The 72,089-nt window shown below is 37.8% G+C and overlaps 2 protein-coding genes across 2 annotated transcripts; one reads left to right on the top strand and one right to left on the bottom strand.

Annotated features, from left to right (window-relative positions):
• The first annotated feature begins 31,787 nt into the window (after positions 1-31,787).
• LOC149839802 (dof zinc finger protein DOF3.6-like) lies at positions 31,788-33,038 on the top strand. The gene is made up of 2 exons (XM_090004929.1): positions 31,788-31,915; positions 32,043-33,038. The coding sequence occupies exons 1-2, from the start codon at positions 31,865-31,867 to the stop codon at positions 33,036-33,038; spliced, it is 1,047 nt and encodes a 348-aa protein (XP_089861055.1). The 5' UTR covers positions 31,788-31,864.
• A 20,991-nt stretch (positions 33,039-54,029) lies between these two features.
• Positions 54,030-70,409, bottom strand: LOC149839801 (uncharacterized). Its single transcript, XM_090002828.1, has 3 exons — positions 70,240-70,409; positions 63,070-63,132; positions 54,030-54,412 (listed from the first exon to the last, which is right to left on the bottom strand). The coding sequence occupies exons 1-3, from the start codon at positions 70,366-70,368 to the stop codon at positions 54,350-54,352; spliced, it is 255 nt and encodes an 84-aa protein (XP_089858954.1). The 5' UTR covers positions 70,369-70,409; the 3' UTR covers positions 54,030-54,349.
• Positions 70,410-72,089: the final 1,680 nt, after the last annotated feature.

The raw sequence follows: 72,089 nt of genomic DNA, 5'->3' as shown, positions 1-72,089 counted from the left end.
AGCGAGATCCTGATTCCTAATAAAAGGAATGCTTTTTCTTTCAGGTAAGGAAGTTGATATTATTGAGCTTTTCAGAAATGAGTTGATTCAGAAAGTTGACTAAAAGAGCTGATTGAGAGGAACTTCAATCCATTTTGGAAAAGAAACAACCAAGAAAAGAAGGAATCCACACGAATTAAAGTCTAAAGAATCATGGAAGGCACTACTGTGTAACAACCATGGGTACTACCAGGCAGATGTGGAGCCAGAAATTCAAGTTAGGGTGGGCACAAATACACAGTAAAAATAATTTCTATGACATTAAACTACACTAGCATTTGTAAAAGGCTCCAATACATGCTCTAACAGCCTAGCTGCTATCATAGCATCAAGTGTTTCTGTAGTCGATCATCACTCTTCTAGGGAAAAGGCTCAATAATTGATACTACGCACTTCCATGAAGCCTTCAACTACCAATCTAAAGTCAAAGAACAACCCCTGTCATGTGCTGCTTGTCATAGTGACATTTCCCATTAAAAGAAAAGTAAAGATATCATGTTTGATTTTGATGCAGACCTAGATCCTTCCTATCATATCCCCCTCAAAACAAGGAAATAAGAATTTTTTGTGAGATTGAAAGCTATGGAGGAAGTTAATAACAATAAGAAAAGCAATGTTGAAGGTAACCAAGAGATTATTTAAAAGAGGATATTGCACAAATGTAGTGAAGTAGGTATGTGAAGCTGATGCAGTTTAAGATGCATTAAGAAAAAAGGCCAGCATAGGAAATAAACCATTTCACTGCTAATCCAGAAACATCGTCAGCATCATCATCAAGCTGTTGGAGCACAGTATTGGACAACTTGATCTCCAGGTCATTTTCAACTTTAAAGCTTTTCTTGCTTAGCTCATTAATCAGATAAGATGTTGCCATATATCTATAATCTTTGTCCTTTCCAGTCATCGGCAAATAAACAAGAAAGCCAATTTTTGATACTGATGAGAAATTCAGTCTGCAACTCCGATAAGGAAAATTAACACAAACATTAAGCATCTGATACAACCAATATATAAATCAAAGGTATAATTGCAGAATATGGATTCACCCATTATAAGATAATACGATAAGACGATGTGAAAATAATCCAAGGTGCATATAAAGTTATGGAACACCTTTTAAAAAATGTTTGTAATGACCATGTTCGCCATTTTAGGCTTCTTGCTGATCTGTGAAGGATCACCACAGACTGTTTAATAAATCTTTTTATGGGTGCTAAAAGGGGCAAAATAGTTCCGAGTTTACAACCTTCAAGAGAATTGTGGAAGCATGGAGTCAATCTAGAACTGCAATTCAAACAGCAAACAAATTTAAAGTTAGAAGCAATGACAAGATGCAAAATACCAGTTATGAGCACATTTTAGTACAAAAACATAAGAACCCTGAGACTAATCCCCCAACCCCACCCCAAAACTTCTCTTTCTCTCTTCCTACTTGATTTTCATTGTCTTTCCCGATATGCATGAACTAGAACCAACAACCTTCTTCTCCAAATAGAGATACCACCATCCCTATAGGTGTCTGGCCTTGCTTAAACTTAGTTCCATTGCATCAAGCTATCAATAATGGTCGTTTAATCGCAGTTTGGGCAAAAAAAGATGAGTCTTGGAACTAGAAATTCAATAGCTGACAATGCATCGTAAAGCTAGTTAGGGGCTCATAAACATCATAGACAACCAAGATGCTGACTGGCATCCCACCTCATGGATAAAAAGAAGAGATAGAGCCAAAAAAAAGAAAAAAGAAAAAGGTCATAACTTAACGCAAGCTTCTCCTAGAGATGGATTCAATCGAAATGCTCAAGAATGCCTTACGAACTAAACAAATCATCAGCACCGTAATTTCGAATCAAGGTGATTTCGGTCATGCCAATAGCAAACCCAAATACCACCACACAGATTCTAAACTTATTTTTGTATAATCAACAAGCTCTTCGAAAGATTCGGCAGACAACAAATTCTCGATGAAACACTCAAATCAAGAAAAAGATTTGAGAGAGAGAGCAGGGGACTAGGAGAGAGTGAGCAGGGACTCAGGGCCCCGGGCCATTAATATTGGCCTTCTGCGGTTAAGGTGGGTACGGCTGCGGTACCCACCCTGACCCATACCCCCTTGTGGGGTTTCAGCGGGTCCTCCTAATGTGGCTCCGCCCTTGCTACCAGGTAATCTTGTAAGTCACGAGCACTACCATGTAACGGGTGACGGTCATGGGCGCCAACAGGTAACAGAAAATCCTTTAGTATCTCAAGAATAAAATAGCAATAGATAAATAAATGACTCAAAAACTGATGTATTCTTTTTTATTGCATATCCTTCACAACCTCAGCAAAAGCAGCAGTAGCAATACAATCTTCGACAGATACCCAAAAACAATTCAGAATTAGATTAGATGCCCAATGAAGAATATGTACCCGTGAACACTATGACCAGTTAATTGCATGTGGCAGAATAAGGCAACGAGAGTGATGAATATCAACAGGAAAACAAGAGTAGAATGTAAAAAAAAAAAATTCGAACAAAGCAAAACACTGAAGAAATAGGGGACGATTTTGAGAAGACAAGATTAGATTATGCAATGATTGGGAATCTCAATAACAATAAGCAAAAAGAGAAGAATGAGGAGCAAAGAAGATTGGAGATAGACGAAAAGAATAGGAAGAAGGAAGGATTAGAACAAATAAGAGAAATACCTTAAAGAAGAAGCCAATATATGAAGATCTCAATGGTCATTTAGATCGACGATAACCAGTCCCATAATCTCACCTGCTCTGATATCACGTGAGATTTAGTGATGTGCCATAAATATTCAGCAGAAAAGAGAAAGATGACACAAAGATTGGAGCTGTATGGTTGCACGATTCCCAATGAAGAATGATGCCTATTATTTTTCATTATATATAAAAAATTACATGACAATAATACCCTTGTTAATATAACAATGAGATCCTTTACATATAGGGGTAAATAATGAAAACAGAATATTACAAACATTAATCGGGTATAGACCCAAATCCAAATGAAGTCACATCCCAATAGCCATCACTTTGTCTGAGGCAACTAGATTCTGAGTCGCCACATCATAGTTGATGAACGAGAGCATTTTACGTGTTAACATAGAGGTTGGGTGTTAATGTCCCTGTGATATCTGGATTAGGTGTGGTTAATGTCTTTGATAATATTTTGGAAATTTATTCGTATAGAATGTGTATCCAGCACTTACTTTTTATAAGTTTGTACATGCTTGCATGTATGACTATCAGTGCAATAAATGATCTCCCACTTTGCAATTTTAAACTTCTTTCTTCCATCATGGAACCAGTACTCCTGCAATTGCCGTCACACAATGAATTAGATTAGAAGGTAAACTTTTATGTCGGTCCATCATTCTAGGAGTTATGCATGTATTGAATTGTTAGGTGGCAACAGATCCTGTTCATGACATGAAAGCAAGTGATTCCATTTCACCATGGTACTGTTAGTCCTACAGCCATCTTGGCACAGTGAACCAGATTAGATGGTAAAGCTACGTGGGGATGCAGCTGGTCCCTTTTTATATATTTATTATTTGTTAGATTCATGATAGGGGGACTATCTACAAAAACTAGAACCTCCGCAATGTGGATGCTGACATTTTCAGATACATGCATACAGACGCGCATGCAAGCATGCATAAAGGCACACACATGCATATGCATGGCAAAGCTGCTAATGCTCAATGCCTCTGAAGCTAGTTACTTTCTTTTGATGGACAACTAACATCGAGGAGGATAATGTTGGATTTGAAGTGATTATGTCTTTACTTGTTTCAAACTTTTATTTGCCTCATTTAGACTTTAGGAGTTGTACATGAATATAGAAGACTTGGCATATCATCTTTTTTCATGTCTTGTTAAGGCTTGTCTTCAGTGGGGAAGTTTATTAGTTAATTATGTGTACATGTTGGGTCAAATGAGATAGTTGGATGGTTAGATAACCACTATCATAACCGAGGGTCTCAGGTTCGAATACCATTAGGGTAATGCCCTTGCTTGCCTATGGAAGAAAAAAAACGGAAGTATCTGTACAGGTTTTTGATACATTGACAATGTATTTTTGAGTACGTGCTTAAACATGGTGCCTGTAAATTCCAGTCATAAAGACTGACACTATCTTGAAATTCTCTGAAGTTCACCGCCTCTGTCAATGCCTTTCACAGGCTGCCCTGAGAAAACTGAATGTAGTTTTAGTTGCATGTCTGGTACTATTTACTTACATGCATAAATAAGAACGTTTTGTTTTATTTACCATCATAAATTTTCAAATGTTGGTTAACAGTTTCGTAGTTTCATTACATGGCTCAAGCCATCTCTGACCTTTTTCATTGATCTTGGCTTTAGGTTGAGGTTTTCTGGTAAAGAGAAGGTTCAGACGTGTCTTTCAAAAACCAATGGATCAGTTTGGGATCTTGTTAGGTAGCTGATGTAGACCAAAATGTCTCTTTGTCCTTGCATAGTCTATCAGCAGTGTTCAAATTCTGTTATTATAAGTGTTGAATGTAGGAAGAGATGAGGAGAGAATTCAAATAAAGAAAACATGGGGGGACCACTCTTTTATGGAGTGTGTTTGGACTTTGATGATGTGGAATAGTCTCATATTGATGAATCTCAAAAAGGTTGTGGGCTTTATAACCTACATGGAGATTCTAACACTTGTTTCAAAGAACAAGGGAGTGGGATGACTACCACACGCGTGCCCGCCCACCCGCCGGTTCGGGTAATTTACCCTTTAGGACCATATCCATTCTAAGTCCAATGATCTTTCGGAAGGGGCATCTCATCAAGAGTCATGTCTCTTTGAACGGATCTCTTCCACGTCCTTTCAGTTTCTATAAAACGTGGTTAGAGGGGTTCAACCAGACATCTGCAGTTCCCTCACCTTCTCTCTCTTGCTTTTCTGCAAAAGGAGTTATACAACAATAGTTCCCAGAGGTTGTTTTTCGAAGAGCGATAGACTATCAGAGTGCACCGATACCGATCGCTGAGGCTACTGCATCCTGGGGAAAGGACGCTGAACCCTTTTTGCACCGTATGTGGGGGCGAATCTTCTCTAAGGAAAGTATTTTTATACGCCTTAGCCTTTAACAGAATATTAACATATTGCATTTGATGTTGTTATTCTGTTTCTATGCATTTGTTTATTTTGTTGTCTCTTTCTGGATTGTGGTATAATATGGAACTCGACATGCATATACCTTATTTCGGTTTTAATCAACTGTTAATCATGATTATTATGTTAATCTATAATCTGATTTGCACTAATATATTGATTATGAAACGAAAAATTCTAACAGTAAGTTTATGTATTCTCTTTAAAATCGAATGGAGAACATACTTTAGAGGACCTAAATTCTTATTTTCTTTCATATTATATTGGGTTTCCTTTTATGATGTAAATCAACTTTGTAATTTAAATGTGGTTGTTAGTGAGTTGTCATACTCTGAAAATTTGAGACTTCAAATTCTCCTTTTCTCATTCAAGGCATGCCTAATTAGTCCTTAAGCCTCAGTCCTTGAATTGTGCTTATAGCATGATGAGTTTTTAAAATCATTTGCTGTATATTCTGAAGCATTGGCTTTTGAAACAAACATACTGGATCCTGATTATTTCATAATAGTTGGTGACTAATACAATAGTAGGACTTTAGGTTACTCAGTTACCACTTTGAAAATCAATTATGTGGCTTCTTCTACAAGCAGCTTTGCATGTCCTTTCTTTCTTTTTGGGGTTGTAGAGACTTCTTTTAGCTCATTTTTGCTATTTTGTTGAATAATACAAGTGGTGATTAAAGTCGAAATGCGATAATTTACATAAGACTTTCAAAGAAAATGGAGTATGAGTGCGTTCTAGCAGAACTGTGATATTTAAAAGTTAGCAGATCTGTGATATTTTAACTCACATTTTGTAACTAGGGAAACTGCATTTACTATCCACCTTCTATGCATGAAGCTCAGCAACGGGGTCATAACCTCATGGTCTGTCATGCATTTTTTAAAGTGAATCACTCTTGGTTGAGATGGGTAAAGAGATTGTGACTTGGGACCCTATTGTCATAAGATGGGGATTTTCATGTGAAAAATGTGGGTCCTGCCACATCTTTCCCATGGGAACATCGGTCTCACCGCCCGTGAGAAAGAGGCCTATTTTCATACAAAACAAACACCCCCTAATGGTTCAAACTGCAATTCCAAAAGGTCCTTCACTCAATCTTTTGACCAAGTGTAGCAGGAATCTTAGACTTGCATTTTGTGAGAGACACACAACATTCTTAGTACTTTTTCTGTCAACTGCAAACATAATATTTCCATCATTTTCAATTTATCGAGATAGGTAACTTTTATCATGGAGATGACTAAAGTGACATTCTTGGAAGACAGGAACGTGATTCAAGATAGATTATCATTTCTTCTATTCCTTCATTTTTTGAGGTACAATCTAGTGCACATCATTACCAAGGAGGCTAGCCATCCGACTGCGGCTTTTACTTTTACCGTGGTTAACTTGATTTTGCAAGGTTGGTTTATTGCGTTTCAAAGGATCTGTTTCTCTTAAGATGCCATGAAATGGTCAGCACAAAGTTACTATTTCATTTACAAAGGAACATGCAGGTGCCGAGCCAGGAATGTAAACTAGGGTGGGCACAAATGCACAATAATGTTTGTAGCAAATCTGTGTGTGTGAATCCAAATCTGGTAAAGAAAGAAGCATCATAGTAATAATACGATTCAAATTCAATTTGAGGTTTCACATCTGAATCCAAATATATGCAGAAAATGTACATGGTTAGCTATCTTATGCTAACAGGATCCAGATCCAGTACTATCCTTTTTCCATATGAATCTGAAATCTATTTAAATTCCAATTTGATTTGATCAGATTCAATAAAGGCTACGTCCAAACTGAATCTCACTTTTACATCTGTATGTGTAGATTTGTAGTGTAGGTTCAGGCTGGGTTTGGGCTGATCCGGTGATGATTCCAATTTTCAATAAGTGGATCTAATTTTTCATGTGGATCTTATTCTGAACACATGATAGACTTATGGATCCATATGTGATTACTCTGAACACATGAAATGTGATCCAACCTCCTCTTGACACTGGATTTGCAAAAAAATGGGTCAACTATATTAATTTTTTCATAGAATATGTAAATTGGGTTGGATCAGGCTGAGTTCTGAACATATTTTTCTTCTCATTTCTAACTCAGATCTAAGATATCCCACACTACTCGGTCTGAATATGATCCATTTGATAAACGAACCTGATTTTAATGAACATCTGTTCAAACTTCTTCACACTTTAGGTTTATGAGGCCCTAACAGGCTCTGAATCGAGCTTGGGGACACCTATTTTAGATCAGGGTGGGCTCTGCCCGCCTTGGCCCAAACCTTCTTGTGGGGGATTTTTGGGTCAGGGTAGGCCACCCTGGCCTCTACTTGGCTCTACCCCTGGGTACACGATTTGGGCACTGAATTTCTTTGATACCCAGTTGAAGATAAGTTAGTTTTCTTGCACTTCAAACTTCTTCCTTCATGCTTAGCATGCAGGGCACACTGTAAGAGTAACAATCTCATAGATTAACGCTCTCTTGTAGTAGGGAGCTGGTAAACAAGCCGAAGAGGGCATGTTTGGGCTCGGATCATTTTACCAATGGATTGAGCTTGTGACTTGGCTCGTGCTCATATTTAGCCCAACCATGTTTGGGATCGGCTCGTCCCTAAATGAGATTAGCTTAACACTTTTTTTTTTTAAAGAAAGGCAAGAGAATAAATTATATTAATCAGAGTGAAAAATACATAACATCTTACAAACGGTAATGAGATATCACCAAAATCAAAACACCCCATAATTTAAGCATACCTATTTAGCTAGCCCAACCACTTTACATCAATGTCAAGCCATTTAATCTTGATTATCTCCTAAACACAAGCTGGCTCGTGTAAAAATATTCCATGCTATTTATACATAGAATATATATTTTATATATTACACTTAATATATACATATATTACATTTTTATTTTGATAGGTAAGTTGGGGTTAGGCAGACTCCCACCGGAACGTCCCAACACAAGGTGACGTGCACTAACTATTGGGAAATGATAAGCACACAACCAACAAATAAATGGGAAGAAGCAAAAGAAGAAATCAAATCACACGATGAACAAAGATTTACATGGTTCAACAAAAATTGCCTACATCCACGGCCACACTGAAACCTGATATTCGATTTTGAGATGCCTTACAAAGGACGGATGACCCTCTTTAAATAGAGAAAGTCAAAGAGTGTTACAAAGAATATGCAGTTGTAGTTCGAAAGGACTCTGCAAGACTTGTAATCGGTTTCAAGGAGTCTATGTGACTTTTGTAATCTAATCTTACAAGATGTTTAGGGTAAAATTATAAAACTACCTAGGATTCATATCCAGGTAGGGGACAAACTCCACACTCCTCCAACAATCTCTCACTTGGAGAATGATTTCCTTCCAACAACCCCATCTTGTAACTTCTTCCTCAAGCAGTCTAGAATCTCGATGCAACGCCTCCAATTCCTATCCATGAAGGCTAATAGAAGTTGAGCATACTTTTAGCTTCTCAAATGTAGCTTCCTTAGTTAGCATATCTGTAGAATTTTTGCTGGTATGGATTTTCTCAAAGATAAATTGCTCATTTTCAAGAAAAAAGCAGATGAAATGGTACATATATTTATATGTTTTTTTCTGTTTGCAAGATAAATTGCACTCTAACTATCACTATACAATTTAATTTTCCCTAATGCTTGCCCAATTCAGACAAAAGGTTCCTAAGCCATATCATCTCCTTAGATGCTTACACCACTGCAACATATTCAGCTTCTATAGTGGATAGGGCAACTATCTTCTAAAGCTTTTAAGCCCAACTAGCTGCCGCACTACCCAAGGTGAATACATAATCTTTGTTTCTTTTTCTGCTATCAAGATCACCAGTAAAATTTGAGTCCACGAACTCTTGAAGTCTAATCTCTAACCCTCTATACCAGAGTCTCACATCTATAGTACCTCTAAAATATATGAGAATCCATTTTACAACTTTTCAACTTGTCTTGCCTGGATTATTTATAAATCAGTTGACGACTCCCACCGCATGCACAATATCTGGCCTTATACACACTATAGTGTACATAAGACTTCCAACAGTTGAAGCATATGAAACTTTCTTCATATAAGCCTTCTCGTCTAGAGTCATTGCACACTGGTATTTGCTAAGCTTGAAGTGAGCAAACAATAGACTATTGCTAGGCTTTGCCTTTTTCATGCTGGACCTTTGTAAAAAAAAATAGTATATTGGGCATGTGGCAACTTCAGCTTCTTGTTTACTCTGTCGTTGCTGATTTTAAATAACAACAGTGTCCAGCATTGCATCTACCATAGCCATGCACAAACATAAATTTGTTAATATACTACTGTTTGAGAGCTTGCTTCAAACCATATAGACTCTTCTTGAGTTTACACACTAAGTTTCCATTTTCTGGAGCTGTATAACCATGTGGCTGATGCATATAAATTTTCTTCTCTAAATCTCCATGGAGAAATGCAGTTTTTACATTTAGTTGCTCAAGATATAAATCTTTTGAAGCCACCAAGCTCAAGATAGATTTGATAGTAGTCAGCTTAACAACATGAGAAAATATCTCAATGTAGTCTATACTTGTTTTTTTGTTGAAACCCTTTTACCACCAATCTGACCTTATACCTCTTAGTGCCATCATATTCTTCTTTCAGCCTGTAAACCTACTTGTTGTGAAGAGCTTTCTTTTCTCTAGGCAATTGAACCAAATCTCATGTCTGATTTGACAACAAGGAGTCTATCAACTTATCCATAGCTTTTTGTCAATTTGCGTTGTTATCTACATATAAAGCTTATTCGAAACACTCTGGTTCACCATTGTCACTCAACAATAAATAATGTAGAGATGGAGAATAACGACTAAGAGGTTTAATTGTTCTAGCACATAGGTCTCTTGTTCTGCAGGTGTAACCATGTTCTCTTTACATTTTAAGACATCTCTCTCATTTATCTCTTCTAACTCTACATATTCTTAACTTTCATGTTATTTATTAGATTTATCTTTATACATAATGTTTTCATTGAATATGACATCCTTGCTTGTAATGACTTCAATTTTCTTCATCCCAAAATTGATACCTAAAACCATTTTGTCCATATCCAATGAAAATACACTTCCTAGATGTAACATCCAATTTATTTTTACTTTTAGAATCATTATAAACATAAGACATGCAACCAAAAGTCTTTAGGTGTGATAGTTTTACCTCATTCTCAGTGCATGCTTCCTTTGGCAGCGCTCTATTTAGTGAAACTGGAGACCCTTTATTTATCAAATATGCAACAGTGTTCACCGCATCTGCCCAAAAACTGTTTGGGCAACCCAGCATGCAACCTCATGTTCCTAGCACACTCTATAATAGTGTGGTTCATGCACTTAGATACACCATTTTGTTGTGGTGTCCTTGGAATTCTTTTCTGTCATTTGATTTTATGGGTAGCACAATATTCCTCAAATTCTCTACTACAATACTCTCTATTGTCTGATCTCATACACTTTAATTTTAAACCAGATTCATTCTCAACCAAAGCTTTTCACTTTTTGAAGACATTAAATACTTCAGATTTATTTTTCAAAAAATAAACTCACAACTTTCTCGTAGCATCATCTATTAAGGTTACAAAGTACGATGAACCACCAAGTGAGCATACCTGGGTTGGTCCAAAGACATCAGTGTGGAGCAACTCCAACATCTATGAACGTTGTGGTCGTCTTGCCTTTGAGAAGCTTACTCTCCTCTACTTTTCAAAGATGCAATCTTTACAAAACTCCAAATCCATAGATTTGAGCCCTGGGAGCTTTCCCTTAGAATGCATGATTTTCATTTACTTCTTGCTCATGTGTCTAAGTCTAATGTGCCATAAAACCAAATTGGCTCTCTGCAACTGATATAAAACTCATGGTTCCTTCTGTCACATAAAGTATGTTCTCCTTCTTACCACGAGCTAGTATCATAGCCCCTCTAGTAATCTTCCATGAGTCACTATCAAACACAGTAACATAGCCTACACTAGCAAGTTGTCCCACATATATGAGACTCCTTTTGAGATTAAGCACATGTCTAACACCTGCCAGCTTCAGAATAGAACCATTGAACATGTTTATTTGAACTTTACCTTTACAATATTACTGCAAGGCTCTCCATCTCCAAGATAAATACATCCAAAGTCTCCTTAGACATAATTTTTAAGAATATCTTTCTGTGAAGTGGCATGAAAAGAATTACCCGAGTCTATAACCCAAGATTTAGACAATCCATCTAGAGACAAAATTAAGGCATCAGTGTCAGAATCATCAAAAATATTTATCGAATGGCTCTTCTCATGAGGGGTGCTCTCTATCTGTTTTTTTAGAGCCCAGCTGAAATGCCTGATATGACCCTTTTTACTACACTGCTAGCAACCATCTTCCTTATCTTTGGAAGATCTGAATTTACCCCTTGATTTGAATTGTCAATGGGTCTTTGATGTGTTCTGGGATTGGCCTCTACCCTCCACATGTAGAGTTGTCTTTGATCCTGGTTTTCTACAGATCTCTTCAATGGGAAAAACACCTACTATATCATCATACTTCAAATTTAATGGCTCTGAGGAGTTGATTACAATCATGTCTAGCTTGTTTTAGCTTTTTGGTAGAGAAAACAAGACCAATAATGCACGGATCTCATCATTGAAGTTGATATTGACCAAGTTCAACTGACTGGTGATAGTATTGATCTCATTCAAATGTTAGGCAACACCTCCACTTTCAACCATCTTTAAATTGAACAACTTCTTCCTCAAGAACACCTTGTTGGATGTTGTCAGTTTCTTGTACATCTTAGCCAAAGCACTCATGAAGCCTGCAATGATTATTTTCTTTGAAATATTAAAAGCAACAGATGCCGCCAAGGAGAGACATATCGTTCCAAGGGCTTTTTGATCTAGGATCTTCTGGTCGTTGTTACTCATGTTAGCCAATTTTTTGGATTTTCCTCTGAGCGGTTGATAGAGATCCTTATGATACAGGTAATCTTCAATTTGCATCTTTTAGAGTTTGAAATTCCTCTAGTTGAACTTCTCAATTTTTAGCTTTATGTCTTCCATCACTCCCACTTAAACCACCACCAAGCTCTGATACTAGTTGTTAGAAACGATAGGCACACAACTGACAACTCGATAAACAAATAAACAGGAAGAGGCAAAAAAAGAAATCAAATTACACGAGGAACACAAATTTACATGGTTTGGCAAGAATTGCCTATGTCTATAGCCGCACTAAAACCCAATTATTCGATTTTAAGATGCCTTACAAAGGGCGGATGACCCTCTTTAAATAGAGGAAGCCAAAGTGTGTTACAAAGACTTTGCAAGTTTAGTTCGGATATTACAAGGACTCTGCAAGACTTGTAATATGATTCAAGGAGTCTACATGACTTTTGTAGTCTGATCCTACAAGAAGTCAAAGTGACTTTTGTAGTTGGATGGGTGGAAGTAGATGATTCATATCCCGGTAGGAAACATGCTTCACACTCCTCCAACACTAACAACTCCTACCAAACAATCAGAGCTCCCGTTGGTATATATATATATATTACACTTAATAGTTCATATTTTATGTATTTATTTTCTATACATCTATCTCTTTGTGTATATATATTTTATACATTTTTTTCTTTATATATTATCTATAGTATATATATATATATCACACAAAAAACATGTATATATATTTTATCTATACGAGCTCACTCGAGCCAAATACCTTGTGTTCGGACTCAACTTGTTTAAGCTAAACGAGCTGCTCGTGGCTCGGCCCGCTAGCTATACGAACTGATCACGAATGAGTTTGTGACAAGCCTAACTGATCTAAGTCACATGCTGCTCAGTTCGCTTACCGACACTATTCACATGGATTGTTTAATCAAATACAACAGTTGTAGAGAAAATTTCCTCCTGAGGGTCTTACTTTCAGGAAACTAGCAATCATGTGAAACAAGCTGCACATTATCAACATGTACAAATGATTCAAGAAGTTGAATCAGCTCTGACCTTACGATGATTTTTCATGTTTGATTTAGGAAATCATAGTCCTCTACACAAACATTGAATTATTCATAAGTTTGAATAATGATTACAGGGAATCATTAGAAAAATAGATAGCAAGCTTTATAAGTAGTCATTTTATCAAGTACTTGTGAATTCTCACACACTGATTTTTTTGTAGTTCTTGAAAATAAGAGCAGTGTTGACCAACTATGGAATCACTCAAATGCATCTGCCAATGTTTATCATGATAATGAGTGGTTAAAATGGATTTAACTTGGGTCCCCAACCAAGCATATGATCACATATTTAGAGAGAATGGGTCAAATCCTTTGAATTTTTCATGCAATGGATCAATTAGGATGTTGCCTCAGGGAGTTTCAAGTGGAACCATACCAAAGATGGGCGCTTCATAGTTGCTTTAGGGATGTCAACGAGTCGGATTTAACCCAACATCCAACATGAATTCGAATCCGATTAGTAGGATTTGGTAGATAAACCTTGATCTGTTGGATTCAGGTTTGGTATTGAAATTTTAATTGAAACCCAACCCAAATCCGAATCCAACTAAAATCTGAACCCCATTAAGTGTAAATATTAGGTTTTACGCTAGTCGGATCCAGAATTTGTTTTAACTTTTTTCATCCGACACTGAGTCCAAACCCGATTAGGTCAGATTCGATTCAGATTTTATCTTTTTCCATCCAAATTCGACTCGACCTACAGTTGCTTCATGTTATTATGCCAGCCTAGAGCTTGGGGCCCTCTGATTGCCTAAGGATGCTCTTTAGGGGCGTGGTCCATCTCCGAGAGCCACCTTCTTTTCATGGATCCTTTTGGCAGACAATGTCAATACTCTTGATCAGATCCAAAAAATGGGGGATTCATTTGGTAGATATGTTCATTATGTGCAGAAATGAATCCAAAGATGCTAAACATGTGTTTTGGTTTTTCATTTCAACAACTCTTCAAACTAACATTGTCGGATATTCAGATGAATGATGATCATGCATCCTGTTTCAGACAATTGGTGTCAGGGCCAAGGAGGTTCAGAAGGCGTGTCTAGTATGGAAATGGTGGTTCTTCATGGCTTGGTGGAAGGTTTGGAATAGGGTTGCAAATAGATCAGATATATGGTCGAACATTAAATCTGAGTCTGACACATTTTTTCGAATATGAATCCTTTAAGTAAAATCGGAATGTGGATTCATTTTTGTTAGATTGGATCACTTTTGGATTTGGATCAGTATTTTAAGTTGGATCTGGAGTTGATCTGAATCATGATCCAAATGCATTTTTTACAACTAAATAACTTATTTTCTTCTAGTTTTAGGAATCTAGTATTACCATATGTATTTTGGATCGGGATTCAATCTAACCTCCTTGGATCTGGTTCAGATTCAGATCCAAATTTGGATCTACTATTTCTATTTTAGATTCAGTTTTGGATCTAGCAGGATCTGGCCCAAATCTGACCCTAGTTTGGAACAAACCGAATGCACGACTGTTTAGAGGACCAGAGTCTGGCTGCACTTCCTTCACTTGTCCATCCAAGGTGTGCTCTTTATTGTGGCAACTTCTGTATGGCCAGCGGGGTGGTTGTGAGGGCGATGAGATAAAGTCACTGGATCAGACCTCGCTGATGTATGGGTGTGTCTGTAGCTTTCATAGGTGGGCCACGTAAGGCAAGGTAGTGGTGGGTTCCACTCGGGTTTTTCTCGCGCTTCGGCGAGGGTTCCTCATCATCATAAAAAAAATAAATCTGTATGGCCAGATTCAAACCTACATTGGATGGGGGTACATTTCGGATTGGCCATCACAATGGTAATTCCATTGTTTTAGGTGATATCTCATCACTGTCTCCATCCCCCGTTTTGAATTTGTTCCTCTTAAGCAATGATTTTTTTTTTATTTCTCTCTCAAGAAAAGAAAGAAAGAAAAAAACTCAAGTTAAGTGACTGGGATCATATGCCCATGAGCCAAGATAGCCGATTGGCAGGACCGGTTAGAGTCACAATATTATGATCGGAGGGATCTCCTATCCAAATTTCAATGGGGGCAAACCTTAGCATGACAATAAAAAAGAAAGAAATGGAAATTTCTAGAAGAATACTTAAAGTATTAGCATTAATAAAAAAACACATTTAAGTTTTAGATATTTTAAAAAAAACACACCTAAAAATTTACACCATAATTAAAAACAAAATTTCATTTATGTAACATAGGTTGTCACTAACCCAAATTGAGTTAAGACAATAAATTTATTAATTTTTTCTTAAAATTCTCTTTCCCTTTTTGTTTTTCCTCTTTATTGGCCTTTCCACTTTCATATATTCCCCACTTACACAAGCTCCTTACCAAATTGCCGTGTATCCTCCCTCCATCCCTTTTGTAATTGGCAAATCTTTTCTCCAAAGGCGTGACACTACAAGAAATATGAGTTTTAGAGATGTTAAATTAGCACCACTTCTGCTAGTGTCAATAGTTTCGCCAATAAAAGTGTTGTCAGTTATACATTTACTAGCGTGCTAATGCATAGTGCTAGTAAAAGTGTTTTTACTAGCACTAAAATAGCATCAATATAAAAGCTTTTACTGGTGCTGAAATAACAAAAGAAAAAAAAAGTTTTTTTGGCACTAAAATAATGTCTGAAAAATGTTTTTTTTAGTGTTAAAATAAAACAAAGAATTATCTTTTTTGGTGTTTTTTTAGTTTCAGTGATGTTTTTTTTTTGCTAATTTAACTTCAATGATGTCAGTATTGTATCTATAATAGATAACATCACCAACTATTGAGTTTCTATCTCTTTCTTTTGAATAACTTGAAGTTTCGGCATTGACAATGATACCATTATTTTGAGACTTTTTTGTTTCTTCGTATCATCCAATTTGGATCCAACTTCTATTGTCTATAATGCTTGCACACTTCTTTAGATATGAATAATTTAAAAAAGTATTGCCTAACTAGATATGACGTAAACAATATTAAAGTAGTATATATAGTTATATATATTAAATTAATTAGAAAACTTTAATAATCTAATTATATATAGATAGATATATATTAAATTAATTACAAATAAATGGATTAAAATACAAAGCTCCTAAATTTTAAGTCATATATAAGATGCAAAACCCTTAAAATCTAAATCATGCTAAGAAAAAAAATCAGATTAAGAATGCATTCACTAAATAAATTACAAAATTAAAAATTAAAATGCAAAAGCCCTAAAGTCTAAATCATACTTGAAAAAAAATAGATTAAGAATGCATTCACTAAATAAAATTTTAAATTAGCAATTAAAATACAAAACCCTCAAAATCTCAAACATTCTTAAAAAAAAAAAAATTAAACATGCATTCGCTAAATAAAATTTTAAATTAGCAATTAAAATACAAAACCCATAAAATCTAAAGCATAAATGATAAAAAAATCAAATTTAGTATGCATTCAATCATTAAATTATAAAAATACCAATTAAAATACAAAACCCTTAAAATTTAAATCATACATGAAAAAAATCAGATTTTGCATGCATTCACTCAATAAATAAATTATAATAAGCACACTTTCAATCATTAAATTATAAAAATAATGATTAAAATATAAAATCCTTAAAATTTAAAGCACGTATACATGAGAAAAAAATCAGATTTAGTATGCATTCACTCAATAAATTATAATACAAAATTCTCAAAATATAAAGTATAATGAGAAAAAATTTAAATTTAGCATGCATTCACTTAATAAATTACAAAAAATATATTATAATCCAAAACCACTAAAATCCAAAGCATACATAAAAAAATCAGATTTGGCAAGTATTCACCCAACAAATTATAAAATAAAAATTATAATGCAAAACTTATAAAATCTAAAGCATGTGGGAAAAAAATTAGATTTTACAAAAAAAATAGATTATAATCCAAAACCACTAAAATATAAATCATACATAAAAAAAAAAAATCTGATTTAGCATACCTTGGATGTCGAAGAGGATGACGTCGGTGATGGCAGGCAATCGAATGTGGTGCTAGACAGAGAGATAGAAAGTGGCAAGATCTCCTTGGTGGCGGCCGAAGAGAGAGAGAGAGAGAGAGAGAGAGAGAGAGAGAGAGAGAGAGTTTGCCAATAGTGGTGGTTGAGAGACAGTGAGAGAGAGAGCCGGTGAACGAGTGAAAATGTTTTTTTTTTAAATGCATTTTTTATTGGTATACTTTTTATGTGTGCTAAAAAAAACTTTTTTTCAAATATAATTTTTTGTTGCGCCATAAAAAAAATATTTTTACTGGAGCACTTTTTTTGTGCGCTAAAAAAAGTTTATTATAATGACACATTACATCTAGCGCCAATATAGCCCACTTTTTCCACTTGCGTTAAGTAAAACAACACCAGTGAAAATGCTCGTATACTGGTACATAAGGGAAGACATGCTAGTAAAGGGCTTTTTCTTGTAGTCTGGTCCAATGTTTGGGGGACACCCCAATTTTTAATTAGGGGGCAGCCCCTATGTGGCCTCCCCTGGTTGGGCAGAACATTGGTAGGGATGCAAACGGGATGATATTTTATGATTTTTGGCTGTTTGGACCCGACCCCAATCTGTCTTTCCTATGTATCTTACTGATCTGAATATGATCCATTTACATCCTGGATCTGCTTCATTCTCACCAAACCTACACCTACCGATCTCTCTCTCTCTCTCTCTCTCTCTCTCTCTCTCTCTCTCTCTCTCATAGGCAGATGTTGGTTTTCTCCCTGTTGATTTAAAGGATTGACCCACTTTAAAATCCAAGCAAATGGATTCTTGAACCCCTAGTCAAGATACCTCATGGTCAAAAGAAGGCTGATAACATCCATACACCTCAAAAGCAACTCTAACTTTTTCTATTGTGGTTTGGCATTATTTATTAGGCAGTATTGTTACCTCTATCACTGTTGGTTACTGTCGAATCCAAACCATATCATTTGTTTGTTTGTGTCGAATTAGGTACCACAAAAACAAAGATTTTCAAACCCTGTTGTTGAACGAGTTCTTTCAGAACTTATTTCTGAAGTAACTCAAGAGGATGGGTTTGATTAAAGCATAGTGACAAATATCGCGAGAAATTGCCTGAAAGTTTAAAACGGCAATTTCTCGCAAGATTTTCAAAATATCACGAGATTTATGAAAAAACATAAATTCTGCGATTTAAATGTGATATTTTACATTTTAAACAGCTATTTATTGTAAAAAAAACCCATGTATTTTCATTTTAAAATAATTTTTATTAATATTTTCTTATAAAAATATTTTATATATTTTTTAATTAATTTTTTTATTGCCCAAATTTTGCCAAAAACATGTGAGATTTATGAAAAAATTTCGATTTCTCACGAGTTTTTGAAAAACAAGATTTTGCCAAAAAAAAAATGCATGGCGAAAGGTTTCCCCTGAGCAACAAGAAATACATGAGAAAATGTAACTCCATTGGCTGTTTGGCACGGCAACGGTATACTTGATGTCTTCCAAACCCGATATAGATTCCATCAACATAAAACCTAATTGTCCTTATTTTCAACAGATTACGAATTTCCATCAAAATTCATTAACGTGAGCATAGTGACAAAAGGTTAAAAACTGCACAAGATAGGCAGCTGCAAAAAAAAATATTTTTTTAAAATCTCATGGTTTTTCCAGCAAAATCTCGACAATAAAAATAAAATTTAAATATAAAATTTATTTTTTTATAAATAAATACAAATAAAAATATTAAAGCAACCTAATTTGTTTAGGAAAAATAGCCAATAAAAACATAAATATTGTGTTTAAAACAGGATATTTATGTTTCTGGCAAAATTTTGCCTTTTTTAACTTTTAGTCAATTCTCGCGACATTTTCATAAATCTCGTCGCGAGATTTGCACACTGAATGTGAGGGCAAAATGGTAATTTCAGGTCACGTAGCAGCAAACTTGAAGTAAACTCTGTGTCTTTTAATGAAACATAAAATTATTTATGTGCATTTTTTTAAAATATCCAAAACTTAGGTTTGTTTTTATTGATGCGACGTTTTTGAAAATTACCCAAAAAGAGAAGTGCTCAATCTTAAGCGTATCAAATCTGCAAATGAATCCCTCAAGTTTGACATGTGGGATGGACAGCCGGCTTGGATCCTTGCCCAGAAAGAGATGCCCAAACAGCGGGCCCAGGTCCAAGTTGGCTTCAAATATTGTGTGCACCGACCCGTTGCACTTATTGGAACCACTGATCAGGCATATGGGTCCTATCTTATGAGTTGGGATCGGACACATTTTGATCAGTTGATTTTTAATATGGATTGTTTTTGTATATTTGAGCTTTCTTTCAAAAAAAAAAATTTGAGCTGTAAACCTATTGCTTGCAATACAGGGACTTCAACCATTTTCTTCGTACTATATTATATGATGTAAAATAAATTCAAGTACTTAAATTTTTTTTTTTTGAAAGCCAAGCTAGGGATAACTCCGCCTGTGTTTAACTGTTTAGTTATACACTGCCGGTCCCAAGCCCGGATAAAGGAGGAGGGTTGCGTTAGTCCAGTGACAACCAGCATAAAAACTTAGTCACACCCTATGTATATGAACCACTTGGAGTTTTGGTTCATATCGCCGACCCCAATTGTTTTGGGATGAAGGTGTAGAAGAAGAAGAAGAAGAAGAAAGGCAAGCTAGGGATAGGCAAACCCATACCAGAACAACAGCCGCTCCATGCGGCAAAGTGATTCGATCCTTGGCCTTCAGTTTAACACAGAACCCTGCTTACCACATGGGATACCACCTCGGTGGTAAATTCGACGTATCTTTATGACTGCTTGGGTATATACGAGCTGAATTAAACCAAACCACGACAGACTCATGTTTTCTTTTTTTTCTTTTCTTTCTTTTCTTTTTTTATGACGAGGAACCCTCGCTGAGAATTGGGCTACTTAATGGACCCACCCCAGCAAGGAAAACCTGAATGGAGCTGCGAGCACCCTATCCTACCTGGCCCACCTTCGAAAGCTATGAACATACTTGTGCGCCAGCAGGGTTTGATCCAGGCGCCTTCATCTCAACACCTTCGCAGCAACCACCACGCTGCCAACTCATTTAATTTTTTAGCCCTACTTTTTAGTTACAAAGGGATGAGAGGAAGGAACAGCCTTGAGAAGCTCATGCAAATCAATTGCTGGTCATTCTCAGTGTCAACGGGTCAGGTTTATCAAAACCCGACCTGAACCAAACCCTATAGGGTCCGGATATGGTGACAAATAAGAAGACCCGATTAAAACCCGGGTTTGGACCCAAAGGTCCGATTACTACATGGACCCATGTATAGTTTGTGAAATTTTATACTAAGCTCGGGCCCGACCCGCGAGTTCTGATTAAGACTCGCAAATTTTCAATGTAAAAATGATAAAAAAAATATTATTTTACCTGATATATTCTGGGTCTGGTTCATGTACGTAGTTCTTATCAGTTCCAGGTATGATTTCTCTTATAGTAGACCCGATTAAACTCGGGTCTGGAGCCGATAAGATACCCAAAAAATGTGGTCTAAGATCTGGTTCCACCTGGGTTGGAACCAAACCCGACCCGTTGATACCCCTACTGGTCATAGTGGAATCATTGTCATAGAGAGTTTTGTACATACGGTAGTCCTATTGTGATGAATCATGTTAAATACGTAAGCTTTTTGTCTCTTCTTTCTACCTTTATGGAGCTCATAAGCCTTTTCTTTTCTTGGATTCCTGGTGATGTATTGCATATGGTTCTCAAAAGTATACGTTATCCATTTGCTTAAGGCTCTGGTATGACTACATTTACGTGCATTGGTTGCCACAATAATTTTCTGGATATTCCTGGATTTTTTGGGTGGAGATTAAGAACATGCATTTGGTTTTGATTTTCATTATTCCTACTTGCACTCAGAAATTCTAAAATCCTCCTTAAGCGAACGATTTAAAAATTTTAGATTTGTTACAGATTTGCAATATTTATGCTTCTACTATCGATATGTAGCAGTTTTTTAACATACTGGTAGGAGGAAGTTCAAAGTTGCAGGAATTTCTTGATTTTTCTGTGGCATCCAAACGCACTTGGGTGCTTAGATCGATTTTATTCATGTTTAAGAGTTGGTGATGTTGCTTGAATTTATCAAATTTAGTTCATTGCTTGATATCATATTCACCGATCTTGATTGGTTTCAGGATTTTCTCAGAAAGGGATAATCACTTGATATTTAAAAATACTTTTTTCTTGGGAAAATATTGGTATGTTTACATTTCAAAAATATATAAGAAAATATTAAAAAAAGTAGAACAAAAAGCATTAAAAACATAAATATATATGAAAAATATGAAAATAATGATATTTATAAAATAGTCAGTATTTTGAAAATATCAGAACCGTTTCGGGATTATATGGGGTTTTGAAAATATCTTGATAAAATCATAAAGCTTCCAAAATATGGTAATAAAAGCACGATATTTTCAAAATATCATCAATCTTTCACGAGGGGTGGTGGAGGAATGTTTACTATCAAGAGAAAATTTATTTTTACACTCCCCATCACTCATCTCACCACCACCATCTCACCATCACCACCACTATCCATCTCACCACCACCCACCACCATCTCCACCACCTACTTTCTCTTTTCTCTCATTTTTTCACATTTTCCCACTCTGTTCTTTTAATGCTACACAAACAAACAAGTTAAAAACCTTTTTTTGAAGAACTTCTCATATAAAAACTTCAAATAAGCAAAACTTTTTTTTTTCCTATGAGAGTTTCTCTCTCTTCCAAACATGCCCTTAAAAAACTTTGCTGCTTTTACCAATGGGGGCTCCTCCGCATGTCTGATAGGAGCTGTTGGTGCACGTTACATTTAATTTGACCGTATTTTTTTGGATTTATAACCAAAGAAACTGCACTCAAAGACCTGATCGCACTGGCCAAGCCTATTCTGATTCAAATTTCCATTTTATTTTGGATCTCAATTCAAACTTAGATTGCCAAATCTTATTTGATCATACTTGGATTCAAATCTGCTCAACAAAATTCAGATTCAAATTGGGATCCTGTATCCGATCCAGTTGTGCTACAAATTCTTGTGTGGTATCAAAGATTGGAGGCTTGATTTAAGCATCAAAGCACACCAAGACCCGACCTGACGTGGATTTACCCCCGTAAAATGACCAAAAAATCCCTCCAAACACGAAACATCAGCGGCCATGCCACTGGACGTCTTCGCGTCTTGTCTCGTTCCCCACGTGAGCAAAAAAAAAAAAAAGAATAAAGGTTGGGCGGCTGCTTTTATTGTGTGGGACCCACATGGTGCGTGTCCTGCTGGCACCCGACGTGGCGGCAACACAGTAGCGGGCAATGGAGGAATCCCCCGACCGCAAGCATTTGATGACGAGTGATTGACAAGTCCCCCTTCCTCCTCGGGCCCGGGTTTGGACCAACCTTTCAATTGTTTTGCACCGGACACCAAATCTCTCAAAATTCTCTTTGATGAGAGATTTGGGATCCGGTTCTTGATCCACAGTTAGGGGTATCAATGTATCGGATTTGATCCAGACCTGACCCGTACCGAACCCTATAAGGTCAGGATTTAGTCTTAAATAAGAAAGTCAGTTTAGAGTTTGGGTTGGATCCAAATATCCGATTAATATATGAAGCCCGGTATGGTTTATGAAATTTCATACCAGACGCAGGCACCACCCGAGTTCTGATTAAGATCCACAATTTTTCAATGTCAAACATATAAAAAATATTATTTTCAACCCAGAATCATCATCTCAAATGAGGTTCATGTAATCTTTATAGGATCCGGATATGGTTTATCTATAATGGGTTTGATTTGACCTGAGTTCAAACTCAACCATCATCTCAAATGAGGTTTGGGTCTGGTTTAACTTAGGTCTGAACCAAACTCGATCTGTTGTCATCCCTATCCATGGTGGAATGGTGATTTTGAATACCTGATCCAAATATTGAAAATCACCATGATCGTCAATTTCCCCCACAGCTATGTATAAGGCTGTCAATGGGTCGGGTTTGTACTAAGCTTCTTACTTGGCCCGAACCCGAATTCTTGGGTATGAGCATGAAATTCAGATCGACTTCAACTCGACCCAAATATGAACAAGTAATATGAGGGCCAGGTTTGGGTTATGATTTTTGCTAAGTACAAAGTATCCAATCCGACCTGAGTATTTTAGTATTTTCAGTAAAAATAAAATTCTGAAACTATGCAGGTCGGATTAAGACCTGTGTTCAGACCCAAAGGTCGGATTAATACATGGACTCGGGTATAGTTTGTGAAATTTTATACCAGACTGGATCGGGCCCGACCTGAGTTTCGATTAGGATCCGTAATTTTTCAATGTAAAAATGATAAACATATTATTTTACCGAGTATAGTTCAGGTCTGGTTCATGTAGTTCTTACCGGGTACAGGTATAGTTTCTCTTATAGTAGACCCGATTAGACCCTAGACACGGGTCTGAACCCAGTACCATATCCTAAACTTTGATCCAAGACTGGTTTCACCTGGGTCAGAGCCAAATCCTACCCATTGACACCCCTGGTCGTAAGCCCTCGTGAGGGTTCACGACCGAGCATTCCCTTAGAGAGAGAGAGACTAGTGGGTATCAACTATGTACGGACGTGGCAGTGGATTTTTTAGTAAATTCTACTCAAAAGATGTGTTGGGCATGGTCCACTTACTAGGAAGCTGATGGATCAGTTTTTTTAATGAAAAGAAGTAATTTGATGAACCTTGAATTTTAAGTCCTTAAAAGGTTATTTTCAGAAAAAAAAATCGGAAGTCTGCTGAAAATGTAAGTTGTAATATATATATATATAAATATAAATAAACAGAAAAAAAAATAAAGAGAAGGGTAGCTGTCTACAAACCAGGATTGCTATGAACGGCCAAGGTGTATTGATTACATGCAAACAAAAGTCTTCAGCAGCGGTCACTCCTGCCGCTAAAGACCTTTTAAACAGCACTTGTGATGTCCACTGTGTGTGTGTGCAGGTGGACGTTGTGTGCATGTTCGCATGGCAGTCTGGATGGGGGTAAGTAGCAACTCTCCACTCTTGTGCGTGTGTGTATATATATAAAAGGGGGATCGTTTACCCCCTTGTCCTTCTCTTCAAAAAAAAAATAATATATATATATATATATGGCAAATCTGAGTATATAGATGTCCATGGTTGAAACATATTATTCAACACTTAGATCAAAGTTTTGTGAAGTGTAGGTAAGATTTTATAACATATAAATCTTTATAATTAAAATTCATAACCATTGATTTTGGTATGCTTGTAAAAATAAGTTTGATCCAAGAATCTATTGATAATGTTTTCAACCATAGAGATCACATCCATAAAACCAGATTTGTCAAAAAATACATCTAAGATGCACATTTTGAAGGAGAGGACATGGGTTAAACTATTTAATAGGTGAACCATATATATATATATATATATATATATATATATATATATATATATATATATAGAGAGAGAGAGAGAGAGAGAGAGAGAGAGAGAGAGAGAGAGAGATGCATTTGTTCTCACCCATGTCAACAACCTCCCTCTCAACCAATCTGACCTTATAGATACGTTTAACATAAATCACACTTTTGATAAAGTATTTTTGAAGTAAAATCCTGATTTTTTAAGTCATAAAATATTGGTACATTGTGGACTATTGATTTTTTATGCCCTTAAAAAAGATCCCTATGCATGACAACCACTAGATCCAAAATAAATCTTTTACTAAACAAACTACATAGATAGGGATGGCAGTGGACCGGGGGAAAGCGGGGCCCCGCCCCGCCTCGCCCCGTTTGGACCGGGGATGAAGGGTATGAAACGGGGATGGAGGCGGGGATGAAGGTTAAAATCCATCCCCGTCCGGGGGTGGAGGCGGGGATGGACTGGCACGTTCCCCCGCCCCGCCCCGCCCCGCCCCATCCCCGCCCCGGCCCCGCCCCGGCCCATCCCCGCCCCGCCCCCGGCCCATCCCCGTCCCGGCCCCGCCCCATCCCCGCCCCCAACTCAGATGAACTGTTTACTAACCCTAACTCCCTTCCCTAATTTCCTAACCCTGGAGCCGGGCGACGTTACTGTGCACGTAGGACGCCGGGTTCTCGATAGCGTACCGGACTCCGGCCTGGGCGGCGAGGTGCATCACGTGGGTGAAGGCGACGAGGTCGAAGAGCTTGGCCAGGAGCCGGGCGTCGTTGATGTCGCCGGCGATGACGAAGACGCCGTGGTCGCCGAGGATTCGACGGCGGGCCTTCTTGAGCGAGGGGTCGTAGTAGTCGTTGAAGTTGTCGAGGGCGACGACACCGTCACCGCGCTTCCGGAGGGTGAGCGAGACGTGGGTGCCGACAAAGCCAGCGGCGCCGGTGACGAGCACGCTCATCCCGCGGGGTCGGGGTCGGGACGGGGACGGGGCGGGGGCGGGGACGGGGCGGGGACGGGGACGGGGACGGGGCGGGGGTGGAGGACATGAAACGGGGATGAAGGCGGGGGTGGAGGATAAAATCCATCCCCGCCGCGGAGGCGGGGCGGGGGTGGAGGATAAAATTTTGAGGCGGGGCGGGGGTGGAAACCTTGTCCCCCGCCCCGCCCCGCCCCACTGCCATCCTTGTACATAGATCACATTTGTAGGACTTTTTGATCATCCAATCAATTCATGTTAATATATATATATAGGAAAATGAAAACCTATAAAATACAAAACCTATTAAATGAAACATAATAGTGGATTTTCGGTATTTTTTCTAAATTCCGACCCCATAGATGTGTTCAGCACAATTGATTTACTAGAAATCAACATTTGAATAATGCATTTTAGATGAAAAAAATAGTATTTGGAGCTTATAAAATTTATAAAAATTGTAGGCTATTGATTTTTTTAAACCTTATAAAAATCTATCCATGAATCAGAATCAAATGTTCCAAGAAGTGATTCCTATAAAAACAAGCATATAGATCACATCTATATGGTCAGAATTTAAAAAAAATACAAAAAATTCATGAAAATCTAATATCACGTCTCATTTAGTAGGTTTCTATTTCCCTATATATATATATATACATATATATACACGGGTGTGGGTGCAATGTGTAGAAAACTTGATGTGGTTCTAAACCATAATATCATATGGTGATGCAATCTTTTTTGCATGGATCAAACTAAGAACCAAATGCTTGATCCAACCATACACGTGTTTAACATGATTTGTTTATTATATCATCACCAATATATCATAAGATTCACTTACAACATAACATTCACTTCTATTATAGTGAAAAACCCAACTGGTCGCAATTTGTTGAAATAGAATGGTTTAAAATGACCTAACAAGATCATGCTAGAGTGAAAATTAACACATGAATATAGTAAATAAATTTGTCAAACATGATCCTAAGCGTATTTTTTGCTTTTGTGAATCAAGAATTACTGGCTATAAACTCGATCGCACTGACTCTATCAGAAGCTTATACCTGTGAACTTTACATAATAAGTTTTACGCCATAGATGAACTTGACACGGTTTCATCTTTGGTAGCATAGAGGGTATTGTGCTCTCTGGCAACCTCATTGATTTTCAAAATTTATACTAAATGCTCAATGAGTTTAATCAGTGTGACCTCCATAATCATTTTAATTGAAGAACATGCACTATAATTAAGAGGCCAGGATGCGCACATAGGCTTTTGAAGAAATCTAAATATTTGTGGCCCATATTGAACCAAAATTTCATAGCAAAAAAAAAAAATACATAAAAGATATGATGTGGGTGTCTTGAATTTTGGACCCGCTTTGATCCATGACCCGAACCGATCATATTTTGGTGCCTTTACAATGGAATTCCCAATTGTGGTGGTGGTGGTGGGGGGGGGGGAGAGGGGGGTATGGTGGTAGTGGAGGGATAATTAGGACCTATATATATATATATATATATATATATATATATATATATATATATATATATATATATATATATATGCCTTCTTTTGAGAGTTGGGCATGGGAGTTTCAAGTGTATTGGGGATTAGAGTTTCCTGTCACTTTGTGCAGAATTTATACAGTAGGGAGTCCAGCAATGGTGCCAAAGCGATTGGGCCAAAAAGGGCAGTTACAATGCACAAAAAGAAAGAGATATCGATGCAAGGGTAAAGTCGATATCATGTTAAAGTCGATCCCATGGATCAGGCTGTGTGGGATCCTCCTTATCTTTCTTTCTTTTCCAATTTTTTTGTTTTCTTTCTTCTTTCTTTCCCAGTTCTCTCTTATCTCTGCAGCAACTTTCCTTTCACTAATTAAGGATAATTTTAGATTGGTCTTTTTTATATTTCCTTTTGTTGGGGATAATCTTGGATTGATTTCTCTCATCTTCAATGATCTTGCACCCTTCATTGTCGTGATAGCTGGATTCATCTTTCTTATCTTCAATGAGCTTGCCATTACAACCTTCATTCGCATGATTGTTATTTGACCGACTCATGCATGTTTCATTTAAGTGTTTTCCATTTTTATCAAGCTTTTTATCTCGCCTCTATATTTCCTCGCATTTTGCTAGTGGATTTCTTTCTCCTCTTTCGCCTGTGGACGTAGGCCTAATTAAGCTCCGAACCACATAAATCTTGTGTCTTCTCTTCTCTTTATCTTGTGGTTTGCTTTATATCGGTTGTGGTTTTCCATAACAAGATATATCCAAAGCATGTATATATCTTACCTAAAAACTAGAGAAAACATACCTGAAGGTTCTAATTGACTAAATAGTAGAAACAACCATGCCTTTTCGTTAGAGAGCAATTAATATTCTCAAGGTAATAAAAATAACACACACACATGATTAGTTAGTCCTCATCAGTTCAGTAAGTCATAGTTTTCAGGCCTATTTGTTTAATCTGAGCCTGTGGATGAGTTGATCATGGTATGTTTATCAAAAAAACATGTTTTTCATTCAAAGAAAAGCTTGATTTTTTTATTGTAAAGTTTTGATTCAGTATGAATCATTGTTGATCTCTTTGAAAACTTCTATATGAGAGAGAGAGAGAGAGAGAGAGTTATAAACCTACTTTTTCGGGAAACCGGACCACTATATGCCCATTGAGCATTCACTTTAGAAGCCATACTATGTGGGGGACATATCATTTTGCAGACAGGGACCGCCCAACATGGGTAATTGTGAAGTCCATGTTTATGGAAATGCATGTCACCAGACTGCGCGTTTGGGTGAAAGAACCCAATCAGCCTTCGTTCCTCCCAACGTGCCTGTTAGATTCACATCCCATTGGTGGTCAAAAAACCCAACTTTGTTGCAGTCTTGAAGCATGAGAGACAGAAATTCGTGTAAGATAACCATGTTTTGTGCAATCTTTCTTGGTAGGTGTGCTGCTCCCCCCTTCTTATGTTGAGCTTTGGAAGACTCAAAATGCCACCAAGAACGGATCGGGTCCTATATCATGGTTGAGTGCCTGCAACCAAAATGACTGCAATTTGCTGAACACAACTCAATGGATAGCTGTCATCGATCTGCCAGATGAACACATGGACTGCATGGCAACCTGGTTGAAGAGACTAGTGAGAGAGAGACAAGGATCCAATAATAAGCATTGTCATAGAGACCGACCAATCACTTGGCAGCAGCATGTTATGTAGGCCCCACAGTTCTCAATCAAGCCCCCCGCGTAGGTTTGGACCATGATAAATGAACCGAACAGCTCGTGACTCGGCTTGGTTAGGCTCATCATGAACTCATGATCATAAGCAATGTCATAGCGACCAATCACTTGGCAGCAACATCTCTGTAGTCCCCACAGTAACTCAATCAAGCCCCTACGCCATTGGTGTCATAATTTATGAGATTAATTGCTCATATTAGGGCATCCACTCCTGGTGTTGTATGTGTGCCGCCAGGACAGCCTAATTGCAGAACCGGATCCACTCAAATTCTTGAGCATCAGGTGCTTGACTTTTGAGTACAATAAAGATGATGGTAAAACAAGCATCAGCCATCTGTGTCACTATAGTTATGTCTCTATTGCACATGAGAGGAGAGGTACACCTGTCAGGTGATGCCTTGGCTAGAACATACGAATTTCTCAATCTTGAGAAACTTATAATCTCTGCAATTTCCTTGTATTTTGCATCTGGAACCTGTCCTACACTGCATAAGTTGATTGGTTCATCAAATCTACCCAATGCTGCCAAATTTATGCTTACAGTAAGCCTAACTATTATTAGCTAATTATTCTCAAAACCATTTTTGAGTAACTTTAAGGGGTGTTCGGCTGTATCACAATATGCCTACGTGCTCTGTTCATCTGATTAAGTGGGTGCAACCAAATACACCATTTGAGTGCTTAAGTTGGCCTAAAACTAATACCGCGGGGGTTGCTCGCATGGCCAGCGGGGTGGTTGTGAGGGTGCTGAGATGAATACACCAAATCAAACCTCAATAGCTCACGGGTGTGTTCATAGCTTTTAAAAGTTGGGCCACATAAGTCAGGGTGGTTGTACGTGGGGCCACATTCAGGGTTTTCCTTGCTTTGATAGGGTTCCTCATCATAAAAAAAAAAGAAAGTTGCCCTAAAACTCGTAAAATAGGGTAGTGAAATGAAAACAGAGTTTGTGTTACTACGCCTCTAGAATCTAGATATATGCCCACAATTGCTCGTCTCATCATAGTAGCGAGTGACTTATGAATGTCACCAAGCAGGAAGCAGATAAGGTCATGCTGAACATGAACGTTTTTTATCATGACAACATCGTGGCCGTCTGTTTGCATTTTGGATGAATGCCACGTGGTTTTAGTGACTTTTGAGCTTTTTAATATGCAAATCTGATGGCCACGATGTCGGCATGCATGAGCAAAAACGCTCATGTTCAGCATGACCTGATCTGCTTCCCACCAAGCATGTGTCCCTTGCCGCGAGGCTGAAGCTGGGCATACTCCCTAGTGGGCATGGAGAGCCTAGAGTTTTTACTGTACACAAATTATCTCGTTTCAGGATTTCTCACCAAAAGAAAAATCTCACAATAAATTAAAAAAATGTTTTTCAAAAAAATATCACTATGTAAAATTTAAAAATATATAAGAAAAGATATAAAAATATAAGAAAAATAAACATACAATATCATATAAAAATATAAATATTGCATTAATAATGTGACAATATTGCAGTAAAGCATGATATTTTAAAAAATATGTGATATTTTGAAACTATGGCTTTTTATGTCGGGATTGTATCGGTTTTATAAAATCTCCCAATAAAGTCACAAGATTTAAAAAAAATCAACAAATTTTTTTTCTTTTGGTGACTAAGTTCCCCACCATAGTGGGTAATCTCGGACGGGTGGGGTCACCTGCACCCAAGCCCTTACAGAGCTCACCAGTGAAAGGCATTCACATGTACACCCGGTGGGAGTCAAAGATTGGGTGGTATTTGTGACTATGGTTTTTACACCCATGAGCTCGCAAGTTACTGAGGTTGGTTATAAAAAAAAATAAAAAAAACACCTCTAGAATTTTGAAATCTGGCTCATTATCTACGTTTCAATTACACAACCACAAAATACTAGGGGTGTCAACGGGCCTGGTTTACCCGGACACGACCCGAAACAAACCCCTATAAGGTCCAGGTATGGTGATAAATAAGAAGACTCGATTAAGTCCCAGATCAGGATCTGAAGGTCCTATTAATACATGGACTCGGGTATAGTTTGTGAAATTTTATACCCAACCCGAGTTCCGATTAAGACCCACAAATTTTCAATGTAAAAATGATAAACAAACATGGTTTTACCAGGTATGGTCCGGGTTTGTTTCATGTAGTTCTTATCGGCCAAGGTACGGTTTTTCTTATAATGAATCCGATTAGACTCGGGTCCGGACTCGATACCATACCCAAAATATTGATGCAACTCTGGTTCCACCTGGGTCTGAACCAAACTGGACTCGTTGACACCTCCAACATAATACAGATATACCCCTGAGGATATGTTGGGCATTCTTAAGCAACATCACTCTGAACAAAAGCAGGAAGATTGTAGGAGAATGTACTATGTGGGTGCATGATGGTACTAAAAAGAAAGAGAGGACAGTTTCGAAATTGTTCGGTTTTCATGGGCAACGTGGAGCACAATAGCACAGACCATGACAACCGACCGGATCAATCGAGGGAAGACCAAGGTGGCCCCCTCATCTCCCACCTTTTCCTTTTTTTTATTATTATTATTTCATGTATAGACATAAAAAATATGGTGCAAAGCAAATTTATATTAATGGTTAGGGCTTCTATGGAGGAGGAGGCTTCTTTATCTTCTTTTTTCAATCTCTCCACTTTCCATGCATAAGCCCACTCGCCCTTTTTCGCGCGAACACTGCTCTCTCTCTCTCGGAAGCTTAATGTGGAAGTAACTCCAATATTCTCCTCCCCACCCCACCAAAACAAAAATTCTCTCTCTCTCTCTCTAAGTGTCTATCACTAGCTACATCTGCAACTCTTTCAATATTATTCTGCTGACTCGCTTCTCCACCAACAACAAACAAGAAGGGAGAAAGGAAGGGAAAAAAAAAGAAAGAGAAAGGAAGGAAAAGGAGAGGAAAGAGAAGCCAAAACGATGGCATTTACAGGAATTCCGTTTTTTTTAGATCCATCCAACTGGCAGCAGGTAAGAAATTCCATAGCCTTCTTTGAGAAGGATTTTTGAAAAAGGAAAAACAATACCCTTTTGCACTCTTGTTGAATATACGATCTTTAGGTTTTTTCTGAATGTTCTCTATCAAATTTTCCATTAGGATCAGCCAGGAGGAGGTAATGGCTCTGCTGCTGGTAGAGGTGGTGGTGTTGTGGCTGCTGCTGATGGTGGTGGTGGATCGTCAGCTGCAGATAACCCGACGATTCCGATGCTTCATCCGCCACCTCAAGAGCCGATTCCGACTACGGTCGGTGCCAGCTCTGGTGGATCAACGAGGCCAACCCTGATGGCTGATCGAGCCCGACTAGCTAAAGTTCAGCCACCGGATTCAGCCCTCAAATGCCCTAGATGTGAATCCACGAACACCAAATTCTGTTACTACAACAATTACAGCCTCTGCCAGCCACGATACTTCTGCAAGACTTGCCGCCGGTACTGGACTAAGGGCGGCGCCCTCCGGAGCGTCCCCGTCGGAGGTGGATGCCGGAGGAACAAGAGGAACAAAAATAGCAGCAACAACAGAAGCCGGTCTCAAGCCATCGAGACTAGCAGCGCCACCAGTTCTGGTGGTGCAACTGTGATTTCATCCAGCAACTGCACTGGTGAGATCATCGGAATCGATAACAATCAGCCTCACCCTTCAGTGCTTCCTTTTCTCCCGACTATTCATGGCTTTGCAGATTACAGTGGTGGCACCGGTATCGGATTGGCCTTCCCGGGCCGGGATTTGGTGTCAACTGGCACCGGGCACTCCTTAGGTCTAGATTTTATGGCATCAAATGAGCAAGCGGAGAGTAGTAACCTTGGACAATGGAGGATGCAGCAGCATTTTCCGACTACACCTTTTGCACGAGCCGATGGTTTAGTCCACATTGAGCCCCAGCTGTTGTTACCCTTTGATGGGGAAGGATTGGTGGAGCAGCAGTATCTTGCCACAGCGGCTGCTCAGCTGAGGGCCAAACCACCAAGTCATTTGGGCAATACTAGTGCCTCCATTAAGATAGAAAATAATCAATCACAGAACCTAGAATATTGGAGTGGGAATGGATGGAGTGATTTTTCCAATTTCCCTACGACAACTAGCTCTCTCTTGTGATGGCAATCTGACCGGTAAACTTAGATTTACTGAATTACAGAACGTGACAGCAACACTTGAAGTACTCTGAAAATTTATTCACAATGTAGTTTTATTCTACACATTAGGATGGATTTATGTATTAAGAGGCAATGTTGTGAAACTAGGAACTTTGTGGTATTTCAATTATGTTAATTGTTGGGAGTGTAGAGTAGAGATGTATTTTTTTTTTGTGGTTGAACCTGGGAAAAAAACAAGATCTGGGGAAGCTCAATATAAGCATGTAACTGGTTAGACGTTAGTTTTTTTTCTTGATTTCAAGTGTTGATTTTATATTTATAGTGAGTACTTTATTTCCTTTTGACTCCTTTGTAGGCAGCCATTGAATTTGTTGCATTGTGAAGCTCATTAGTATCTATATAGAACCGTTGTTTCAAGTTAGTCTATAATGTGGGCAAGAATGTAGGGTTATAGAAAGAGTTGTATATTGAAGAGGAAGGGGGGAATGCAGTCATTGCTCGTTATATGAAAGCCTAAGCTCAAAAATCCACATCTATGATTTCACTTCTTCGCATGTATAGAAGGAAGATATTCGTGCATTAATCTGCATATCTGTTTGAGAAAGAGAGAGAGAGTCTGTTTACATCTGTATGCCTGTTTAAACTTTAAAGTTTATACACGTTTCTGTATAAAGATGTTTCTCATGTGCTTCTCAATGTATGTATGAGAGAGAGAGAGAGCTGGAATTTATCTGATTAAATTTGCATGTCTGAAGGAGCTATCTTTGAACCACCCCCCGTGCAGAAGGCTGGCGCAAGACTCTGATGTGATTGTATGTGTTTGTTCTGTATGTTACTCTGTGCATGTGTAAGAGAGAGAGAGAGAGATGTATGGTATCTAGGACATCTCCTTTTCCACCTGTAAAAATACCAACGCTGATAGCAAAAGTCATTGGAATCAAAATCTTGAAATCCTGGCCTGAGGGTGAAATGTGTCTCACCTCTCTTTCCCTCAAATTTTGCTAATTTAGTTGCTCTGCCTTTCTTTCTTCCATGTGACGGGTACCTGCTTTTCGCATTCCCCAAGGCAGATTAGTAGGGAGAGGGAATAAAGCAAAAAAGCAGCATCCCTCACTCTGCAGCAGCAGCAGCTGCTTCTGCTCTCTAGTGGTGGTGGCCGGTGGGTTGAGGTCCCCCCTACCCCACTCCTTCCATGAATAACCAACCAAAACATCAACTGCCACTAAGCTTTCACCATCTACAATCTCATCCACCCATTCATTGCTTTGTTTGGAAATTAGCAGAAAAAATATCGATTGATCTACATGTTTTTTCAAACCATAGATTGTAATGATGATGTGTTGAGTCATATAATTAACGAATATATGTATGTATGTGGTGTGTGTGCGCAATCCAGAGAAAAATCATAGGTGCAAGTTATATCAACTCAATCTGACCTCATGAATGTGTTGAGCATGAATTGTTTGCTAGGGATTGTACCTTAATCATGCTTTTTCGATGTAAAAATATGACCTTTTTGAGCCATGCAAATTTTGTACATTGTGGGGTCAGTTGATTTTTGAAACCTTTGAAAAATCTGCTTATACGTTGCAAACACACGATCCAAAACATATTTTATGCTAAACAAATTATGAAGACCACAACTGCAAGATTAGAGATCCACAAAAAATTCAGAAAACGAAATGAATGTGAAAAAATGCCATTTGTTTAGTAGTTTGTATATACAAATGCTTCATTAATTAATACCTTGTGACCATTGTCTTATATTATGAGAGAGAAAGAGTTTATCATTGAGAGATTATCAGAGGCAAATGAATTGCAACCACTGATTGTGGATATTGAAGCCTAGCTGGAGGCTATTTTGGTAATCATCAAAGCAGGTCAAAAGATGACCAGGGGTGTTGTAGATTCGGTTAGTGAAAAAAAAAGAAAAGGAAAAAGAAGAAAAAGTAAAGGGAAAGAATCTTCTTCATTGGTTAAACCAGTTATGGGTGATCATCCATGAGAGTGGTCTCAAGGAAATGAGTGCTTGTTGTGTTGTTGGTACGGCTATCAAACCTGGTGCAGCCCAGAATTTTATGCTAAGGTTTGCCCCTTCACGTGGATCGGCGTGAACCCTTCCGACCCGACCCATTAGCTTTCTTTTTCCATGCAGACACCTTTCCTCTTTTTTGTGTGGAGAGAGAAAGAGAGATTCTCACCATGCATGCAACTTTAATTGTTGGTGCACATGCATGTCATTTCTGAACGACAATACAGTCAAGATTTGTGAAGGGTTCATGCACAAGAATATCGTGTTTGATTTTTTACTCTCATCCATCCATCAACTTGATGGATGATGTTGGTGTGGGACCAGCATATGTATGACCATCGATCCATGCTCCTGTGTAGTGTTATAATTTTTTTTCTCATCTATTTCATTTGCAGACCTGCCATTATATATATATATATATGAACTACAATATGAAACTGAAATATAAGAACTAGAAATATGGGCATTTTCAATACTTTTTCTGCAAATTCAACCATGTGGATGTGCTTGGCATAATGAATTTGCTAGAAATCAATCATTGGATCATGTATTTTTGATAAATGTGATTTTTGAATGCTTGAATATTTATGAAGATTATGAGTCATTAATTTTAAAACCTTAAAAAAATCACGCTTATGCATCAAAATCAGATGATTCAAATGCGGGTTCTTATAAATCCAAGCATGTAGATCACATCCTTACGGCTAGATTCAAGAGAAAAGGACACAAAATTCATGAAAATAGTTATTCACAATTAGTTCTCATATATATATATATATATATATATATATATATATATATATATATATATATATATATATATATATATATATACCACCAAACCAAGCACTTTAAATCCCAGATGCCTCTAAGAGAGAATCAGGTGCAACGTGATTGCACACTCTTAGTATGCTGTCACGGGATACAGCTGTGGGGCCCAAGCAATGATGAAGATAGAGGGTGATTAGGTGCAGTAGCACACTAAAAGTGCATAATTATGTTGCATGTGATCCTGGCCGCTTGCTCACTAAGGAGGTTGATGCTTCGGCCTTGTGGCAAGGGACGTACACCCCTGGTGTCGAACTTTTGACATCCTTCAACTTGAAGGCCTTATGATGACTTCCACCTAGTTAGGTGCGCGCAGCCCTTGTGGACCCATTTAAAAAAAAAACTCAATGGATTGTCAAAGCATCTTAGCCTAATTTTAGTAGTTTCCCACCATTTGAGCAGCCTTATCCATGCACTATTCTTGTAGAGTAGATTTTCACTTTGAATAGTGATGTGAGACTAGCAATAATAAAACGAGAAAAACGAAAGCAAAGGTTCTATGTGTGTTTTAGGCATCTTCAATTATGTATTATGTTACATGGACACGTTTATGGACTCATACAATATGAAATTTTTTGCAACATTTAGACATAAGGGTTTTATTTTTTATAAAAAAAAGCGAATATGGTTTCTTTATTTTAATTGATAAAAAATACTTTGTGCTATTTTGATGTACACAAATATTTATTTGAAATATTAATAAAACACTAAAATAATATGAAATTAATGTGGAACGTGTCATGACTAGTTACATGGCGTCTCCACATGTCTTTGTGGTGTCACCTAGATATAAATAATGTGTCGTTGTGACAGTCTATTAAAAATGAAAATCCTACCTCCTCATGTGGGCTCCACATAATCAAAATGAATAAAATCAAAAGGACCAACTTTTGCAAAAACAAGACGAACATGGTGGCAACATGTTTGATATGGTTCTAGTTGGTTCGGATTTTAACCGAAGATGCTGGATCAATTACCATACTTCGATAAAAAAAAATCACAACATAGTTAAAAAAAATGGTCACACTTCTAGAAATAACTACAATGGGAGAAAGTAAACATTGTTTGTGTGAAAGGAATCAACTTATTTATCTTAATAGAAATGTACTATTATCTCAAAAAGTTTCAAGTCTCCAACAATCCGGGACTTAAATATTCATAGTGATATCAACTTTCTCCAAACAGGAGCTCACAAAGGCTCTGGTCATTTGGTAGGGGGCAACTTGTGAATATATCACCAAGTTGACGGGATGTCATAAGTTTGAAACCCACATGTGGCGTCCCTTTGCCACAAGGTCGAAACTGGCTGTACGCCCAGGTGGGCCGGGAGGATCTCAAGGGTTTTATCGACCCGAGGCACGGCATAGCATCATACTAAAAAACTTAAAAATCCTAAAACAAACAAGTGAAAAAACACATTATTGAATAAAATACATACTTGGTGCTCCTTGATTTAATCATTCATATCTTTGAGCATTTTGGTTATTCAGAGAGTTTTTTCCTTCCAACTTATTTTTGAGATGTCGGTTAGTTCGAGGATTGATCATATACGATAGAGGAGATCAAACTGAGCCGAGCTTGACCGTTATTCAGAAAAAAAAAATGAGCCAGCCTTTATTTTGAGAATAATATGGCACGGAAAATATACATATAGTAAAAACCTGTTAGATTGTTGAAGAGAGAAAATTTTCCCAGAAATAAAGTTTGAAGTCAAAACCTCTTAGAAAACAGATCAATCCCCTAACCACTAGGGAGACATTATTTTGCAAATATATTATATATATATATACTCTAATAAGAGCCTTATCAAGCTCGACAACTTTATCAATTTCAGCTCATTTATCCACACCAATTCAGTCTGGACTTCTGTTCAAGCTCGGCTCATTTATTTTTAGAACAAGCTCAAGCTGAGATTAAATGGGTTGAGCCCGAGACACTCGTTGTGCATCCCTAGTTGAAACAACCAAAATTCATAAAATGTCTTATACTGGATCCGGCCGGAAATTAGGATAACAAGCATTAATGTGGCATCCAGTGGTTGGATAATGTGGCCTGCCCCGGATACTGAATGTGCTTACTGTAGGATTTGGGTGTCCAATAGTTATCTCATGGTGCAAGAAAAGATGCAAGAGGAGCATCAGAAACCTAGGCATCTGTGAATGGAGCACGGATCCCATCATATGGCATATGATGGAAACCATCTTATGTCGAGCCTAGCTGTCCAATCAACAACTAGAATTAGTCCACATTCTCACCTGAATGTGGACTAGTCCTACCCATGCAGATGCATCAGTTGGACGACTAGGGTCAATCCTCTAAAATCACGTCAGAGATGACAGAATGCAGAGATTTAATTGTGGTTAATTACTTTCCTTTTTTTTGTTAATTACCATTAATTTTCACTATATTTCGATTCATTTGGATTAATCTACCCTAGATTTTAGTTTGTAACTGGATGTAGGTCTTTCCCTAACCCACTTTGAAGCCCTGCAACTGGTGAACACATCACCAAAAGGCTGAGCCCTTAAAACCTGAATATAACAAAAAGTTAAAGGGAAAAAGGTGAAAAAAAGACACCCCCCAACAGTCCAGCAACTACTGGGGTGTTTACAATATCGAAAAGAATCACATTTTCGAAGTTTTACTGCATTAGAAGAAAGAAAAAGGAGTCATTGGATCCCATTCAAGAATCATCTGCTCTAGTATTGTGTGAAAGTGAGGGCATAGGAAAAGAGAAAATATTCTCATGTGATCAAGAAAAAAAAAATCCAGAGTCAGAAAAAGCAAACCCTCCCATCTCTTGTTCACGTAAGGATATTTTCTCTTTTCCTATGCCTTCAGTTTCATAGCGACGTTGCTTTTTGATCCTTCGATGTAAGCAGACTCTGAAAGTTTGAAAAGATACTTCCATGATCATCAGCAGTGCAGCAACAAAAATTGATGGAAAGAATTTTCTTTTGTTGCTGTTGTTGTTTTTCTGTTCTCAATTTTGACAAAAAAAAAAAAGGAAAAGGGATGCAGGAAAACATTTAAAAGCAGTATGCTTCATGTTAAGGGCATGAGGAACAGACAGTAATGTTTCTAAACAGTGTGAGCAAGAACTGTTTCTTTGTTTCCAGTTTGCTGTATTTTTTTGCACGCTGTAGGAAGTTCTAATTTTTAGACCTTTACATGACTTTTTGAATGGCTTTGTTTGTCACTTCTTTGGGTACATTCCTTTGCTTACTTGTCATTATCAAAGCAGATGGAGATTGAATGTAAATTTTTAAGCATTGAAATATTTACTCAAAAAGTAAGATTCTCTGATATTGTGTGTGTATGTTCGAGTGTGGATAGAGATAATATTGGCTACAATCATAGGCTCCAAACCTTCATGAGTAAAAATCACTTTTTTTTAGATCGGACCCTCCAAATGCGATCTACATCCTTCGTTTAGGGTAGACCAATCCTTGGATCGTGTCTCCCAAATGGATTAATTTTTGTTATCATCGTGGGTAAGGGACCCTTTGGTAAAAAATTGTAATACTTTTAATGTTTTAAGGTTTTTTGCACATCTAACCTTCCAGATGTGATATACATGTTTGGTTTACTAGAATTCAATGTCTGCATTATGTTATTCCAACATGGAAGATTTTGCAAGAAATATACCAAATTTTCAATCCCCATAAAATCATATTTTTATGTCAAAAAAATATAATCCAAGAATCAATTCTACTATTTTGACCTTTAACATATCTATAAGGTTAGATTTGGTCAAAACAATCTCCCGCTCATGGATAATCGGCATCCAAGGGACCTCTGACGATATTACCATCAGCAGTGCTTCTGACCTGATACGGTTTCTTTTTAATATACATTCTTGTTGGATTATATCACAATCAGATCCAGACATTACCAAGTTCAACCTAATCGATCTATCATAATCAGACCCAACTCGGAGTTTTTGGTGGGAATCAATCTAAAACTGAATCCGGATCGACTACCTAAAAATCTGACATTTACATGTATTCTGATTTTAGAATTTATTCAAGATTCGGGCTCATATTTGGCCAAACACTCAATACCGAGTCTAGATCCAATTATTAATGATATCCAACTTGCTTCCTAATCCGACTGGATTTAGTCAGATATCCAACCCGAGCACCAACCATTTTCATCCCCTAGTGACAAAAGCTCCCTTTAGTGGGTAGGCGTATCTTTTTTGTTTTTTTGAGAGACATGGTTTCAAAAGCAAAGAAGGAATGGCTCTTTGAGGCTCTTAGACTAAGCTCACTTAGGACTGAAGTAGCTAGCAAATGATTTGGTTGCTATCGCTCAGTCGCCGTCCATTTCTGTGGAGCCATATTAACTGCCATGTAAAAGCACAAAACTTTTCCATGGAAACAGAATTTTCTCTCCTTTTTGATAGGAATCTAGCAATCAACACTTCCCTTAGATCTCCAATATCTGCCAAAAAGTTGTTTGGAGCATGCCACACCCTTTGAAAACAGCCTCTAGTGAACGGACACTCCCCACAATAAATGATGTTTCGTTTTATAAAATGGAGGTTGACCCCATCACTTTCTGAAACGGAGGCAAGTTTTATAAAGAAAATCTTTTGAAAATATCTTTCAAAATAAATAAAATTGTCGTGTTGGTGAATTTGTTTATTGGAAAATGACTCTAGTATACAACAAAAATGATGCTTTTTTAAAAAATACCTCACAATTCACTAAATCTGGAGGTTCTCACTTTTTTTTTTTTATGCTCTTACCATTTGCAACTGAATTTTTTATTTTTGCGGGTCATGATCCTAAAAGCTGATGGACCCATGAAACTCATTAACAAAATTGCATATGCGGTTATGATATTTTAAACAAGATTAAGAAATACCAAAACACTTGCGAAAATCCTTTAAGTGTTGTGGAAGTCCATACCTTACAAAATTTCAAACGTGTATCGCATGGGTATTGCGAAATTCTTTTTCTTAAAAAAATTGGTTCTATCACCACAACAAAGCAGTAGATTAGCGATGATGAGGCGACGGTATGCTTACGTCGCGAATTTTTCGACGCTAACTGGCGACGGAATAAATCCGTTGTCAGGTCCATCGCTAATTGCGACGGACTAACAAGCACTTTATTCCGTCGCCAATCCGCCGGTACTAAACGACGACCTCAGCTTGGCGACGGATTTACGTCCGTCGCTAAGACGTCACTAGATTTATATACATACTGACGGATGTTTCCGTCGCTAATCCGTCCCAAAAACGAAAAAAAATAAAAAACATTATTTGAAAATTAAATACCGAGAACGGTACAATTTATATTTCCTGTATAATTTATATTTCCTGTAAATAAAAAACAAACTACACTAAAAAATTCATATAAAAGGAATCTACAACAATTAATCGTTCCACCTTAAAATTAACAAGTTTAATTATTTACAATTCAACAATTACAATTAGGAAACAAAAAAAAATAGAACTTCTTCAACACAGTTCTCTAATCATCGCCAAGATTTTGTGCGCCTTCTTGTTCATTGCCTTTATCTATCCCTTCAGCTCCGCTACGCTGATTATCGCTAGCAGCCTACACAAGAAAAGAACAGTCAATATTGATAAACAAAATATAATGAAATAAATTACACACTATATGTGATTCTATCATGTGCTCATGTGTGTTCTAAGGCAATAAAAAAACTCTATATGTGATTCTATCATGCTCATATGTGCTCTAAGGCAGACAAAAAGTTATATATGTGATTCTATCATGCTCATATGTATGCTAAGGAGTCAAAAAATTGAATATGTGATTATAGCATGTTCATATGTGTTCTAAGGCAGCTAGAAAAACTCTATATGTGATTCTACCATGCTCAGATATGCTTTAAGGCAAGCAAAAAGCTATATATGTGATTCAATCATGCTCGTATGTGTGCTAAGGCAGTCAAAAAATTGAATATATGATTATAGCATGCTCATATGTGCTCTAAGGCAGGCAAAACAAAAAAATTTATATGTGATTCTATCATAAATGATATATGTTCTAAAGCAGTAAAAAAAATCTATATGTGATTTTGGCATGCTCATATATGTTTTAAGGTAGTCAAAAAACTGAATATGTGATTATAACATGCTCATATGTGTTCTTAGGCAGTCAAAAAACTATGTGATTATAGCATGCTCATATGTGTTCTAAGGCAGTCAAAAAAACTTTATATGTGATTCTATCATGCTCATATGTGTTCTTAGGCAGTCAAAAAACTGAATATGTGATTATAGCATGCTCATATGTGCTCTAAGGCAGGCAAAAAACTTTATATGTGATTATAGCATGCTCATATGTGCTCTAAAACAATAAAAAAACTCTATATGTGATTATAGCATGCTCATATGTGCTCTAAGGCAATAAAAAAACTCTATATGTGATTCTATCATGCTCATATGTGCTCTAAGGCAGGCAAAAAGTTATATATGTGATTCTATCATGCTCATATGTGTGCTAAGGCAGTCAAAAAACTGAATATGTGATTATACCTGAGAGGGACCTGCAATCGAAGATCCTCTATTCAGCACAATACTGGTGATCTCATCTCGGAGAAAGGGGGCGACGATGTCATGGAAGTAGTCATTCATTGTGTCCTTAATGATCTGGCATACATCATCATCGGAAAGAATAGGTTGTTGCTTGGCGCTTATGTCGGCAAAAGTAGCCTGTGAGACGTAACTGGAAGAAGCAATAACTGGTGAAGTATTCAGATTACTCCCAAACCCGAACACGCGACCTTTTTTGGGTTCACCTGCTGCAGTCACCCATGCTGCATGATCAAATGATAGATGTTGAGTAGCATCATCGCCATATCGCTCTACCATCTGTTGCTCATATGCCTCCTACAAAATAATGTTTAAAGTATACATTAATAATTAATGATAATATTATGATAACTTGCATATTGCAATGATTATTAATAGAATAAATACATACCGTTGTCGTTCTCGCCTTCTCTGATACGAAGACTCCCGTGGTCTTCCGTTTATGTGTTTCAACAAACACATCCTTATATGGTACAATGCCTCCTTTTTCTGCTTCCTGCGAAGTTAAAGGACAAAAGATTTAGTACACAAGTTTGCAACAATACTTATAAAATTAATATTATATATTGATGAGTTACCATTTTCTTCAGGTGGCTCCCAAATGTCTTAGATCCACCTGTGTGTAGATAGGCTTCGGGCATTTTCGCTCGATTTTGTGCAGCCTTTGCAAAGCGATTTCTAAATGCATCTTCCGCACACTTATCACACATTTCATTCCAGTAATCTTTCCTGATAGTAATAGGGTCATGGCCCTTCCACTGTAATGGATCATCTATTACGCCAGATGTTTTTTTTGCTGCAGTCTTCATAGTGTGCAGCATGTCTGCAAATCGATTGACAACCACCTTCTGCCACATCTTCCTTGCATCATTTTCTTCTACCGTAGTTGCAAAGCGATTCGAAGCCTACAAATATTTTCAGAAAGTTAGTAGACATTACTTAAAAAAATTAAATATGAAACACATTAACTATGAGGAACAACTATATACCGTGAATGAGGACCACAATCTGTCTAACACCTCTTTTGGGTACTCTTTCCATTGAGCAATCGGTCCTGGTAGATGTTGAAGAAGTGAATTCCTAATCTCCCGTACTACTTCTTGTGGCTCAAACCTCATGCTGCACATGAATTGTTACATAGTAAATATCAATATAAAATATTTATAAGATATGCAATAATTGAAAACGAAATACTTACGGTCGATTATCGATATATACTATTTGAATGAGTCTTCTTATGCTAGACTCAGAAGACCCTGCTTCCTGTGTTGGCTCCTGACTTGTGTGATCAACTGGTGTAGGTGGGTCATGTATAGGCGAAACATTATCTATAAAAAAATATGTTAGAAGTTCTCAGAATACGCATTTGAACTAATCAAGCATCCAATTAGTTAATCAATATATCTATCACAGGAGCCCGTGAAGATGAAGGTTGGGCATGGCTACTACTGGATGAGCGACCACTGTAACCTCCATGAACCATATTCTAACAAATAACATATGTCATACAATACATTCAAATAATTCATATCAAGTATTACAATACATTCAAGTCATTCGCATCAAGTATTGCAATAATTCAAATCATTCATATCAGGTACTGCAATGCATTCAAGTCATTCACATCAAGCATTGCAATGCACTCAAATCATTCGCATCAAGTATTACAATGCATTAAAATAATTCAAATCATTCACATCAAGTATTGTAATAATTCAAATCATTCGTTGCATAAATTACAATACATTCAAATAATTTAAATCATTCACATCAAGTATTGCAATGCATTCGAATCATTCGTATCAAGTATTACAATACATTCAAATAATTCAAATCATTCACATCAAGTATTGCAATGCATTCGAATTATTCGTATCAAGTATTACAATACATTCAAATAATTCAAATCATTCACATCAAGTATTACAATGCATTCAAATAATTCGTATCAAGTATTACAATACATTCAAATAAAATTTTTAATCATTCACATCAAGTGTTGCAATACAACTCATGCATTCACATCAAGTATTACAATACATTCAAATAATTCAAATCATTCACATCAAGTATTGTAATGCATTCGAATCATTCGTATCAAGTATTACAATACATTTAAATAAAATTTTTAATCATTCACACCAAGTATTGCAATACAACTCATTCATTCGCATAAAGTATTACAATATATTCAAATAATTCAAATCATTCACATCAAGTACTGCAATGCATTTAAATAGAGGTTTGTAGTACAAGATTTTGCTCACTAGCTTGAGAATTCTTCCTCGTCACTAGTTTGACTTTCTTCTTCTTCATTGTTTGCCCATCCACTTGGTACATCATTTGGATCGCATTCCTCTATGAATGTTTCATCGACCAATAAAGATATGACATGCATATCATGCGCAACATCGTGACCATGAGCGAAGTCATAGACATCATCTGATTGATAGTAATAGTTGTCTTCAGCTAACTCATCTTCCTGTAACTGATCATACTCGGGGTATAGTTTGGAATTCACCTTGCAAACTGCCCACCATTCATTTCTATCTGACTTTTTTATACTCGGATATGAAGTATAATAAACTTGTTGAGCTTGCGAGGCTAATATGAATGGTTCATATGTTCCAAACCTGGATTTATGATTCACCTCCACAATGCCTGAAACTTTGTCGAGTCGTGTTACAGTTGGATCAAACCAATGACACTTGAATAAAGTTACCCTGTTATTTATGCCTAAGTAAGTCAACTCCATTATTTCCTCTATAACACCATAGTAATCATGTTCATTTTCACCGTAGCTGCTACCCTTGACACACACGCCACTATTTATCGTTGATTTGTTTATACCATAATCTTTTATATGGAATCAATAACCATTTACGATGTACCTGTTGTAGCATTGCACAACTTTGGTCTGACCATTTTCTAAATCACATATTCCTTGATATTTAACATCACCATGGCGGACCTACGTACAGACATAAACAATGATTGTGATCACGATCAATTAAGTAACTTAGTGTTGTTTATAAGTACAAAATGTATGTTAGCTTCTTTACTAACTGTTTCAACCACTCCACAAACTTAGTTTCACGTTCTTTTTGTACTTCTGCATCAATGAGATGTGAAACTTCTCTTTGCAACTCCAGATCAAATCGTCTGCAAACCACAAATACTTATATTACCGAGTCATGTATCCACATATAGAACATAAAAGGATTTATAATTGTGTTGCATCTACATATACTTACTCGATGTATGAGTCGATCGCTGAGCAATTAAAAAGAATATAGATGTGTGTTGCATCTTGCTCTCGATCTGTCAATAGCCTTGATCGGCAACTACCAAATGCATGCCCAAGTGGTTAAAATATTGACAACTTGTCAGCTACAGTTACTTGTTCTCCATCATCGTTACGAGGCGGGCATGTGTAACGTGTTGGAATTTGAAGTTCAAAGTACATAGATGAGAAATTTGAAATCTCTTCTAAAGTGTACGCTTCACAAATAGAGCCTTCTACTCTTGCTTTATTACGAACCTTTTTTTTGAGGTCAAACATGCATCTGTCAAAAATATATATTTCAAATTTGAAATATCTGTCATTGAAGAGACAAATATAAGAAAACATATACCTTTCAAATGAGTACATCCATCGATATTGCACAGGGCCACCAACCCTTAGTTCATATGGCAGATGTATGATCAAATGTTCCATAACATCGAAAAATGCTGGCAAAAATATCTTTTCTAGCAGACAAACAGTGGTGATGACAGAGTCCTTGAGATTCTTTACATCTGATACTACGACCTCCGATGCGCACAATGTTCTGAAAAATCCGCTCAACTCAGACAATACCCCCCATATAGGTTTGTCTAACATATCATGGAATGCTAGGGGTATCAATCGCTGCATAAAGATATGACAATCATGGCTCTTCAATCCATATAACTGTCCATTGTCAATCTTCACAGTCCGAGCAATGTTAGAGACATATCCATCTGGAAATCTCAGTTGTCTCAACCATTGACATACATGTTTTATTTGATCAGGTCCGAGCACGTACTTTGCCTTTGGTTTCAGTACTTTGCCATTATACTTTTTGAGTTCCAATTCTGGTCTTTTACATATTAATTTTAAATCCATACGGGCCTTCGGATTATCCTTCATTTTTTCTTTAACATTCATTATTATATTGAACACATTATCAAACACATTTTTCTCCACATGCATCACATCCAAATTATGTCGTATCAATAGGGTCGGCCAATACAGTAGTTCCCAAAAAATAGATTTCTTCGTCCAATTGTGATCCTTCCCAAATCCACAGAAGGGTGTAGGACATCGGGCATATGTTAATACATCTGGAAAATATCGCAATCTTCTTAGAATCTCTATGCCAGACAATCTTGAGGATGAACCTTACGTTTCAGTTGTGCCCGCTTTAAACACATTCTTTTGTTGTCAGAATGGACGGTCACTGGGTAGAAATCGACGATGACACTCAAACCAGCATGGCGTCCTTTCATGCCTGAATCTAAAAGCTTTGGAATCCTCCATGCAGTACGGACAAGTCAACCTCCCATGTGTACTCCAACCAGATAGCATACCATATGCAGGAAAGTCATTGATTGTCCATAGAACAACGGCCTTCATGTTGAAATTTTGTTTTTTGTGGGCATCATACGTGGTAACACCATCATCCCACAGTACTTTTAGTTCATCAATCAATGGCCTTAGATATTCATCAAGATTTTGGCCAGGTGAGGTCGGACCAGGGATCAACAGAGACAAAAAAAGATTTCGACGTTTCATACACAAGCTTGGTGGAAGGTTGTATGGAGTTACAAATACTGGCCAACATGAGTATGGAGTTGATCTACCCCCAAATGGATTAAATTCATCTGTACATAGACCGAGTCTAACATTTCGTACTTCCATTGCGAAGTTCTGATGAGTACGATCAAAGTGCTTCCAAGCTTCAACGTCAACAGGATGCGTGATCTTGTTTTCATCGTGTCAAACTTTATTTGCATGTCATCTCATGTGTTTAGCTGTCCTTGAAGACATATACAATCGCTGTAATCTAGGAGTGATAGGAAAGTAGCGGAGCAACTTGTATGAAACTTCCTTTGATCTCGTGCTACCATTGCCTCTTGTCTTTGGCTTGAACCGAGGATGCCCATATGACGGGCATGATATGTTGTTTTCCTGCTCCTTGAAATACAATATGCAGTGATTTGGACAAGCATCATTTTTTTTGTAACCCATACCTAGAGCGTTGACCATAACTTTCGCATGATAGAAATTTTGTAGCAATTTCTCATCTTTGGGCAACATACTCTTCACAATCATGCACAAACGGTCAAAACATGATTGACTCAAATTATACTCGAACTTCAAATTCATTAGTTGAAGAACTACAGACAAGATAGTGTGACTCTCACAACCGTTCCAAAGTGGCTCATCAGCATCTCTAAGTAAATCATAAAATTTACTAGTTGCATCGTTTGGTGATTCTTCATCTACGACAGTTCTTACATCACTAGAACTCATAACAGAACCCAATTCTGTTCTTGCGGCATCAAATATCAAATCCATATATGGATTATTGTGCACCACATTCACCCGTGCATCAAAATCGTTTCTAAATTCTTCTCCATGAAACATCCAGTTCTGATAATCACTCACAAAACCCATCCTGTATAGGTGATGTCTAACGCTATGAGGTTCTACAAATCGATTATTCTTACAAATCTTGCAGGGACACTTAATCTGACCTGTGGGATCCACTGTATTGACACTTGTCGTTGCAAATTCAATAAAACTGTCAACACCATCCATATATTCATGCGATAACTCATTGTCCACTATTCTACGGTACATCCATTCACGGTTCACAGTCATTTTCTTATGATGTTACGAATAATAGCCTAACGAATTAAAAGAGAACAATCAAAATGCTACGATGAAGAACATATCAAATTTATCATGCAATATATTATGTCATACAATAACAAGAATTTTGATGCATGCATTGATAACTTAATATTTTCATGTGCAAACTATTAATGACACGATACAATCATTTAAAACATGCTTTCATTATACAATTTCACATGAAAGTCATAATCAAATTGAAAGTAACTACATGCAAGCATGGATACAATTACATCAAACATTACAATACATCGTAATCATTCATATCAAACAAATGGCAAACATGTACCTGTAGCAAATACACTTCAATATCTCACTAACTACTACCATGCCTAGCATGGACTCCGTACTCCAAAAATAAGAACACTTCAATATTCATACATTAAAATCATGCTCAGCATGATCTCCGAACTCCAACGAAGCAACCCTAAATATCAACAAATAAGTGAGTGTGTGAACAATAAAGTGTTACATCTAATAAATTAAATAACATGTGATACGCTTGCATCACTTACTCACCACGGGTATTTACCCGATTTGCATTGTTTTTGACACTTACTTACCACAGATGGCTGAGCACGAGCTGGTTTCGTTGAAAAATCTGCACAAAAAAACATTGTTTTAAAATGAAGTCACCATGAAAAAAAAAAGTTTTCTGGCAAGGGGTCGACTCCCCTGTTGTTTCGGTAGGAGTCAACCCCCTTACGGAACATAGGGGGTTAACCCCCTTACGAAACGTAGGGAGTTAACTGACCCCCTGTTCGGGCAGGGGGTCGACCCCCAGCCTTTCCGCCAGTGAGTCGACCCCCTGCCGGAACAGCAGGGGGTCGCCCCCCTGCCTGACCAGGAAAGGCTTGACCCCCTGCCTGTTACGACAGGTGGTTAAACCCCCTGCCCGGGTCAACCCCCTGCCGGGGTCGACCCCCTGCCGGAAAGGCAGGGGGCAGGGGTCCCCTGCCGGAAACGGCAGGGGGTTAACCCCCTGCCGGAAAACGCAGGGGGTTAACCCCCACATTTTCGGGCAGGAGGTTAACCCCTTGCGTTTCCGGCAGGGGGGTCGACCCCCGGCCGGAACAACAGGGGGTTAACCCCCGCACTTTCCGCCAAGGGGTCGACCCCCTGCGTTTCCGGCAGAGGGTCGACCCCCTGCCAGAAAATGCGGGGGGGTGTCCTTTACCTTTCTCAGGGCGGCGGGGCCTACGGACGGTGGGACCGGTGGACAGTGGGACCGGCGGACAGTGGGACCGGCGGACGGTGGGACCGGCGAACGACAGGAGTGGGACCGGCGAACGGCGGGTGCAGCGAAAGAAGAAAAGGAAAAGCTGTTTGGGACTAGGGTTATTCGAAACTTAGCGACGGCTTAGCGACGGATTTAATCCATCGCTAAGCCCACGTAAATCAAATTTATGAAACCAGCGACGGACTATATGTCGTCGCCAAGTCCGTCGCTACTTAGCGACGAACTAAAGTTTGTCGCAAGAGTCATCGGTAAATTGTGCGGCTGTAACGACAAAATAGTATGTCGCTAAATAACAACGGACTGGGCGACGTACTATATTTCGTTGCTGATTTCGTATGCTTCATGGATTATAGCGACAAATGTTTTTCGCTCGTTAATCCGTCGCTAACTAGCGACGAAAATATTCCGTCGCTACCGTCCGTCGCTAACAACGTGTTTTCTTGTAGTGTATATAAATGATGTTTTGTTTCTCAATCCCTTATTTGCATCTGTATGCCTTATTTTCGTAACCCTAGGATTCTTTTGGTCCTCAATCGGTGGTCCTGTGATCATGATCCGATGACATTTTGACAACATTCAGGCTTTACAAAAATCTTTCATCAGTGACGGTTCATCGACAACTGTTCACTGGTGGTAAATCCCAAAAGCATGAACAACACTTCATCGACAATGAATTTTTTCAGTAAAAGCATGGATGACACTTCATCGACAATGATTTTTTTCAGTAAAAGCATGGATGACACTTCATCGACGGTGAGTTTTTTCGTTGAAAACATTGGTGACATTTCATCGATGATGAGTTTTTTTCAGTAACAACATTGACGGTGTAAAGATTGACGATGCTTCATCGACGATGAGTTTTTCCAACAAAAGCATCTGCAGTGAAAAGATCGGCGACACTTTATCAAAGATGAGTTTTTTCGATAAAAGCATTGGCGGTGAGATCTTATAGTATGTGTGGGATAGAAAACCAAAAGTCTGTGAATTGTTCGTAATTGGTGCATTCTCATTATAGAGAACATGAAGGATGATGATGCAGAATGCATCCGCAAAAAGATGTATTGGATGGTGATGATGTAGAGTCAACGTATCTCACATTCAGTGTTTATTCAATTACATGGTAGAGTGTGATAGAAAAAAGCAGGAGAACACATAATATAGAATCAACAATGACATATTGTATTTTCTCCCTATCAAAGATGAAGTGCAATTTGGCATTCTTGAGGATGAAGAGATGAAGGTACCTCTGCAAATACTTTCTTTTTTTATTAAATAGGCAATGAAAAACAATATTTTTATTAAAGAATGGAATGGATGCAATGTATGAGTGACTTTATTTTGTGAAAGAATAAAAATAATGTAAAATATATGAGCAACTTCTTTTTGTGAAAAAATGAAATGAATGCAATGTATAAACGACTTCATTTTGTGAAAAAATAAAATAAATGAAATATATAAGCAACTTCATTTTGTGAAAGAATGAAATGAATGCAATGTATGAGCGACTTCATTTTGTGAATAAATGAGGATAATGCAAAATGTATGGGCAACTTCTTTTTGTGAAATAATGAAATGAATGCAATGTATAAACGACTTCATTTTTGTAAAAGAATAAAATGAATGAAATGTATAAACAACTTCATTTTGTAAAAGAATGAAATGAATGCAAAATGTATGAGCGACTTCAATTTGTTAAAGAATGAAATGAATGCAATGTATGAGTGACTTCATTTTATTAAAAAATAAAATGAATGTAGAATGTACGAGCGACTTTATTTTGTGAAAGAATGGAATAAATGCAATGTATGAGCGACTTCAATTTGTGAAAGAATGAAATAAATGCAATGTATGAGCAACATCATTTTGTGAAAAAATAGAATAAATGCAAAATGTATGAGCGACTTCATTTTGTGAAAGAATGGAATGAATTGTACGAGCAACTTCATTTTGTGAAATAACAGGTCACACGTGTACATGTGATTTCTTATACAAATTCGCACGTATATATGTGAACTTCTTTCAAAATATGTAAATTTTTTATTTATGCAATATTTTTGCTTCAAATTTCACTATTATAGAACAGATTTGTTTGTTTAACAATTTAACAATACATACAAACAAAACTGAAATTTACAACTAAAATTCATCAATAAATATAATAGAACAACTACAAATTCTGTCAACCTTACATACAAAATTACAAAAAAGTTTTTAAATACAACCATGAATGAACTTTACATCCAAATGTCATCTAAGTTTTTATCTATTCTGTCAAAATTACATCAACATAGGGCATCCAAATGTAAATCAAGTGTTGAAAACCACAAGAACTCTACGGTTGCAAAAACAAGGCATTCAGATACAAATAAAAGGTTGAGAAACAAAGCATCATTTATATAAAATAAAATTTCGCAAGAAAAAGGAATTTCGCTATACCCCTGCGATACTCATTTGAAATTTCATAAGGTAGAGACTTTTGCAAGTTTTTCATAATTTCGCAATACCTCATATGATACACTTTTGAAAATTCACAAGGTAAGGACTTTCACAATCCTTAAAAGATTTTAGCAGTGATACTTGTCACGAGTTTCGCAAGTGTTTTAAAATTTTGCAATCTTTTTTGGAATATCATATCCTTAGATGTGATTTTGTTGACGAGTTTCGTGGGTCAATTTAGTTTTAGCATCGTAACCCGCAAAAATTGAAAATTCGCAGTTGCGAGGGGTAAAAGCGTTAAAAAAAGTAACCTACAAAATTGACCATTTGACAGATTTGGTAAATTGTGGTTTTTTTTTTAAAATGCATCATTTTTGTTGTATGGTACGATCATTTTCTGTTCTTGTATCAACAATTGGTAAAGTTTATGCTCAGCCATGAGTTTTGGTTGCTATGTTTGTTATTTTTGTGTCATCAACAAACAAAAGTATCCAGGCAAACTGTAGATATCATCAATCCAGTGTAGATAAACTCATAGGCTGTCGATTCTAATGAAAAAAAAGAAACAACACTTAATTTTGACCATGGGAATGGAATATACCAAAGACAAAAAAAAACCTCCTAAGATAGACAGGTCCTGTAAATGGAAATAAGGCGAAAGGAAAAAAGAATAGAATCATAGATAGACTGCTTTTAGAGGTCTAAAGAATGAGAAACCATTTGTTTTTAGCGGTCTTGGGAGGTTTTTAAAAGCCTGTACTTCTGAATTCTGTTCACTTTTGAATCTAGAATGACAGTATATTCTGCAAGCAATTTTCCATTCTCTCAGCCCCCAGCTTCAACAAATAAAGGAAAATGTATGCAGATGCTGATATTCACTCTAGATAACTTTCAAAACAAAAGCATTATGGGTCCACTTTCTTAATTGTTACTTTAACTCATTTTTTATTCACTTTTTTGGGAAACTCTCCTGCTTTTTTCTGACTGCCTTTAGTTCACTATTGTCATTTTCTTCTTTGTTTTTAGCTTCAAGATGCAAAGGAAACTCTTAGGCTCTCACCACCATCCATCTTGAAAAGCTCAAGTTTACTCTGTCAAATGCATATTGAACCAGGTTGCTGAGTCTCTTTCATTGTGGAGATAATCTCTGGATATTATAACAGTGTCGATGCATTTTCATTCTGTTTCAAAAGAAAAAACAGTGCCAGGGTGCACTCAACACCACATGCTCTTAGAATAATCAGGTTAAGCATCATCTTCATACTGTCTGGAATACTTTTCTCATCAACATCACAGACAAACAATAAAGTATATCCACCCTCATCAGGCTCCGACGTGTAAATTTCAAAGGAAACCCCAGAAATGCCAACAGAACTGCATAGGAATGTCACAAATCCTAGTATTTAAAAAGTCTTGGTGACGGAAAAATGTCATGGCAATTTAAAAAAAAATTGGAGAAACTGTCAGTATATATAAAGTTTAAAAAATGTAATACATACAAAATTATAAAGGAAAATACAAACATAAAAAATGTTTTTACCTCATTAATATATCATATCTTCAAAATAGGTGAAATATTACAAATATAGAGTTTTTCAGGAATATATCGGCCTTCGAGCGTGCACACACACACTTCCCCAACTCCCCTTCCTCCATTAAAATAATCATTATTTCCAATACAGGATTTGGAATAGCATACAAGAACATGCATGTATCATCAATTTTAATGATTGATGGATACCAGTTAAGTTCTACCCGCTCACAGCTGCTTCGGCATTAAGAGATTGCCATCTCAGAAAAATATTATATGACCAAAGAGAAGGGAAAATAACCAAAAGAGCTTCTTCATAAAAAAGGAAAAAAAAATCAACTGAGAAAATTACACTACATCCAGCTTCTGCGAGGATGGATAAAATTTCAACACTTGTGATGAATGTGATATTTTTAAAGACCAACAGGATTACATAAATTTGATCAATATTGAACAAAATATCCTTTAGTGCTACAACTAAGAAAAACATGTCGTTTGCATAAAATGAAGAGTATGGGGCTGGGGGCATTAAGAGAATTCAAACAAAAAATGGAATCATCATCTGAAAAATGTTTTCCACAGCCACTTTTCTACATTTACATTAGCAAGTTTTCTCAGTGCAGTGTGATTATGGTGAAAAAAACAGTAAGAGGTCAAGGTACAGAACTTGGAATCTTTCCTAAGCATCACTCTATTAGGGTATTCTTTTGTCACCACCCTTCGAGGATGATCAGCTTTTATTATTTGTTATTGCTTCATTTCCTTCCCCCACTTTCTCAACTGGCGACAATGTCTGCATTAATTTGAATGAAAAGTTAGAAAGGAACCAACCATTGCTCTACTATAATCACACTTGCTCTACTATAAAAATGCATCTCACAATTGATCCGCCCAAACCAAAACAACCCATATACATGACCGACTTTGGAGACTGAAGAAGGTATTAGTCTTAAATTGTGTTAGTATAACAGCTGAATTCTTAGAGGCTTGAAACTGCTAGTTTGAAAGCACCTGTTAAGACAGTTTCCTTTCTTTTTTTTTGAAAGAATATATCATTCATTCAGCAAGTGACACACCAACGATGAGATATCGTTGGGATGCCAGATCAGATCAGTACAGAGCAGGAAAAAAGAGAAACAGAACGCAGTCCGCTACACCCAGATCTGTAGTGCAGAGAAAAAAAAAACAGTAAACAGGAAGAAAAACAGGAAAGAAACAACATTTTCTGCAGAAAAACAGAGAAACCGAGTAGCAGTAAGCTGGTCCTGCAGGAAAACAGCTCGTTGTTCTGTTCCATACTATGTAACACGGACTCTTGTAATAGGGCACCGCACCCGCACCCATGCAGGTGTGACACTTGGACACAGTTTCCTTTGTGTTGGGTGAAGTCAACCACACTGAGGTCCATTTCTATCCAAAAGTAGATTCAGTTAACCCTACCAAATTCCAGTTTTATTTATATTATATATATAAATACATAAATGCACACACATACAAGTATACACACATCCATATATTTATATATATATGCACCTCTGCACCAGTGTGGTGTCATTTTTTATCGATGATGAATAACAATTATAGATTATTAATTTGATTTATATTTATATATATATTGCATGAATTTAGGCATGATGAATTGATGATATGATAATTGTTTTAATTTCATTAGTGTTAACTTAAAACTGTTAAAAACTCTCTCTCTCTCTCTCTCTCTCTCTCTCTCTCTCTATATATATATATATATATATATATATATATATATATATATATATATATATTGTAATGAAATATGCGAAAAAGTAAAGAGTGCTCTAAGCACTTACAACATCCACTAATGAACAAACAACAAGGGCTAATACCCAAACCCAAAGGAGACAACACAACATAAAAATATAAATGCCTCTTATTGAAAGAGAGAGAACTCTCAAGAGTAAAAAATACAAGAGGGGTTCACCCCTATTTATACACAAAAGAAGGAGGGGAGGAGTGGCCATATGGCCTTAAAAGAAGAGCCACCTAGGGGCTCCCATGGAGTCGTCGGGAGCCCCCAACGGTCACAAATGTGACCGTTGGGGGCCCCATCGACTCCATGGTGGGGCCCCTATTAGGTGGACAAAAAACCAAAAATAAAAGATAAAAAATAAAAAAAGAAAAAATACAAAAAGAAAGAAAAGAAACAAGTACCCCTATCGGGTACTTGTGAAATGACTAAAATACCCCTATCGGGTATTTTAGATTATACAAATATATATGTATATAAATATATACATATATATGAATTACATATATTTTAACATATATATATATACCCTCCCCGCACCCAAGTTTTTTTAAAGTGCCGCATCGCTGCATCCGCACCTATGTGACATAGGTTCCATAGAAGATGCCAATGCTGTTCAGGTAAGAGCCCGGCGACTACCAATCCACTCCAGCAATAACCCGGGCCATTTCCTGCGTGCCCTTTCCGCCACAACCCAACGCCTTTCCGCCACAACCCAACGAAGTGATTCAAAACATGTTGCAAACTCCGTCTGCACATCTCTGAAGATTCGATCATTCCTCTCACTCCACACTAGATTCCATGCCAATAGAATCCAGACTCTCTAAATAAACTTTCACCTCTTTCCCTTAGGGTTGAGATGTGTCGCAATGAGCACATCCCTAGGAAAGAAAAGGGATAACAAATCAAGATCCAGGTCCTCCCAAGCCTGCCGCAGCAAGCTGTTATTGAATAGGCATTCCCAGAAAAGGTGGGTGACAGATTCCTTATGTCAGTCGGTGGCATAGCGAGCATCAGCTTGCCAAGTGAAAGCCCCCGTCTCTTCAGTCTCGCCTCTGTATTAACCCTGCCCAACAAAATCTGCCATCCCAAGAGAGAGGCCCGACAAGGAAGACCCCTCCCCACAACGCCTTGGAAGGTAATCATTGCAGCGAGGCCCCACCCAAGTATCTATAAAAACACCCGAAAGCACACACTCGATATCGTCTTAACGCTGCACAAGTGTTATTCTCGATAAAACACAAAATAGGGCCGACCATTGCTGGAACACCAATGGTGAAGGGTCCCAGCGTAAAACCACATCCCACGTGCCCTCAAGGGTCGATCCAACCTGCTGCTCACGCAAGAACTTTTCCCTGACCGCCTCGTAGAGACTAGGAAATGCATCCCGAAGCCTACCATCTCCCCACCAATGGTCCTGCCAGAAGAGGGTGGATCTACCATCACCAATTAACACTTGGCCTACCTGACAAAAGGCCTCAAGAACGAAAGTCAACCCCTTCCAAACACTCAATCCTCTCCTCCATTTGATATTCTCCATCCAGTTCCAGGGCCAATTGGACAGATCATATTTTTCTAAAAAGATGGTTGCAATCCTACCATCTTTTTTACATATTCACCAAAGCCAACTTACCAAGGAGTTGTGCTTACCCTTTGCTTTGCCCGACCAAATGAAACGTTGTACGATGGAGATCAGGCGCTTCTCCACCTTTTTAGGCAACCTGAAAATCTGCATAAAATGGAGCACCACAGGAATAATATTGAATCGGACTACGTTAATATGACCAAGCCTCGAAAGAGACCGTGTCACTGTAATGAAATGGTGGTCTTCAACAAATGCACGAATAACTCACAAACAAGTGTCTATTGGAGACACTACAAGCATGACCCTTGAAAGGGTATAAAAGGAAGAACACTTGAAAAATAAATAATACTTTATTCATGAACAAAATGCTTAAGAAGCATAGTAATTTACATTAAAGGGGTTCACCCCTATATATACAAAAAAGTGGAAGAGAGAGGAGAGCTCATTTTGAGCTCTCCAAAAGAGACGTTGGACTGTAGTCCAACGTCTCTTATTATAGTTGTTGGACTACAGTCCAACAACATTTATTATAGTTGTTGGACTACAGTCCAACAACTATTTGCACAGTCAAGTTCCAACAGGAACTTGACTGGATCAAATATCTAGTTTCTATTGAACTAGATGCTAAAAAAGAAAATAAAGAAAAATAGAAAAAGAAAATAATAAAAGAAAATATAATAATATTAAATAATATATATATATATATATATATATTACAGTTTACATTTTAACACTCCCCCTCAAACTTACGGTACAATGAGCGAAAGTTTGTCTAAGAGGAAGTGAAATCTGGGAGCAGCGAGAGGCTTGGTGAAAAAGTCTGCTAATTGATATTCTGATGTAACATATGGCAAATCAATGGTTTCATGTAAGTATTCCTCTCTAACATAGTGACAGTTCATCTCAATGTGTTTAGTGCGCTCATGGAATGTCCGGTTGCTTGCAATGTAGATCGCACTTTTGTTGTCACAGCACATCTTTAAAGCTTGCGTTGCTTTAGCTCTCATATCCGCTAGCAATCGTCTGAGCCAAACAACCTCCATAGTGGTGGTTGCCATGGCTCTGTATTCAGCTTCGGTGGAGGAAAGATAGACTTTCTGCTGCTTCTTGCACCTCCACGAAATTAAGGCTTCACCTAGGAACACACAAAAACCAGTAGTTGAATGTCTATTATTGGGATCACCTCCCCAGTCAGCATCAGTATATGCAATTAAATTTAATGAAGATGAAGCAGACAAGAAGAGTCCTCGTGAAAGAGAGGATTTTAAGTATCTAATAATACGCAAAATTGCTCCCATACGCAAAATTGTTCTCCATCATTAATTTTCATTTTAACATTGACAACTTCTGGAGTGTCTACTTTCTTATCATCTGTAATTCCAGACCTGGAAACGATATCAAGAGCAAATTTAGATTGAGATATCAAATACCCCCGAGGGGAATAAGCAACTTCAATGCCTAAAAAATATCTTAATAAACCTAAGTCAGTCATTTCAAAGTGAGTTTTAAGAAGAGATTTGATATTTGCAACTCCCTGTTTGTCGCCTCCGGTGATGATCATATCATCCACATAAAGAAGAAGAATAATGATGCCTGCATCAGATTTCTTAACAAACAAAGCAGTGTCAGTTAAACAAGGTTGAAAACCAATATCAAGCATAACATGACTAAATCGGTCATACCAGGCTTTTGGAGTCTGTTTAAGACCATAAAGATCTTTTTCTAGACAAAGAGCTTTACCCTTAGGGATACTAATACCAGGTGGGGCTTCCATGTATACTTCTTCAACGAGATTCCCATTCAGGAAAGCATTTTTGACATCTAATTGAAAGATAGGCCATGTTCTAATGGAGGCCAAGGCTATTAAAGTTCTAACAGTGGTCATATGTGCTACAGGAGCAAATGTTTTTTCATAATTGATGTCATACTCTTGGGCATATCCTTTTGCTACTAAACGAGCCTTATATCTTTCCAGGGTCCCATCACTTTTGGTTTTGACTTTGTATACCCACCTACAGCCTATAGGTTTCTTACCTGGAGGGATATCTTGGATCGTCCAAGTATTGGCCTTTTCTAGTGCATCCAATTCTATTTTCATGGCTTCTATCTATTCTATATGATTTTTGCCTTGAGAATAGGATGATGGTTCAACATATGATTGTATTAATGTAATGGCGGCCCTATACGTGGGTGAAAAAGATTCATAAGACACAAATTTTTCTGGAGGTCTAGAGATTCTAGACGTTCTTCTAGGTGAGACTTCAGAGTATTTTTGTAATGCACATGGAAGATTTTGCTCTCTATGTCTTGAATATTGTAGACTAACATCCCTATGGATTTGCTCTTCATTATCATCATTTTCAACAACAATAGGACTTTGATCATTGTCAAGGTCACATCCAACATCACATTCATTGGATTTTGAAGTTGGATCAATTAAAAACAAGTATTCAGTGACATTTTTGGATTTTTCAAATTCAAAGAAGCTTTCTTTTTCCAAAAAAGATACATTTCTTGACACATATAATTTGTCATTTTGAAAATTAATACACCTGTAGCCTTTTTTATTATCAGCATATCCTAAAAAGGCACATGGGATTGCACGAGGAGAGAGTTTGTCATTTTTTTTGGTGAAAACAAAACATTTGCATCCAAAGACTCTTAATCTAGAATAATCTGGAGTTAAATTAACAAGCTTTTCTATTGGAGTTGTATTCTTTAATGAGGAAGATGGCATCCTATTAATGAGGTAGGTGGCAGTTAGGACCGCTTCCGCCCAAAAACTTTTTGGAACTTGATTTGCAATTAGCAATGTCCTAGTAGTTTCCATAATGTGCTGATGTTTGCGTTCGGCTAGGCCATTCTGCTGTGGAGTGTGTGGACATGATCTTTGATGTGCAATACCATGTAAATTGAGATAGTCTTTGAATTCGTTAGACATAAACTCTCCCCCTGAATCAGTGCGAAAAACGGAAATATCATTTTGAAACTTATTTTTAACCATTTTATTAAATATTTGGAAGTTAGCAAAGACATCAGATTTATGTTTAAGAAAATAAATCCAAGTATGTCTAGAAAAGTCATCAACAAAAATGACATAATATGTATAACCACCTTTGGAAATAACTGGTGCGGGGCCCCAAACATCCGAATGTATTAACTCAAGTGGTCGTGAGGAAACAAAAGTTCTACTAAGAAATGGTAACATTTTCATTTTGCCAAGAATGCAGTCTTTACAAAAAAAAATTTCAGAATTACAAAATTTTTCCAAACTTGGAAAATATTGAATTTTAGACATATGAGGATGGCCAAGTCTTTTGTGTCATAAATCCAATTCTAATTTCTGAATATTATAACAAAATGCATTCTTGGGTAATTCCAAAAAGTTCATGTAATAGAGACCTTCTCTATGGCCTTCCCCAATCAGCTTCCCTGACTGGCGATCCTGTACCCAACAAGCATGAGAAGAAAAAGATATATTACATCCATAATCAGATATTTGCGAGACAGATAAGAAATTCAAATTAAGTTTAGGGATATATCTAACTTCTGGGATAAAAAAAAATGGATTTTTGAAGATTTTCAAAACATCCTATTCCTTTTACTTCAAGAGATGTGTCATCGGCTGTAAAAACCTTTGACACACTTGAGTTATTTTTAAGACATTCGGATAGACTATTAACATTTGGGGTCATGTGAAAACAAGCACCATAATCTAAAAGCCAAGGAAAGTTACCTGGACCGGAGAAAGATGCAACTGCCGCTCCAGTTGAGGCTTCGGTTGAGGAGGATACCCCTTTGAGAAAAGGTTGAAGGATTTCCATCAGTTGAGCCATAGACACAGGTGCATCTTGATCTTTTGACTCGGATTCAACAGATGCAACTCTTTTTTTTTCTCTTCTTTTTAACTTTGGACATTGAGTATAGTGCCCCGGTTCATGACAATGATGACAAATAACTTTTCTTTTATCAAAGTCGCCGTTTTGCCTTCCAAAATGAGGTGGCTTGTAAGTACGAGTATGATTCCCCGGTCTAGATACAGTTAAAACAGAGTCATCATCAACTTTTGGAGTACTTTTTCTAAGTCTATTTTCTTCCATAGTGAGCTCTTCTATAGTATCAACAATAGAAGGAATTTTTCCACGATGTAATAGGGCCGATTTGGTGGATTCAAACTCCGGCCTTAGACCATTCACAAATTGATAGAAATGTTTCATATCGAGTTGCTTTTGGTGAAGCTCGATATCTTCGGCACAATGTCATTTGGGCTCAAGAAGAGCAACTCTTCCCAAAGTTCGGACAACTCATTATAATATTCTCGAATAGTTTTATCTTTTTGAGTCATTATCCGAACTTTGTCTTGTAAATTGCATACATGTGCAATATCTTTAAGGGAATACATGTTTTTGAGGTATTCTCAAGCCTTATCGGCATGCTCAAACTTAGCTAGACTAGAGCATTTTTTAATGTCTATGCTATTGATGAGCCATGACATAATTTTTGCATGCCCTATCCTCCACTCTTTCCATTTCTTTTCATAAGTGGCTAACGTCTTACTCTTCTCTTCTTCTGTTAGAGGAACCTCTTTATCACCCTCTTTCTTGGTAAGAGATAGTTTAGGTTCCAAATCGGAACCATCCACTATATCCCATAAACCTTTTCCCCAAATGTGGTGCTTCATAATCGAAGCCCACATTACATAGTCAGTATCATTTAGCTTCATAGGAATGATGGTGATCTTATCATTGTCATCCATCTTTTACAAGGGCAAAAGAGGAATAAATAGGAGAAGAGAGAGAGAGAAAAATAAAAAGAAAAGAAAAAGAGTAGACAAGGGAATAAGAGAGGATACAAAGCCAAATTTTTTTGTAGCACAAGTTCGCCTTTCTTCAAACAAATCTTCTTGAGCCAAGAACAAGGTGATGAAACACCTTTTGTAAATGTGGCACGAAAATCAAGGCGGAAGCACTTCAAGATCTAAGGATTTCGTAGCTTTGATACCATATAATGAAATGGTGGTCTTTAACAAATGCACGAATAACTCACAAACAAGTGTCTATTGGAGACACTACAAGCATGACCCTTGAAAGGGTATAAAAGGAAGAACACTTGAAAAATAAATAATACTTTATTCATGAACAAAATGCTTAAGAAGCATAGTAATTTACATTGAAGGGGTTCACCCCTATATATACAAAAAAGTGGAAGAGAGAGGAGACTCATTTTGAGCTCTCCAAAAGAGACGTTGGACTGTAGTCCAACATCTCTTATTATAGCTGTTGGACTACACTCCAACAGCTATTTGCACAGTCAAGTTCCTGGATCAAATATCTAGTTTCTATTGAACTAGATGCTAAAAAAGAAAATAAAGAAAAATAGAAAAAGAAAATATAATAATATTAAATAATATATATATATATATATATTACAGTTTACATTTTAACAGTCGCACCAGCTTGGACCTTACCCCTAACCCAATCCTCCACACCACTCCAATGCAACTCCCTCGACGCTCTCAAATGTCATGGCAAGCCCAAATACTTCAATGGAAGGGGCCCAACTTGGCAATTAAATACTAAAAAAGCCATCAACTGGAGATCGCCAGACGGATCATTTAAAATCACCACTTGACTTTTACTTTCATTCATACGCGATCTGGAGATCTCTGAGAAGCATCTAAGTATAATCCATAAAGACTACATGTTACGTTTTGTCGCCTCCCCAAACACTAACAAGTCATCTGCAAATAAGAGGTGTGAGACTAACACTGCGTGAGGTCCTGCAACCATGAAACCCTCCCACAGCCTCAACTGATGATAACATGGTCGAAAAAGCCTCCATTGCCATAATGAAGAGAAAGGCCGAGAGAGGGTCACCCTGACATAACCCCCTCCGAGGTCTAAAGCAATCCCCTTTCTCGCCATTAAGATAAATGACAATCGAAGTTGCAGAGAAGAGACCATAGACCCAGGATAACCATTTTCCCTAAATCCCACATTGTGTATACAATTTAATAGAAATCGCTAGTCTAATGAATCAAAAGCTTTTCCCAGATCAATCTTTAGGATAAAAGACTCGTTACCAGAGGTCTTGATAGAATGAATAGTTTCGTGTGCCACCACACACAACTCATGTAGTCTTCTACCTGGGATAAATGCACACTGAGCTTCAGAAATAAGCTAGAGAAACAAGCAATTTGTCTTACATATAATAGAGTATTTCTATACTTGGCAGCACCCCAGCATTAGCACCTAAAAACACCAGCATCAACATGGGTATTCTAGACAGTTCGAAGTACCCATGTTGCATGATGCTAATGATGTTAGATCCTTTGCAGTATCTAACTGATGCAGCACATCTGGGCAAACTCAAGTCCGATCACCCAAACCCAGCTCACGCCAAACGTGAAGAGTCCGAAAATCAAATTTTGAATAAATTATATTTATTTGTATGCATCTTGTATATTTTTTATTTTAGGATAGTTCCGATGGCCGTTAGGATCTGTTTAGGCCATCGAAGGGTGTTGCGGGTTTTCAAGTAGTTTTCTAATTTTTTCGCATTTTTTATTTCTTATTTTAAATTTAGCCATGTTGGATCCAAACCAGGGGCGGGTCTGGATCCAGCCTACCTTGGTTTGGATTCAGCTGGGGGAGGAGCATTTAATGCCCTCCCACCCGTTGGACTCCAAGGACCCACTATTGGGTCCTTGGGGGGTGTTTGAAAAATCGAGAAAGAGAGAGATGTTGGTAACGTCTCTCCCTCTCTCCTCTCTCTCTTCTCTATTCCTCTATGTTCCTCTCTCTCTCCCTTTCCCTTTGGTTTTAAAAGAACGTCCCCCTGCCCCTTTGAGTTTTCCAACCTTGTTTTTTTTGTTGTTTGAAAAATTCCTCTCCCTTGTAGAACCCCCTCAAGAAGAAGAAGACATTGGAGGTGCCCTCCATCTCTCTCTCAATCAGTGCCTTGTGTGGAGCTGCCCCAGAGTGGAGTTGCAGCAGGGGAAGGTGGCCGGCAGTGTGACCCTCGGTCCGACTGGCTACGTTGGAGCTAAGGAACGTGAATTGGTTTGGCCGGCAACAACATCGCAGGAGCTAAGGGCGTTTCCTTCTTGGCCGACTCTCCCTCTTTGTTTATTTTAATTTTTATAGTGGACTGCTTGCGTATTTGATTCAGACTGAATCAAATAGTTTATCATTGTTTGTGTAGATTTCAATTCGTAGAAATATCTCTTTAGGAAAAGCTATGGCGGTTTCATGATATTTGGTGATTTTGGATTCATAGTGGACTGTTATGTGTATGGATGATGAAACTGAAATTTGAATTCTGTTAAATCCAAATTTCCTGTTTTGATTTGTGCTTAAATATCAAATCTGTTTTGGCATTAAATTAAGTTCAGTTTTGCATTAATCTGGTTTGAGTTGAATCTGTTTCTTGTTTGTTGGAATCGGAATTGAATCATTGAAGTTGGGAATTAAGTCTGAATTTTATTTTGTTGAAATCTGATTGAGTATGTGAGTTGATTCGTAATTCTAAATGCTATTTCTGAGAAGTTTATGTTTGAACAAGATCTATATTGTATTTCACGAATTTTTCGTGTTGAAACAAATAGGGAAATCCATGTTACCGAGTGTTTGGTGAAATGCCTCAATGAACTTGAAATAGTTATTTAGGTCTGAATTTTTCGCTGCATGTTTAGAATAATATTATAATATATTTGTGCACGTTAGATTCTCATTTAGGATTGTTTGGATGTCCAAATATACATTTTTAAATTCAGCCATATTCAAATTATTTTGGGTTTTGCCTAAATTGCGCACGTGTGCATTTGGTTCTGTTTCTAGGCTTTCTCAGCGTTTATTAGATTTTGTTTAGGGCATGTATGCTAGTTGTGTGTCAGTGTTTAGGAATGCGTTTGTGATATGTGTCCCTCGTAGGCATCGCAATCAAGTGGTATCAGAGATAGCCTACCGAGTTTCTTAATTCGGTACAGTCCCCATTGTTACGATGCCTCAAAAGGGATGTCATAGGTACGGTTATGGAGTTCTCTGAAATTGTTCAGGAGCTTCGTTACCAATACCATCTCCGTCAGTGTCAGATCAATGACATGATATGAAGATTGGATATGTTAGAGTCTCGTGCTTTGTGTAGGAAAAACCACAAGCTCTGACCAGTTGGACACAATGGTGCAATGGTTAACGTTTATGAAAGTCAAGCGAGCATGAAGGGATGACAAGGAGGTGGATGCCTCTATGATTTTCACAGAGGAACCTTTCCATAAGACCCTCGTTGATCTGATCTTCGAAGAGATCGAAGATGGCAAGGAAGAAGAGGTTGTTCATACCTCTATGATTTTTGCGAAAGAGCCTCGCGATGAACCCCTCCGCGAGATCCACAGTGAATCGATCTTCGATGAGTTCGAAGATAGTAAGAACGAAAGAGAAGACTCATATGTTGCACTCACGGATGCCGAGCCTCTCTTGGGTGATGATTTGCCAATGGATACAAATCATATCATTTTGGGGTAGGCCATGGCAGTTTGATAGATTTGTGGTTCATAATGGCTGATCCAACACCTGCTCGTTCGAGCATAAAGAAATGAAAATAGTGTTAGGGCCCTTTAGAGACCTACTTGCTCCCAAGCATAGCCCAACTAAACCGTCTACCACACTTCTAGTTAGGCATGAAACAAAATGTGAAGTGCCTGCATGTTATTTTTATATGGTTTTTGAGCATCTGCCACATTTTGAATTTTTCATAAATGTTCATAGTTTAGTTTCTTTGGATGGTCATTTCATTCCATATTTAAGTAGCATATCATCATCCTTTGCTAATTGTACTTCATTGTTGATCTTAAGCATTAGCAAATCTTTTGAAAAATGTGTTACTCCTCGTACATTTTCCTGTTTTGATTTCATATTTGAATTATCGTGTGATGCTTTTAGCGAAAAGTCATTTCTTTTATTAGATATATTAGTTGATAAGCTCCTTTCGTTACTTGTTGATGATTTAAAATTTTCTAATAGATTGTTAGTCTTATCTCAAGAAAATGATTGTTATTTTGTTTCCCTTGCGCTTATTAATAAGAATGCTTACATATTGAATCTCCCTTCCCGGTATGATACTACTAACATATTTCATATTTATTTTTAGGTACCAAGGAGATTTATCGAGCAAGGTGCAGGTTCCGAGGGCGAAGCCCTTTGATCTCGGAGAAACTGATGCAACACATCTGGGCAAGCTCGAGTTCAGTCACCCGAACCCAGCTCACGCCAAGCGTGAGGAGTTCAAAACTCAAAATTTGAATAAATTAGACTTATTTTTATGCATCTTGTATTATTTTTTATTTTAGGATAGTTCTGATGGTCATTAGGATTTGTTTAGGTCATCGAAGGGTGTTGCGTGTTTTCAGGTAGTTTTATAAATGTTTTGCATTTTTTGTTATTTTTTGGCTTTTTCTTTTAAATTTAGCCATGTTGGATCCAAACCGAGGCGAGTCTAGATCAAGACTACCTTGGTTTGGATCCAATTGGGGGGAGGCACATTTGATGCCCTCCCACCCATTGGACTCCAAGGACCCACTATTGGGTCCTTGGGGGGGGGGGGGGGTTGAAAAATAGAGAAAGAGAGAGATGTTGGTAATCTCTCTCTCTCTCTCTCTCTCTCTCTCTCTCTCTCTCTCTATCTCTCTCTCTCTCTCTCTCTCTCTCTCTCTGATTTTAAAAGAACATCCCCCCTCCCCCTTTTGAGTTTTTCCAACTTGGTTTTTGTTGTTTGAAAATTTTCTCTCCCTTGTGGAATCCCCCTTGAGAAGAAGAAGACATCGGAGGTGCCCTCCATCTCTCTGTCAATCGGTGCCTCGTGTGGAGATGCCCTAGAGTGGAGCTGCGGCGCGGGAAGGTGGCTGGTTGTGTGACCCTCGGTCCGGCTGGAGCTACCTTGGAGCTAAGGAGCGTGAATCGGTATGGCCGGCGATGACATCCCAGGAGCTAAGGGTGTTTCCTTCTTGGCCGAGTCCCCCTCATTGTTTATTTTAATTTTTATAGTGGACTTATTGCGTATTTGATTCAAACTGAATCAAATGCCTTATCGTTGTGTGTGTGTGGATTTCAGTTCGTAGAAATTTCTGTTTAGGACAAGCTATAGCTATTTCATGATATTTGGTGATATTGGATTCATAGTGGACTGTTATGCGTATGGATGATGAAACTGAAATTTGAATTCTGTTAAATGCAAATTTCCTGTTTTGATTTATCCTTAAATATCAAATCTGTTTTGGCATTAAATTAAGTTTAGTTTTGCGTTAATTTGGTTTGCGTTGAATCAGTTTATGTGTTGAATTTGTTTCTTGTTCGTTGGAATCAGAATTGAATCGTTGAAGTTGTGTGTTAAGTCTGAATTTTATTTTGTGAAATCTGATTGAGTATGTGTGTTGATTCATAATTCTGAATGCTATTTTTGATAAGTTTATGTTTGGACAAGACCTATATTGTATTTTACGAATTTTTTGTGTTGAAATAAATAGGGAAATCCATGTTAAAATTCTGTTTTTTTTAGGCGCTCACTAAGTGTTCGGTGAAATGCCTCAACGAACTTGAAATAGTTATTTAGGCCTGAATTTTTCGCTGCATGTTTAGAATAATATTATAATATATTTGCGTGCATTGGATTCTCGTTTTGGATTGTTTGGATGTCCGAATATACATTTTTAAATTCAGCCATATTCAAATTATTTTGGGTTTTGCCTAGATTGCGTGTGTGTGCATTTGGTTCTGTTTTTAGGACTTGTTAGTGTTTATTAGGTTTTGTTTAGGGCATGTACGCTAGTTGCGTACGTCAGTGTTTGAGAACACGTCCGTGACCCGTGTCCCTCGTAGGTGTCGCCATCACTAATAGAAATAATACAAAATGTTAATTTAAGCTAGACAAAAAATGAAATGATGATAGGCAGACAATCAATCAAACCAAATCATCCCTTTAGAAATAGTGGGAAAAAAATAGAATGGCTTAGTAAATTTCCATAACATGATGTTACAAGCCTATGCGAGAAACAACTCAGGATCTTTCATAGACTTTCTAAAGACAATTGTCACATGGCTGTAGAGGTTAGTCCATTCAGATGTACCTCAGTTATCCATGTATTAGATGAAACTTTTAAAGATTCAGTCTTTAGTCTGTCCACCATTGCCAAATGCTGGGGTTCTATTTCAGCTTCTTATGGGCAGGAAGTGATAGTGGGTGTTCTGTTTTCCTAATGTTTGCCAAGGGTTAAGATTAGGGCATCTTAATGATTCTCCGCTAAAAAGTAGCCTATGGAAGATATGGCCATATGATTGCCTTGCGCCCTTTCCAAAGTTGTCTGAAGAATATTTGAATGTAATGATTGGAATGCACTCAAAGATATCAGCTCCTAGCTTCATCAGATTTTGTTGGTTAAAGATGCTTATTTCTTATCTGCTGAAGGTGCAGCTCCACAGGCCTCTTCGTTTGGGGCCTAAACACTAATCTTTATTTAGGTGATTATTACCTTTCTGGAAATGTCAAAGCAAAGGCTTATTACAGCATGTACGATCCAAAAGTTTGAAAAACATTCACCCAATATTAGCAGCTAAGGTTAGATGCATTTAAAAACACTAAGCTACATGCCATATTTCACATCTATATATGATATTTTAAGATATAGACATGTAGATTATTATTCAAGAAACTTCTAGGGGGGCATCTGTTTACCTCCAATCCTTGACCCAATCATAGATCTGAACCAGTCACATAATCAGACCCTGTTAGAGGAGAGGAATGCTCGAGGATCTAATGTTCAACCCCTCAGAACCAAACTTAAAAATCCTTGGGTAATTGCACTTTTGAGGCTCAGAAATATAAGTCTTGTGTCTGATCTGAGATTTGGTGCTTGACACAACCTTGGATCTCCTTTCAGATTTAGAGTTTGGTGTCTGATAGAACCTCGGGTCTCACCCAAAATCTGGGCTCAATCAAAGAACTGAGCTAATTAAGTGTTCCCTTTAAGTCACATAGATAACAAACTATCTGGTGATGGTTCTAAAAGACCAAAAGGCTTCCAAGTTACAACTGATTTAAATGGTGAAACCATAGTTACCAGGAAACAAAATGGATACGAGAAGTGACGCATGAGGCGGAAATAGGGAAGTGAGTGCTAAAAAGTAGTAAAAAGCAGGAAGCGGGACACGGGATACGATTGAGAAACGTTTATGCAAGCACATGAAGGATTAAAAGAAAACACATAGAAAGCAATATAAAGAGGGCGGAAGCAAATAAGAAATGACGTAAACAAATATAAAACCAACATGCAAGTTTTGTTATAACAACCACCGAGGTGGTATCGCATGTGGTAAGCGTGATCCTGTGCCAAGCTGAAGGCCCAGGTTTGAAACCCTCTGCCACATGGGGCTTAAGAGATATCTAGTAGGGGTCTGCATAACCCCAGCTTGCCTATCAAAAAAAAAAGTTTTGTTATAACAAAATTATAATTTTCTAATATAAAAAATGTAGGAAATGAGAGAGAAGCAAGTGGGAAGTGACAATAAGAGAGAAACGTTAAGAAAGCAAAAGGGAATAGATTTGGCAAAAGAGGAGAAAGTGGGCTTCCCACTAAAAAGAATCGAGTTTCCCATATTTAGGAAGCGGGTTTCTAAGCTTCCCCTCCTTTCAAGGAAGGGGGGAGTTTCCCGCTTCCGAAGAAAGCTTCCTGATAAACGAGCTTCCCCATGTAGAGGCTTCCGGTAACTGTGGGTAAGACTATCCTGGATTAATTATGTTGGATAGCATATGGAACTGAAATAAACATCAAACAAAAAACCATGCTGACATAGAAGTGTGTTTTTACATGACACGCCTTTGTTAATCCACGCTTCACATACCAAGAAATGAACTGACGTAGTACAACAATATTGGGCACACAGAAACAAGTCACGAGTGCCTCAGGAAACAGAATCTATGGCAATATGGACTTGGTGGTCAGTAAATGGTTGATTCAATTAGCACCAATACACCAAAAGCCCAAGTTGGGTTATCAAATATAGACTGAGATTGAGTTGTTTCCGTGATTGTTCAATTCTGTAATTCATCTATAACCGAACAAGCTCATCTGAAAGAAACAACTTTCAATTCTGTAATTCATCTTAACCAAACAAGATCATCTGAAAAGAAACAATTCTTGTTTTGATGGTAGGAACAAGCAAATAAATCAAATGGAAAAAAAGAGAAAAAAAGGGGGAGATACCAAATCGGGCTTGAATATGTTGTGGACGACGGAGGCGCCAGCCAGCAGCGAGACGATGACGACGACGGACGACCACCCGAGAGAAGGAGTCCCCGTCGGCTGCCTTCCCCCGAATTTCCGGCCACTCATTTTTCCCCTCCGACCGAGCGTGGTGAGCTCCTGCCGAAGAGACTCGAAGAGACGGTAGGGGAAGGGAAGGGACGTATCAACGGATCGGATTTGTTGAGTTGGAGTTGGACCCGACATGATGAGTTCTCGGATCTGGGTCATGGTCTTATTACGATTGGCCTTCGCCCTTCTCTGACTTGCACGTAAGGATGTCAACGGGTCGGAGCTAGGCATTATCGAATCTGACTTAATCAGGTCTAACTTAATCAGATTTGGATTCAAAATCGGGCCGGATCTAGGTATTACTGAATCTGACTTAATCAGATTTGAATTTGTATTTGGGTCAGATTTAAGCATTAACGAATCCGACTAAATCAAAAATGACCTAATCAAACTTAGCTTAGGATTCGGAATAAGATGGTAAAAGATAAAACCAAATCTGGATCCAACTAATGTAAAACCCAATATTTACACTTAATCGGATTTGGATCTTAGTCCAGTTGCATCCGACCGGTTGACATCCCTACTTGCATCTAGCCGTAGGGGTGTCAATAGGTCAGGTATGTCCCACCCTGAAGGCTGAAGCGTACCAGGTTCATAGGGTGAAGGTCCGGTAACAAAGGAAGGAGTCCAATTAAATATTCAAGTCAAACTTGTGAGATCCGGTTCTTATCTGGGCCAGATATGGTTTATGAATTTTTATATCAAAATAAAGTTCGACTGAGTTCCAAGTGTCCTTACTTTTCAATGTTGAAAAACTTAAAAATGTACCAAGTTGTAACGCTCCCCCCATCCTGGGGGGTTACGGAAGGAGAAGGGAGCGACGCCCCTTCCTCTCCCACGAACCAGATCGTGAGAGAGGAAGCAGGTTGCCCCATTTAATACAGAAGGTGAGAGGGGGTAACCGACCAACCCCCATGGCTATAAAAGACATGGGGGGCCTCCTTTCATCTCCCCATTCTGAACGAGCAGAGAGGGAGCGTGAAGGGAGAAGAACTCCGCTTGTCACCGACCACCAGGTAAGTTTTCACTCTCTCTCTCTCTTTTGATGTTCAAGAGCAGTGGTCGTCGGCAACGGAGGTGTCACCGACGAGTTTCAAAGATGCAGGGGCAAGGAGGACCCTCTATGTCTGGCTCTATTAGGGGGAAAGCAGAGGGAGGTTTTCCTCTGCTATTGCCGCCATCAGTGACTGAATATAAGGAGGGACGAACCGCCTGCCGCGAGAGGGCAGGAGGTCCGACGACTGCCCTCGTCATTGCAGAAAAAAAAAAAAATATATATATATATATATATATATATATATATATATATATATATATATATATATATATATATATATATATATATATATAAGAAAAGGGGTTTTCCCCTGCTACCGCTATTGGGTCGGCAACCACTGACGATCAGCAAGCACCGACGACGCTGCCCTGCTTGCAGGAAGCTGCAACAAGTCCGATGATGGTAGAAGTTGACTATTGCCCGTCGTGATGACAAGCTCGGTCTGCAGTTTCTACAGGCCGAGTCGGTCATCAGGCTGGACGTGAACCAGTCTGAGCTAGTCGACCAGACCAAGTAGGCTCAGTCTGGGCGTGTCCAGACCTGGCCAAACGAAAAGAAAAAAATGATGATGTGTGGATATGTGCGTTGTGACAAATCATATCGGTCTATACGGACCGAGTCGGGTCCGAAGTAGTTAGCAGACCGAGTCAGGTTTGAAATGGTGGACCGTTTCGGCCTAGAC

The sequence above is a fragment of the Nuphar pumila genome, chromosome 4 (genome assembly GCF_984573655.1).
Source record: "Nuphar pumila chromosome 4, dmNupPumi1.hap1.1, whole genome shotgun sequence".
Classification (NCBI taxonomy): Eukaryota; Viridiplantae; Streptophyta; class Magnoliopsida; order Nymphaeales; family Nymphaeaceae; genus Nuphar; species Nuphar pumila.
Note: the sequence above shows the minus strand (reverse complement) of the source record. Positions and strands in the feature narration are given on the sequence as shown.

Bases quoted from the DNA above. Each gene is read 5' to 3' on its own strand.
- LOC149839802 (XM_090004929.1), top strand. From the start codon at position 31,865: ATGGCATTTACAGGAATTCCGTTTTTTTTAGATCCATCCAACTGGCAG. The intron at 31,916-32,042 runs GTAAGAAATTCC...ATTTTCCATTAG, and splicing joins ATCCATCCAACTGGCAGCAG to GATCAGCCAGGAGGAGGTAA.
- LOC149839801 (XM_090002828.1), bottom strand. From the start codon at position 70,368: ATGAGTGGCCGGAAATTCGGGGGAAGGCAGCCGACGGGGACTCCTTCT. The intron at 63,133-70,239 runs GTATCTCCCCCT...CATTTATCCCAG, and splicing joins ACATATTCAAGCCCGATTTG to GTAGAAGACTACATGAGTTG. The intron at 54,413-63,069 runs GTAACGAGTCTT...AAATTAATGCAG, and splicing joins TCATTCTATCAAGACCTCTG to ACATTGTCGCCAGTTGAGAA.